This window comes from Acinonyx jubatus, chromosome F2 (assembly GCF_027475565.1).
Source record: "Acinonyx jubatus isolate Ajub_Pintada_27869175 chromosome F2, VMU_Ajub_asm_v1.0, whole genome shotgun sequence".
NCBI lineage: Eukaryota > Metazoa > Chordata > Mammalia > Carnivora > Felidae > Acinonyx > Acinonyx jubatus.
In genome coordinates, this window is record NC_069394.1 from 82,108,591 (window position 1) to 82,180,679 (window position 72,089).

Here is a 72,089-nt window from a genome sequence, read left to right on the forward strand (position 1 = left end):
GTTACAATCTCATTGGCCACAGGCCCCTAAACAACTGCAACGCCTCTTAATCTAGGGTCCAAGTCCCTGCTCCACTGTGTCGGGTATACTTGGGCCCAAGCTCGAGCTTGTAAATAAACCCTCGTGCGTTTGCATCGTATCGGCTCTTTGGTGGTCTCTCGGATTCAAAATCAGGGGCATTACAAGTGCAGCCCACTTTGACACACCCAAGGATTCTGGAGAGGCTTGTCTGTCTCCCTCACTTGACCTGGCCCCATGCAACACCCCCACTCTAAGTGTACCCTGTCTCTACCCTGTCCCCTGTCCCTGTGGCCACCCTACCCTGGCCAATCTCTGGAATCCAGGCCTGGGCACAACCCTCCATAAAGCACTGACATGGGGCTGATGCCCAGCCCAGAGTTGGAACCAGGAAAACACCCTTTTCCATGACAACTTCGAGAGGACAGGTCATGCCAGGGTCTGGACCCCCTTCTTGTAATGTCCTGTCCTGGAGCGCCAGAGCTGTCCCAGAGAGAGAGAGAGAGCGTGTGTGTAATCTGCATTATGCACCTGTGAGTCTGAGTTCTGTGTGGGTATATTGACTGTGGACATGAATTTCCTGTTATCTGGTTGTTTCCATGTTTTCTGACGAGGTTTTGGATGACAATGGGGTTCGTAGTGTCTGGAGCTGACGGCCAAGAAAGAATTCTTGGTCCTCTTTGTTGCAAAAAGGTGATTTCATTAAACCTCTGGGACAGGACTCTTGGCCAAAGGGCTGGCCAGACACCATGAGGAAAGACTAGTAATACATGGATCTGGGGGGAAGTCAAGTCCAGGGAAGTTTCCAATGAGACTTTCATATGCTAAAGGAGACTCCCAGGATACTGGAGGCCTATCTATTGTCAAACTAAGGTTGTTTGCCCTCTAGCAAATCATTAGCATCAAGACAAAGGGAGATCCTAGAGAAATGTTTTAGTCTGTAGGCCTCAAGTATCTGTCAGTTGGCTGCAGGGTATAAGGAAATTTCATTCTCTCTGCCATTTCCTTTTGCCTTTGTTTCCTACATCACTATGGAAGGATGATGTTGGGGTTCTAGGAAACCAAGTCCATAGATTTCTGGAGATTAGTCTATTAAGATTGTGTTTTTCTCGTGATTTATTAAGTTATTTGTAAATAGATGGAGAAAGGCCCTGCAGGACTATGATCTCTATCAGTTAACCATTTGTTTTTTCCTTTTCCTTTGTTCTTGGGCAGCCAGCAGTGCCCAGGGATATCACACATATACCACCTGGGGGTGGGAGCTGTGGTTTGAGGCCGTGCAGCTTGCCTCATGCTCCCCCATAATTTTTCTGTTGTTTGTATGCCTGTGTATCTGTGCCTGTGTCTCTGAATGAGCATATATCCACTATGCAAATCTCTGCATCTGTGACAGTACTGTCTCTTTTGGGTACATGTATCCCTGTGGGAGTATCTGTGTGTATCTGTGTTACGTGTCTCTGTGTGTATTGGTTGCATGTGCGAATTTGCTCTCACTTTGGGTGTTTCTGATCAACAAACCTGTGTGTGTGTGTTTTCTGTGTGTCCAGTGTGTGTAGGGTGTGTTTCATGGGAGAGTTGCCCATGTCCTTGAATGTGTGTAACTCTGTGTGTGTGTGTGTGAGAGAGAGAGAGAGAGAGAGAAAGAGAGAGAGATCCTCTCAGGGTGTCTATGTCTGCAGTGGGGGTCTGTGTGTGAGCCTGTCCACGAGCCCCATACCTGAGTCCTCAGAGAAGGCTGTGTGTGGTTCCATGGCTGTGTGACTCTGTGCTTGTGGTGTCTGTTTCTTTCTCTGTGCATGTGTACTTTTGTGCACCTCAAAAATGAGCAGCTGCAGAGGGGACACCTCAAGAGTGACTCCTGGGGTGGGTGAGCAAGAGACAATATGTGCTTCCCCAACCTCAGGCTCAGCTCCCTCTTCCCATTTTTCTCTCATCCTCCCATAATCTCAGTCTTCAAGGATAGACGGAGTGAAGGGTCAGCTCAGGATCACAGGCCAGCAGCTGGGAGAGCTGCAGATGGCAGGAGGAGGTTGTAACGTGTGTGTGTGTGTGTGTGTGTGTGTGTGTGTGAGAGAGAGAGAGAGAGAGAGAGAGAGAAAGTGTATGTGTGTGTGGTTATTCCCCCTTTCCCATCCACCCCAATAGCTCTGGCCCTGGCTTTACCCTCTGTTACTGTCAGGCGTTGTGCGGGGTGAAGATAGGAGTTGGAGTACAAAAGAATTTTTGCAGTTTAAGGCTTTACTGGGAACTAAGGTTCCGGGCGAGGTTCCGTGACTCAAGGAGGGAGTCAGGGAAGTCGCGCTCGGGTATTTAGGGGTAGGGTTTTTAAGCTGTAGCAGTTCCTGGTTTAGGCTCGGGTGGGTCTTTCGTGCCATGTGCTGTTGCTCGGTAATTGGTTGACCTTCAGTTCGTTCTGGAGAGACGCTCGGGGCTTTCCGTTGGATTGTGCTGGTACTCGGTGATTGGTTGACCTTCAGTTTGTTCCAGCGCGCTGTTCAGGGATCTCCGTTGGGTTGTGCCGGCGCTTGGTGATTGGTAGCCCTTCAGTTTCTTCCGGCGCGCTGGCGAGAGGGTCGTCCCCTTCCAGGGACATCCTAACACCCTCCATCAGGGCATGGGAAAGCCAGGCAGAGCCGGACACAGGAGTGTACCCCCTGACCTCTTTGTCCTAGTTTTTGTACAGGCATAAGGAGTCAGCCAGGGACCTTGGAACCAGGAGGGAGATTCTGGCCCCAGAGTCTTCTCCAATGGGGTTAGGAAGAATTGAGGGACAGCATTTAGTGCCAGTTCATTCACAGAATCAAAGCACAAGGTCACCTTGGCTGCTGATGTCAGTGTTTTCTTGCCCAGGCCACATTTGACCACTTACCCAGGGACTTGGAGGACTTAGATGAAAAAGAACTTAAAATTCAAAACTCTCAATAAATTTGATATAAAAGGAATTTACTTCAACATAATAAAGGGTATTTATGACAAGCCCACAGCAAATATCACTTTCAGTAGTCAAAGCTGTAAGCTTTTGCTATAAGATCAGGAGCAAGACAAGGGTGTCCACTCTCACCACTTCTACTCAACGTAGTATTGGAAGTCCTACCACAACAATCAGGCAAGAAAAATAAAATCTTCCAAATCAGGAAGGAAGAAGTAAAATCACCCATTTGCAAATAATATGATCTTATTATATAGAGAAATCACAAAGGCTCCAGCAGAAAAGAAAGAAAGAAAGAAAGAAAGAAAGAAAGAAAGAAAGAAAGAAAGAAACATAGTACATGCTGTTCATACATTTACCAAGTCACTGTATTTTAAGGGCAAATCCTGGCAATATGCCATTCCATCCATTCCAAGGCTCTACAGTAGTTGCACTTAATCTGCTGTATGTACTGCAGAGTCAGTTGCTAGTGCTTATACCCAGGCTAGGGATCAGCCTCCTGATTGCCAGAGGGTGTCAGTGCGTTATGGCCTTGAAGGAGAGGGACACCAGCAGCTTTAGGAACTTAACCTGGTTTTGCATTCCATACATGTCGGCAGAGGGAAGCAGCACTGTTAGGCATGAGAAGATAGACTGGGGCAGAATATGCCAGACGAGGACCCCCATATTCTTCCCTCTTTCAATGTGGTATGCTCCATTACAGGTATAGTGAATTTCCATAGGTCTGCCTTTCAGCAGAACAACAGAATCCCATTAGAGATTGAGTAGATTCCCCTCACCCAGGGGTACAAAGTAACTCACCTATTATATGGGACATCCCATGGCAATTTCCAGTAGACAACACATTTTGGTTTTCTCAGCAGCATAGCATATTAATCCACAGTGAGATTGGAGGCCATAACTATCTCCCTAGACTTCTATACCTTTAAAATATTGGGTGCCTCAGCAGGGGTTCCTAGTCTGGCATATGGGGGCACGGACCTTACTGTTTGATCATTCAAATGCATTTAAGTCTATGACAGAACATTAGTACACTGGGCCAACGTCGTTTTACCCGTTAATAATTTAATCTTCTCCTTTAATATTCTGTTTTTCCTTTCTACCAACCAGGGTTTTATGAGCCAGGACTTGGAAAACAGTGAGGATCATGTCAGACTCTTGCAGGTGAGCCCAAATGTCCTGATACCATATCCTGATACCACTGGGCTTAGTTAGAACCCAGTGTTCTAGATGTTTAGAACATCTACCTATTAGTGTAAAGGGTTAATTACTATAGCTCATGAGTGATCACCAGTGAAACCCCTCTGAGTTCAGCCCAGTGACTGCTTAGCTTGTTCCTGTTTCCATCTAGATGCTGTCAGTATTGGCTTGAATAACAACTTGAGTTCCTCTGTGTAGGTTTCCCCAACTATACCTGTCTGTATATTAGGCATCAGAGGAAATGTCCCCCATTTCTTCTTTGGCCACAGGGGCCACTACACGAATAAGAGTGGGACATTTGAAGGATCTACATATTCTATAGGACCCAGTAGCACCCACATTTCTGGAGACAGTGGGCTGTACACAGAAACTTATAAAACTTTGATGAAAAATTATTGAAGACAGAAACAAATGAAAAGATATCTCATGTTCATAGATCAGAAGAATTAATATCATTGAAATGTCCATAGTACCTAAAGCCATCTTTAGGTCAATGCAATCTCTATCAAGGTTCCAAAGGCATTTTCACATAAGTAGAAAAAAAAACTTATAAAATTTGTATTGTTGCACAAGTGAATAAAGTATGCCAAAGAAAGCTAATGGGGCTAAAATGGATTCTGTCTGGTCTCCGGCTTGGACACCTTTCCTCTGTGTTCTTCTTCCTGTGTTTGCTGCTCACAGGAAAGCTCCCACAGATGTGGAAGGTGAGGACTATAAATTATTCTCCCCACTTGCATTTGGTGCTCAGATTTTTGGAGAAAATCTCCTCTGAGCCCGCCTGTTTAAATAAATCTCCGATCCACCAAGATCTCCAAGTGTTGCTTGGTTTTTCCTCCAGCGTTCCAGCCTGGTTCTTTAAGAGTATGGAACCACAAAATGTTCCAAAGAGCCAAATCAATTTGAGGAAGTATATAAAGCTAGAGGCATCATGCTTCCTTATTGAAATTGTATCGCAAAGTTACAGCATCAAAACATTATGGTACTGGCATAAAAAAAGACACATAGACCGACAGAATAAAGAGCCCCAAAATAAACCCATGTATATGTGGTCAATTAACTTATAATAAAGAAGGAAAGAATATACATTGGGTAAAGGAAAGCCTCTCCCATAAATGGCGCTGGAAAAACTAGCTACACGCAGAAGGATGAAATTAAACTCATATTTTATACTAGTCACAAAAATTAATTCAAAGTACTTAAATTTTGTACATGAAACTGTAAAACTCCTAGAAGAAAACCAACAGGAAAAGGCCCTTAATATTGGTCTTGACAATATTTTTTGGATGTAACACCAAAAGCACAAGCAATAAAAATTAAGTGGAACTACATGAAACTAAGAAGCATCTCACAGCAAAGGAAACTGTCAATGAAATCAAATGTAAACATACAGAATGAGAGAAAACATTTACAAATCATATGTCCAATTAGGGGTTACTATCCAAAATATATAAAGAACCCCTTTCACTCAATAGCAGAACCCACAAATAATCCAATTTAAAAAAGGGCAACGAACTTTAATAGACATTTTCCCAAAGATATTTCCAAAGATACACAATGGTACATGAAAAGTGCTCAACATCATGAACATCAAGAAAGTGCAAATCAAAATCATAATGAAATATTGTCTCACACCTGTTAGGATTCTTATTACAAAAAAAGACAAGCAATAACAAGTGTCGATGAGAATGTACAGAAAAGGGAACCATTGTGCACTGCTGGTAAGAATATAAATGAGTATGTCCACTATGGCAAACAGTATAGAGGATCCTCCAAATATTAAAAATAGAACTACCAGGGCACTTAGCTTACTCAGTCATTGGAGCATCCAACTCTTGATCTTAGGGTCATGAGTTTGAGTCCCATGCTGGATGTAGAGATGGCATAAAAAACAAAAAACAAACAAACAAAAAAACAAACGAAAAAACTTAAAACAAATAGAACTACCACATGATCCAGCAAACCCACTCTGGATGTACAACTAAATCTGTTTATTTTCTTAGGAAACAAAATCATTACTTCAAAGAGATATCCACCCCTATATGTTCATTGCAGTATTACTCAAAATAGCCAAGACATGAATGGATAAAGAAGATGTGATGTGTGTATATGTATGTATGTTTATATGTACAAATGTATATGTACACATATATATGTGTGTTTAAATATATGTGTGTGTATGTGTGATTTATATATATATATACATACATATAATATGTCATATTATATACATGATATATCATATGGATATATGATATGTAATATGAGTATCATATATAAAATGAAATATTCTTCAGCCATAACAAAGGAAATCATCCTATATGTGACAACATGGATGGACCTTGAGAACATTATGCTGAGTGAAAAGTCAGAAAGACAAGTCTTGTATAATACCACTTATTTATGATTCTCAAAAAGTCATATTCACTCATAGAAAATGAGAGAAAACTGGTGATTGCTAAGGGCTAGGGATGGAAAGATGTTGGTCAAAGTGCACAAACCTTTAAGTATAAGATTAGTAAGTTCTGGGGATTGTCCCACATGGAGACAATGGTTAACAATATTGTACTGTGTACATGAGAGTTGCTAATAAAGTATTTTTACCACTCCTACATACACAAACAGGTAATGATGTGAGGTGTTGGATGTGTTGACCAACCTTACTATGGTAATATATGTTTCACAATATATATGTGTACCAAATCATCACATTGTACATCTTGAACCTACCTGTTATTTGTCAATTTTATCTCAATAAGGCAAGAAAAAAAATCAGGTCAATCATCTGAGGTCAAAGACTAGCAAGGATGGGGGCAGATACTATAAGATCTCATAGGCCACAGGGTAATGACTTTGGGTTTTACTCTGAGAGAGCTGGAAGACAATGCAGAATTATGAGTGGAAGAGTCACATAGTCATACTTCAGTTTTTAAAGGACTATTTTGGTTTCTGGGTTAAAATTATGATCAAATTATGAGTCAAAAAGGATAAAGCAGGATCACAGTGAGAAAGCAGCTACAATGCTCTAGATGAAGAATCTAGCTTGGACCAGGGTGGTCATTTCAGAGAGGATGAAAAGAAGTCTGATTTAGATATATTTTAAAGGTATGGCAAACAGTACCTGCTGACAGACTGGATATGAGGGTAGGGTATAAAACAAAGTGGGGAGTCAAAAAAACTACAAGATATTAAAACCCTACACATGGAAAAATAGAATTTGTATATTTTTAAAATTTTTGTAATGCTTCTTTATTTTTGAGAAAGAGAATGACAGAGTGCAAGTGGGGGAGATGCAGAAAGATGGAGACACAGACTCCAAAGCTGGTTCCAGGCTCTGAGCTCTCAGCACAGAGCCCAACATGGGGCTTGAACTGACGACCAAGAGATCATGACCTTAGCTGAAGTCGGATGCCTAACTGAGTGAGCCACCCAGCTGTCCCAGAATTTGTATTTACTATGGGAAGAGGAATTTGGAACAAGAAGGTTGTAAGAGGATCACAATTTTGGTTTTGAATATAATGTGTTTGAGAGGTTTGTTAGTCATACAAGCAAGGGCATCAAGTGGAGAAATAGGAGATGGCAGTTTACGGGGAGGTCTGAGCTGGTGATTTAAATTTGAGGATCATCAGGGGAAAAAGTATTTAAGAGAGTGATAACAGTGAAAAGAAGAGCTGTAAGGTTTGAGATGGGGTTCTTCCAATATTTAGGGTTTGGGGAGACAACAGGAACCAGTAAACCCTGAGGTAGAAGGGACTTGATCGATGTGGTATATTGCAAGCTAAGTGATGAAGCTGATTCAAGGAGAGTGTCTTAGTCAGTTCTGATTAATATAACAGAATACCACTCATGGGTGGCTTATAAACAATACAAACTTATTTCTCAAAGTTCTCAATTCTAGAGGACCAAGATCAAGGAGCATTGTGGTCATGTTCTGGTGAGAACTCTCTTCCAGGGTACATATTTCTCTTTGTATCCTCATGTGGCAGAAGCAGAGGAAGGAGGCAGGCTCTCTCATTACTCATTACAAGGGCACTAATCCCATCCCTAAAAACATCATCCTCATGACCGCATCTAATCCTAATTACTTCCTAAACATCCCATCTCCTAATACCATCTTATTGGAGAGTAGAGTTTTAACATATAAATTTAGGGTAGGACATAAACATTCAGTCCCTAACAGTGAACATTTGCATTGATCTAAATATTATTGATAGGTCAAGTAAGATGAAGACTGGGAATAAAGAAAGAAGTCTAGTATTGCCCAAGGGACTTAGCAATATGGAGGTCTTTGGTGATGTTGAAAAAAAGAAGCCTAATTTGACTAGCTTTTAGAGGTCATGGATGAGAGAAACTGGAAAAAATGAATGTATCTCTCTGGTTTTGGGCAGAGAAAGGGGAATAGAAACATGGAATGGGATCTAAGAATGACCAATGGGATCAGGAGAGGAATATTTTTCTTAGGGGAAAAGCAATAACATGTTTATATGCTTTGGGGGATGATGCAGTCAAGAGGGGAAAATTGACCATGCCAAGGAGGTGAGAGTTGCCAACATCCTAAGGAAAGGGGAAGGAATTGAAGGTCGTTGTGAATCTAATGGGATCTAATGTAAGGCTGGAGGAGTTGGCATCGGGCAGGAGCATGGACAATTCCTCTCTAGGAGCAGCAAGATATACATACTAACTAATCTGCTTTTTCAGTGGAATAGAGAACAAAGGAATCAGCTGAGACGAATGATCAAGACTGATGTATTAGAGGGACACCTGGGTGGTTCAGTGGGTTAAGCAACCGACTTTGGCTCAGGTCATGGATCTCACGGTCCATGATTTCAAGCCCTGTGTTGGGCTCTGTGCTGAAAGCCCACAGCATGGAGCCTACTTCAAATTCTGTGTCTTCCTCTCTCTTTGCCTCTTTTCTGCTTGATCTCTCTCTCACTATCTCTCAAAAATAATAAACATTAAAAAATAAAGACTGATGTATTAGAGATTGGAGGAGTGAAGGAAGGCTATGGATCAGTCATGTAGGTGAGTGGAACAGAGAAATGCAGGATAGCAGGGCGGCACCACCCCCTATTTAATATTAGCACGTAGGAATTTCAATGAGACCAAGCAGCTTGAAAAGACGGGGAAGGAACAGGCGAGAGTAAAGAGTTGGAAGATTTGTTGAACAGTATAAAACCCTATTAAGTATTTTATCCTCCAACCTACGAGATAAAGGGAAGCTAATCCTGCTTGTCAAGCAGAGCAATGGTATAATTTAATTGGGCTTACAAGAGAGAAAACTCTGCTGGGTAAGAACATGATGGGCTAAAAGTTTTTAGTAAAGATATGGGCTTTGTGGTATCTAAACCTTATGCTTATGACCAAAAAATTACAAACTTTGCTCTTTAAACCTAGCCAACTAGGGGAGGAGCCTAGATGGCGGAACAGCATGGAAGTTTTTTTGTGTGTCTTGCATCCATGAAATACAGCTAGATCAACACTGAAACATCCTGCACTCCTAGAAAACTTATTTGAAGATTAACACAGTGATCTGTATAACCTAAACAACAGAACACAGCAGGTACACAGTGCAAATAGGTGAATGGGGGAGGGGGAAGTTGCAGAGTGCTGGGAAATGTTTTGGCTTCTGGAGAGAGGACAGAGATGGGGTGAGCTTATGGGAAAAGCAGCCCCTTCAAAGCAGCCAGAGAGATAGAGGAAAAGTGGAAAGCATCACAGGGACTGAACTACAAAGGCAGAAATGAGGGGGCTAAAATCCATTAACACTCTATAAACAGGGGGAGTACACAGTCTAAACTCCACAGCAAAATACCTGGCAGTGTTATGGTGGGAAAGGCAAATCCCCAGGAGCAGAGTGGGGTCTGGGAAGTCCTCGGACCACCCATGGAGAAGCGGTTCCACTGCTGGAAGGACATTTGGTAGAGGCTGTGTGGCCACTTGGTCCCAGCAGACCCCAGTGAACAACCACATTCGCTCTTGCTGGAACAAGGTCATTGAGGGTGAAGTCTGGTGCCAGATGTGTGGTGATTTGCCATAATCCCTGAAATGTCACTGCTACAGGATTGGGTGAACATTTTCTGGGGCGGGTTGGCACCCAGCCACAGATCTGGGCATTGGCAGCAACATGGTCCTGGGTGTGGCTGGAAACAAGCCATTACTCGGTGAGACCATCCCCCAGAGGATCTGAGCAGATCAAAACTGCAGTGCCTCAGAGTGAGGGGTTGGGAAACAAAACTGCATCTGAGATGAAACTCAGGAGGGAGGTGGCGCCTGGAAACTTAAAGGCTTCGTCATGAATAATGTTAAATGGGGAGTAGAGAGAAAATAGAGATAAAGGATGGGTGTGCAATTGCCGGTCGGGAAGAGCACAGAGTTCTGATACTAGAGACTGGGTAGCTGGGTGAGAGCATTTTCAAATTTCACATGCATGTGCATACACACCAATAAGCACCACAATATTCCACCTCAGTAAGCTAAGCAGCACCATCTAGTGGAGAACAGATCCGTTACACTAAGCCCTGCCTAACTGGGCCAAACTCACTTTTCAGGAACAACACAAATCTCTCCACCTGCTTAGTTTATGGACTACAAAGTACTTCTTCGTTTGACTTTTAAGGGAAAACAATGTAATATCAATTGTATTTCAGTCTATTCGCTGGTCCATCTATTCAATTTTCTCTTTTTTAGAATCTTTCTTTTTCTTCATACAGAAGGAGAAAAATTTATTTTTGTTGTCATTTTTATTAAAAATATTTTTTGCTAATTTTCTGCTATATTTTTTAATTTTTGTAACTTTTTTTCAAATTCTATTTTACATCCCTCATTTCATTTTATTTCAATATATTCATTTTCTCAAATTTTCCAAAGATTTCCTTTTTCTCCTCATGTTTAATCTAATCTATCAAGTTCAATAGCCAAAAAAAAACACACCTAGGATCTAGCATTTTTTTTGATTTGTGTGTGTGTGTGTAGTTTTTAATTTTTTTAATTTTAATTTTTTACCTTATTAATTCCTTTTCTTCCTTCAAAACAACAAAATGGTAATTCACCCCCAAAGAAACAGCAGAAACAAAAGACAGCCATGGACCAAATCAACACAGGAACAAGCAAGATGTTTGACCCAGAATTTAGCATCACAATAATAAGAATACCAGTTGAGGCCGAAAATAGGTTATAATCCCTCTCTGTGGAGACAAAAGAAGTAAAAGCTAGTCAGGATGAAATAAAAAAATGCTTTAACTGAGGTGCAATCTCCAATGGATGCCACGGCGGCAAGGATAGATAAGGCAGAACAGGAAATCAGCGATAGAGAGGACAAACTTATGGAGAATCCTGAAACAGAATAAAAAAGGGACACTAAGGCAAAAAAACATTAACAATTAGGGAAATCAGTGACTCATTAAAAAGAAACAACATCAGAATCATAGGAGTCCCAGAAGATGAAGGGAGAGAAAAAGTGGTAGAAGGGTTATGTCAGCAAATCATAGTGGATAACTTTCCTTACATGTGGAAAGGCACAGACATCAAAATCCAGGAAGAACAGAGGACTCCCATAAGATTCAACAAAAACCAACCATCAAAAGGCATATCATATTCAAATTTACAAAATACTCAGGCAAGGAAAGAATCATGAATGAAGCAAGGGAAAAAAGTCTTTAAACTACAAGGAAAGACAGACCAAGTTTGCAGCAGTCCTATCCATAGAAACTTGGCAGGCCAGAAAGGAGTGGCAAGAAATATTCAATGTGCTGAATCAGAAAAATATGCAGCCAAAATTCCTAATCCAGCAAGGCTGTCTTTCAAAATAAAAGGAGAGATTAAAATTTTCCCAGACAAAAAAAATTTAAAGGAGATCGTGACCACTTAACAAGCCCTCAAGAAATTTCAGAGGGACTCTCTGGGGGGTGAAAAAAATGAAAAAAGAAAAAAAAATGACCAAGAACACCAAAGACTGGAAAGCACAAGAAAACACCACCACAAACTCCAAGTCTACAAGAAATATAATGGCAATAAGCTCATATCTTTGAGTACTCACTCTAAAAGTCAATGGGCTAAATATTCCAATAAAAATACACAGGTAACAGAGTGGGGGGGAAAAAAAACAAGATCCATCTATATGCTGTTTACAAGAGACCCACATTAAACCTATAGACACCTTCGGGTTGAAAATAAGGAGATGGGGAACCATCTATCATGCTAATGGTCGCCAAAGAAAGCCAGAGTAGCCTTATTCATATTAGACAATCTAGACTTTAAAATAAAGACTGTAACAAGAGATGAAGAAAGATGTTGTATCATACTTAAGGGTGTTTGTCCACCAAGAAGACTTAAAATCTGTAAACATTTATGCTCCAAATGTGAAAGCACCCAAATATATAAATGAACTAATCACAAATATAAAGAAGCTCACGGATAACACCATAATACTATGGGACTGCAATACCCCACTTATAGCAATGGAAAGATCATCTAAACAGAAATTCAACAAATGAACAATGGCTTTGAGTGAGACACTGGACCAGATGGACTTAACAGATATATTCAGAACATTTCCTCCTAAAGCAGCAGAATATATATTCTTCTCCAGGATACATGGAACATTCTGCAGAATAGATCACATACTGGGACACGGATCAGCCTTCTCCAAGTACAAAAAGATAACGATCATACTGTGCATATTTTCAGACTACAAGGCTATGAACCTTGAAATCAACCACAAGAAAATATTTGGAAAGAGAAATACTTGGAGACTGAAGAACATCCTACTAAAGAATGAATGGTTGAAAGCAAGCTGATGCAGCCACTCTGGAAAACAATGTGGAGGTTCCTCAAAAACTACAAAGAGAACTACGCTATGACCCAGCAATTGCACTGCTAAGCATTTATCCAGGGATACTGGTGTGCTGCTTCAAAGGGACACAAGCACCGCCATGTTTATAGCAGCACTATCAACAATAGCCAAAGGATGGAAAGGACCCAAATGTCCATCGATGGATGAATGGATAAAGAAGATACGATTATATGTATATAATCTTCTTTATATATCTATATATCTATATCTATATCTATATGAGAGAGAGATAATTACTCGGCAATCAAAAAGAATGAAATCTTGCATTTTGCAAGTACATGGATAGACCTGGAGGGTATTATGCTAGGTGAAATTAGTCAGTCAGTGCAAGACAAAAATCTTGCAGGCGAGCTAAGCCTGCCCTTCCGCCCTGTGCACCTTGCGGATCTGCCTCAGCAAATACGCCAGATCCTGCAGTAGCATCACCACAAGCCTGGCAGGGTGCAATCAGCACAGACTGAGGCCACACCACTCCACAGTGAGTCCTGCCCCTGGGAGAGGGAAAGATAAGGTACACAACAGTCTGACTGTGGCCCCAGCGGTGGGCTGGGGGCAGATATCAGGTCTGACTGTGGCTCCGCTCACCAACACAAGTTACTCCAGACAGCACAGGGGAAGTGCCCTGCAGTTCTGCACCACTCCAGAGACTATCCAAAATTATGAAACGGAAGAATCCTCCTCAAAAGAAACTCCAGGAAGTAGTGACAGCTAAGGAATTGATCAAAAACGATTTAAGCAATAAAATAAAACATAAATTTAAAATAATAGTCATAAAATTAATCGCTGGGCTTAAAAAAGCATAGAGGACAGCAGAGAAACTATTGTTACAAAGATCAAGGGACTAAGAAACAGGAGGAGCCAAAAATTGCTATAAATGAGGTGTAAAATAAAATGGAGGTGACCACAGCTCAGATTGAAGAGGCATAGGAGAGAATAGGTGAATCAGAAGATAAAATTATGAAAAAAGGAAGCTTAGAAAAAGATAAAAATCCAGGAGTATGAGAGGAGAATTAGCGAACTAAGGGACACAATTAAATGTAATAGCATACGCATAATTGGGATTCCAGAGGTGGAAGAGAGAAGGAAAGGTGCTGAAGTTATACTTGAAGAAACCATAGCTGAGAACTTCCCTGATCTGGGGAAGGAAAAAGGCATTGAAATCCAAGAGGCACAGAAAACTCCCTTCAGATGTAACTTGAATCGATCTGCATCACATATAGTCAAACTGGAAAATACAAGGATAAAGAGAAAATTCTGAAAGCAGCTAGGGATAAACATGCTCTAATATATGAAGGGAGACCGATAAGACTAGTGACAGATTTATCTACTGAAACTTGGCAGGCCAGAAAGGAATGGCAGAATATCTTCAATGTGATGAAGAGAAAAACTATGCAGCCGAGAATTTTAATCCAGCAAGTGTCATTTAGAATAGAATGAGAGATAAAGGTATTCCCCCCCCAAAAAAAAACCAAAAAAAAGAAGGAATTCATCACAACTAAACCAGCCCTACAAGTGATCCTAAGGGGTATTCTGTGAGTGAAATGTTACAAGGAAAACAAAGTACTAGAGACATCACTACAAGCATGAAACCTACAGAGATCATGACTCTAAACCCATATCTTTCTATAATAACACTGAATGTAAATAGACTAAATGCTCCAACCAAAAGACATAGGGTATCAGAATGGATTAAAAAAACAAGACCCATCTATTTGCTGTCTACAAGAGACTCATTTTAGACCTGAGGACACCTTCAAATTGAAAGAGAAGAGAAGGAAAACTATCATGCTACTGGAACTCAAAAGAAAACTGGAGTAGCCATACTGATATCAGACAAACTAGACTATAAATTTAAAGGCTGAAGATTAATTTAATAAATTTAATTTAATTTAAGTTAATAAATTAAAGACTATTAATTTAATAAATTAATAAATTAAAGACTATAAATTAAAGGATGAAGAATGGCATTATATAATAATTACAGGGTCTATCGATCAGGAAAGCTAACAATTAAAAATGTCTATGTGCAAAATATGGGAGCCCCCCAAAAGATAAAACAATTCATCACAATCATAAGCAACCTTCTTGATAAGAATGTGTTAATTTCAGGGGACTTTAATACCCCAGTAACAACAATGGATAGATCATCTAGACACAGGATCAATAAAGAAACAAGGGCACTGAATGATACATCAGAACAGATGGACTTGACAGATATATTTAAAACTCTGCAAACCAAAGCAACAGAATATACTTTCTTCTCGAATGCACATGGAATATTCTCCAAGATAGATCAGACACTGGACACAAAACAACCCTTTATAACTATACAAGAATTGAGATCATACCATGCATAATTTCAGACCACAATGCTATAAAGCTTGAAATCAACCACAGGACGAAGTCTAGAAAACCTCCAAAAGCATGGAGGTTAAAGAACACCCTACTAAAGAATGAATGAGTCAACCAGCCAGTTAGAGAGGAAATTAAGAAATACATGGAAAAATATACATTTATATATATATATATATAAATTTTACCTCAGTTCTTTCTTAGCACACATAATTATGACTTTTACTTATTATGTATTAGTTACTTAAACAACTCAGAATTTCACCAAATTAAAAGCAACAATTATATCAGATATATGAAACCCAAAGTGAAACAGATAATATAAATAACCTTCCACAAGGAAGTCTCCCTGTAGTCATATGACGGCCATGGGTTTACGGTAGGAATCACTAAGTTTCCTCTTGGAATAAGGTTTCCACTGAGCACTAAATTATTTTCAAAATGTCCATAATAAGGTGGTTCCAGGCCTGGACTCATAATAAGCCTCCTGAGTAAAGTTCGCTGCTGCTGTCTCTCCACAAGAAGTTTTGTATTGCTCTCTGACAGTCTCTCATTAGTCTGAAGATTAAAAACCACAAATACATTTTCTTTTTCCCAAAATATTTCCTAAATGCCTTATATTTTTTAAGTTTCTGTAATAGTAAATAGCATTTGCCATTGAACAGTGTTTTAACACTTAACATGTGACAGAGCACACCTACTATCTAAAATTATACTTTGAAAATTGTTCTAAAGAAATACTTATGTTTCCAGGGGGATTTCTAACTAACAATTCAAATCAGGGAAGGGAGAGAAGTGGCTATCAGTGATGTACATGGCTTAACAAATAATACTTGCTGTCTTCTGGAATGGCTGTACTGACAGGATCCTTCAGGATGCCATTATATATACATATATTTATAAACCTGTTTACAGATGTAAAACCAAACCATCCCTCAAAGACATTTTCAAGCGTTTGCTTTCACCACTCTTGTACTGAGCATTTGACACTGAGGAATCGTTGAGACCAACAATCTCTAGGGGAGATAGTAGATGGCAGAGGTGTGATCAGAAAGAACTAAAACAGCCACAGAGGCAATTAGCTTATAACAGTTACCGAGGCACTGGAGGCACTGGAGGCACTGGAGGCCCTTTCTGTCTTCAGTCTTCCAAATACCTCCCTCCCACCATGGTGCTCTTTTTAGCCACTTTGGGAATTATACTACCCTTCAGCCCTGTGTGAGTCTTTCTGTATTTCACCTGTATGCCTTTATGTAAAGTAGAAAAAGCATAAAGCATAGTTTGTCTCAATCCCACTCTAGTAATCATACCAAAGATCACAATCAAGAGAATAAATGTACCAAGCTGCCAGGATGAGTAGTAGTAGTACTTGACCTTTTAGGTTAAAGATGTAATCTTCCAAAAAGAAACTCATCGACATTTCTATTTAGGGTAATTCTGACAAGCAATTTTATAATAATATGCTTCTAAATGAGAAAGCTTCAAACAATGCACTTAAAGACTAGCAGATCTGATCAATGGAAAATATACAGGGCGGGGGGTGCGGGGGGGGGTGGGGGAAGAGTCCCTGTAAAACCGAAAAAAAGAGGAGTGATGCAAACTGTCCTGGACTAACATTTCAAAGGTGAGTTCACTTAGAAACATCATTTTCCAAAATGACACGATCTAGTTGGCTTTCACTTCCTACTCATCTCATGATCTTGGCTCCACAGAAATTATGCTTTAGAGGCAAATTAATAAGCTAAATTTCTTGTCTATGATTCTGTTTTGACTTACCTGTTCAGCTTATTTCTCAAGGACTTTCTAACTTTTAATTCTTCTAAGTAGAGTTGCCTGTAGGTTTCCAACTCTGTTTTAGTAGAAATCTTCTTGAGAAGTCTTCATTGTAGAGACCTGAGATTCCAGATCTTTAATTCTAAGTTCCATTTGACGTCTCGTTGAAGCATGAACATTTTCTCTTAATTGGTCCAAGTTTTCTCAATCTGCTGCTTGTGCCTAATGAAAATTAACAGGATAGTTTCAAAATAGGTATAATCTGAATAATTAATTATACCTGTTTCCTTTAGTTCTGAGTCAATGTTTCAGAGAGCAATTTTAAATGAAAAAAAGCTCAAGTATAAAATATTTATCATCAATGTCAACTGAATTAAATATGATTTATAAAATTAAAGTTCAATCATTCTTGTATTAGTATTCACGCAATCTGATAATTCAAATAATAGAATCAATGACAAAATTTTAAAAGTCAACAATAAACTTAAGAATAATCAAAGTACAGTGCAATTTTTAAATCACAATTTTTCTTTTCCTCTTAATAGTGAGACTAGTTGCTTAAATCATCATTTTTTCTTATCCTCTCGATTTAGTAGGAATAAAGATGAAAACAAATCTTTAAAGGCAGGAACAAATGCCTCCAGAACTCTACAAATTACCATAAAGCAAGTAGAGGAAACACATACAATACATATATCCAAAATGTAATTTTCAGTGAAATGAATTAAAGCACATTACAGATCAATAAATTAACCTGTAAAAACAGGTTGACTTCGTGTAATTTTTCTATGTAATTTTTCTGGACTATGTCCAGTCATGCTCTTTCTTCAATATCCCATTTATACTGTTCCACTTGACTGTGTTCTACCATATTCATTTCCATAAATTGTTTCCATTTGACTACTTCTTGTTGTAACTTCTTGTTATTGCTCACTTCTTGTTATTGTTCTCTAGTTTTTCACGTTCTTCGAAAGATTTCATTCGTAATAACTCTTGTTGAAGAACTTGATTTTTTGCATCGAGGTGCAAAACTCATTTTTATGATGTAGTTTCCAGTTCTGTTGTAAAGACATCAGCCTGCATGAATAAAACACCATAGTTTGGAATTGGAGTGAAACCAGTCTCTAACTCAAAACTACTATCAAAAATTTTTTTCAGATTTTAAGTAATCTCTACGCCCACTGTGAGGCATGAACTCACAATCTCAAGATCAAGAGTAACTGAGCCAGCCAGGGACTCAAAATTTAAATAAACTCATTTGCAACAAAATTTTACCTGTGTTAGAATGTGGAACCTTAAACAACTCAGAAAATCAAGAGACACGTTAAAGCCATCAGGCGTTACTGAAATAGATCTTTGCTATCATTGTCTTTACTACACAATATTTGCACTTCATTCTATGCTTTTATTTTTCTATGATTTTTTCATATCTTTCTTTCATAAAATAAGTCCCCTCTTAGGAGAAAATCTCTTAGCCCTTCCCCCATCTTAACACTCCATAATTTTTAAAGAAGTTTTAGCAATATCATATTGACTTATGTATGCCCAAGTCAAAAAATACGTCCCAAGATAAGACTCTGGAAATAAGACTAATTCATGAATCTATAAGTAATGATTCTAATGCCACGACCTGTTTCTGAACTGCAAATGTTTATGCTAATTTGAACTGCATTCCCAGGAGAAATGATTCTCCGGGATGTGTTAAGAAATCACATCTCCCAGTATAAAACTTTAATTGGATGATCCACATATGTTTTTGAGGCAAAAAAAAATTTTAAGTCAATACTGTTATCTTGTAATCCTTTGTTACTTTCTAGAAAATAAGAGATCATACTAAACAAAAACAACAACAACAAAACTGGCTAGAGTTTCAGTGATGCTGAGTTGGGAAGGACTTCCATCCATTCTACATGATTGGTAAGACAAGGTGAGTGGATGTGGTGGTTTTATAAATTCGTTGATACTTCTGTGAAAATCCCTCCCCTTAAATATATGCTGGCTTCAGTAACTCGTTTCTAGTGAACAGAATATGCAGAACTGCTGTGATTTTTAAGGCCAGCTGAGAAAATGTGATACAGCTTCCATCTGACTTTCTTTCTCTAGGGAACCTCACACTTAGAACGCAGCCACCACGTTGTGAGGAATCCCAGGCTACCCAGTGAGTCTTCATGTAGATACTCCAGCTGAGACTAGCCAACGTCCTAGCCAAAGGCCAGCCTCAACAGCCAAACACGTGCATGAACAAGCCTTTAGATGATTCTAGTCTTCAGCTTCCAGTTATGCCAGCTGATGCCAAATGAAGAAGAAATGAATTGCCCTACTCTGCTTTGCCTAAAGATTGGTGAATAAGATAAATGTTGTTTTGAACTACTAGGTTTTGAAGTGGCTTATAATGCAGCAGTAAATTGCTACCACAGATACTGATACTAAAAATGGTGTGCTGCTATTCAAAAAAACCTAAAACTAAACTTCCTTTGAACCAGGAGGTAGGTGGAACCTGGAAAGATGTAGAAAAGCGTAAGAATGAGACCCAAAAAGGGCCTCCACAAGACTCTTAGTGGAAACCTGATGGCCTGTGAAGAGACTGACAGCAAGGGTTTCTAAGCAAGTGAAGAAAATGACACTGGAGGAAAGGGAAGTCATGCTACAAAATACCTGAAAGTAAAACGGATAGGAAAGAGAAACTAAAGAAAGACTATGCAACTGAAAGGAACCAGGACTTACTGGGTTCAAGTATCTGTTTCTCATTTACAGCCTCTCTACATGTTGAACTGTCAAATCATGGTAAAATAAAGAAATGGCTTTTGGGTTCAGAGAAAATCCAGGGTGCTACCAGGAAAACAGAAAGATTTAAGGTATGCCTCCAATTTCTTTAAGGATCTTAAGAGTATAAGATTTTTTTAAAAGTGGGTTCCACACCCGACATGGGGCTTAAACTCAGCACCCAGAGATCAAGTGTCACATGCTCTACCAACTGAGCCAGCCAGGAGCCCCAAGAGTAGACGAAGTTTAAAGGCATTGTCCTTAAAGAGCTTCACAGGAAACCTGAAGCGAAAAGCTATCTCAAAAGGTCTTGGGAGGGTCGCTTTGCTAAAACACGGCATGAAATCTAGTAATATTTACAGAAAACTAAAAAAAAGGTAAGAGATTTATAGTAGCAAACATACTATTTGCTACCTTGGACTAAAAGAGACCAAATAGTGCAAAATGAAAAGAGGCCTTTGGGTCTTAGAAGTCCCACAGAGAGGAAACAGGATGAAAAAACAGCTGCAAATACAGGTCATTCCTTATGAAAAGGAAGGAACCAAGAGCTCAAAGAGTAAAGAAAGGGAAGAGACATGGAGAAAGTATTCCCGTGGTTAGGACTAAGTCCTAACTTAAGAACTGACAGCATGCAACAGGCTATATTTCAAAACTCTTATGGACTAAGGTGCTTCCCATCTTCTTTTTCTGAATGGGAGAGTCTTCAGCAGTTGACTAGAATGTTGCATTTGTGAGTGGTAAATAACTGTCTCTTTCATTCTCAAGTCCTCGTATTGAGAACACTTGCACTCAAGGAGCTATACTTTAGATACCATAACCCAGGCAGCTTATCCCCACTGCACCTGATTAAGATGGTAAGATCTTGGACTCAAGCCCTGAACCTGATGCCATGATAACTGAGACTTGCAGGAGGTATTGCAGGGGGAGGGGAGTGAATGTATTTTCCAGGTGGGAGGAATACAAACAATTGTGGCCAGTGGGTAAATTATACTGCTTTTTAAAGGTGTCCATAGGTTTTAAATATTAATTCCATCAAAAAAAAAAGGCCATGGAACCACCTTAGTGACTTGCTCCTAATGAACAGAATATGTGACTATGATCCTGTGTGTATTCCAAGCCTAGGTGACAAAAGGCAATACAGCTTCTGCCTTGCTCTGTATCTCAGGCTGCTTACTTGGAATCTAGCTCCCCATCTAGTGAGGAAGTCTAGGTCACAAAGAGGGTCTAGGTGTGTCAGTTTAAGTGTTTCTGCTGCCTTCTGAACTGAAGTCCCAGGCAACAGCCAGCATCAACCACCAGACATTAGTGAACAAATCTTCAAATGGATCCAGCCCCAAACCTTTCAGTTGCCCCACCTGAAGCTGAGCGGGGCAGAGACTAGCTGTCCTGGCCACACTTTTCCTAACAGATTTGTGAACAAAAGAAATCTAACCTTTGGGGAGTTTGTTAAGAAAAAAACAAAAATGATAAATTGAAAAGTGGATGGAAAAAAAAAAGAGAGAAGACACATAAACCTGTATAGGAGAAATTGGTCTCCATTAAAGTAGGATGTAATGAATGTTAAGATTAATTTATTAACAATCAATGGTGCTAATGAGAAGAAGCAGATAACTAGAAGCAAGATCTAAGAAGTTTTTCTTTCAGTTTTTCCCCAGTTAAGATCATATTAGCTGCTCAATTTCCATATATGGCCTTTATTATGTTGAGGTATGGTTCCTCTAAGCCTATTTTGTTGAGGTTTGTATCATGAATGGATGTTATAGTTTGTCAAATTCTTTTTCTGCATCTATTGCAATGATATTATTTTATTCTTTTTTGAAAATTAATATGAGGTATCACATTCATTGATTTCCAAATATTGAACCACCCCTTCAAACCAGGCATAAATCCCATTTGGTTATAGTGAATATTTTTTTTTAATATTTATTTATTTTTGAGAAAGAGCACAAGCAGGGGAGGGACAGAGAGAGAGGGAAACACAGAATCTGAAATAAGCTCCAGGGTCCAAGCTGTCAACAGAGCCTGACACTGGGCTCAAACCGACAGACCATGAGATCGTAACCTGAGCTGAAGTTGGATGCTTACCTGACTAAGCCACCAAGCTGCCCCTGCCCTCCGTGAATGATTGTTTAATGTATTGTTGGATTCAGTTTGCTTATTTTGTTGAAGATTTTTGCATGTTCATCAGAGATGCTGGCCTGTAATTCTCTTTGTGGTGTCTTTATCTGGTTTTGGTATCAGGGTAAAGCTGGCATAGAATGAATTTGGAAGTTTCGCTTCCTTTTATGTTTTTCTGGAACAAGTTGAAAAGGACAGGTTAAACTTTCTTTTTTCTTTTCTTTTTGTTTTCCTGTATTACCTCTTCTTTACATGTTAATATTTATGTCTGAAGTCATCTGGTCCTAGACTTGTGTTTGTTGAGAGTTTTCTGATTCCTGATTCAGTTTCTTTGCTGGTTATTGATTTTTTTTTTCAAATTTTCTATTTCTTCTTGTTTTAGTTTGGTAAGTTTTATATTTCTAGGAATTTATTCATTTCTTCTAAGTTGTCCAAATTTATGGCATACATTTTTTCACAATACTCTCTCATAAATATTTGCATTTGTGTGGTGTTGGTTCTTATTTCTACTCTCACATTTGTGGTTTTATTTATTTCAGTATTTTCTATTTTCTTGATTACTCTGGCTAACACCTTATCAGTTTTATTAATTTTTACAAAGAACCAGCTCTAGGTTTCATTGATCTGTTCTAGTTTTACCTGTTTTTTGTTTATCATTCTTTTCTGCTTTAATCTCTTTTTTTAAATTTATTTTGAGAGAGACCACAAAAGAGTGGGGGATGGGCAGAGAGAGAGAGAGAGGGAATCCCAGACAGGTTCCATGCTGCCAGCAGAGAGCCTAACACGGGGCTCGATCTCACAACTGTGAGATCATGACCTGAGCCAAAATCAAGAGTCAGACAACCAGGTAAGCCACCCAAGGTCCCCCTGCTCTGATCATTATTACTTGCTTTCTTCTGCCGGCTATGGGCTTCATTTGTTGTTCTTTTTCTAGCTCCTTTGGTGTAAGGTTAGGTTGTTTGAAATTTTTCTTGCTTCTTGAAGTAGGCTTATATTGCTATGTACTTCCTTCTTAGGACCACTTTTGCAGCATCTCAAAGGTTTCAGAGCATTGTTTTTTCATTTCCATTTGTATACACGTAATTTTTAAAATTTCTTCTTGTATTTCCTGCTGAACCCATTCCAGTGTAGTAGCACGCTATTTAACCTGCATGTATTGTTTTTAATAATTAAGGCCTTTTTTTTGTTTGTGATCCATTCTTGAGAGTATTCCATGTACACTTGAAAACAACGTGTATTCTGTTTTAGGATGAAACGTTCTGAAAAAATCTCTTAAGTCCAATCTTGTCCTCTCTGTCATTCAAGCCATTGTATCTTTTCTTTTTTTAAAAATATATGAAATTTATTGTCAAATTGGTTTCCATACAACACCCAGTGCTCATCCCAACAGGTGCCCTCCTCAATACCCATCACCCACCCTCCAATCCCTCCCACCCCCCATCAGCCCTCAGTTTGTTCTCAGTTTTTAAGATTGTCTTCTGCTTTGGCTCTCTCCCACTCTAACCTCTTTTTTTTTCCTTCCCCCCCCCCATGGGTTCCTGTTAAGTTTCTCAGGATCCACATAAGAGTGAACACATTTGATATCTGTCTTTCTCTGTATGGCTCAAAGCCACTGTTTCTTTGGTGATTTTCTGTTAAGATGTATTTTTTCTGATTTTTTAAAGATCTATTGATGAAAATAGGGTGTTAAAGTACCCTATTACTGACTTATCAATTAGTTCCTTTATGTTGGTTATTGTTTTATGTACTTGAGTGCTCTCGTGGTGGGTGCATAATTTACAATTGTTAGATCTTCCTATTGGATTTTACCCTTTATTATGATATAGTAGCATTCTTTGGCTCTTGCTACAGTCTTTGTTTTTGGTTTTTTATTTATTTTGAGAGAGACAGAGTTGGGGAGGGACATAGAAAGGGGGAGAGAAAATTTCAAGCAGCTTCCATGCTGTCAGCCTGGAGCCCAACATGGGGCTCAAAGCCACCAGCCATAAGATCATGACCTGAGCCAAGACCGAGTCGGTCGCTCAAATGACTGAGGCACCCAGGTGCCCCACAGTCTTTATTTTAAGGACTCTTTTGTCTAACAAAAGTATTGCTATTTTTTCTTTTAACGTGATAAATGTTTCTCCATCCCCTCGCTTTCATTTTTTTAAATAGAATTTATTGTCAACTTGGCTAACATACAGTGTGTACAGTGTGCTCTTGGTTTTGGGGGTAGATACCCGTGGTTCATCACTTATAGACAACACACAGGGCTCATCCCAACTAGTGCCCTCCTCAATGCCCACCACCCACTTTCCCTTCTCACCCACCGCCCCCCCATCAACCCTCTATTTGTTCTCTGCATTCGAGAGTCTCTTATGGTTTGCCCCTCTCCTCTGTTTGTAACTATTTTTCCTCTTCCCTTCCCCCACGGTCTTCTGTTAAGATTCTCATGTTCCACAAATGAGCGAAAACATATGATATCTGTCTTTCTGTGACTTGTTTCATGCAGCATAACACCTTCCAGTTCCATCCATATTGCAAGAGATAGCAGGATTTCACTCTTTCTCCATGCCAGGTAGTATTCCAGTGTATATATAAACCACATCTCTTTATCAGTTGATGGGCATTTAGGCTCTTTCCACAATTTGGCTATTGTTGAAAGCACTGCTAGAGACATTGGAGTACATGTGCCCCTATGAATCAGCACTCCTGTATCCTTTGCATAAATTCCCAATAGTGCTATTGAGGGGTTGTAGGGTAGTTCGATTTTCAATTGTTTTGAGGAACCTACACACTCTTCCACAGCGGCTGCACCAGTTTGCATTACCACCAACAGTGCAAGCATCCCCTTGCTTTCAGTCTGCAGGTGTCTTTGTGTCTAAAATGAGGTTTTTATAGGCAGCATACAGATGGGTCTTGTTTTTTAATCCATCCTGTCACCCTAGGTCTTTTGTTTGGAGTGTTTATTCCATTTATATCCAAATTATTGACAGGTATGTATTTACTGTCATTTTACTACTTGTTTTGTGGTTGTTTCTGGAGATTTTCTCAAATCCTTTATTGTTTTTCTCTCGTTAATGTCTTTCTAATTTGCTTTAAGGATATATTTGGATTTCTTTCTCTTTATTCTTTGCATGCTTATTAGTGGGTTTTGGTGTATGATAGGCAATTTGTATATCACCTCTTCTGCGTGTAGCAGTCTATATTAAGTTGATGGTCACTTAAGTTAGAGCTCATTTTTTTTCTCCTCCCCATGTTTTGATAAGCTATTATATTGTATATCCTTTTTTGGGGCATTCCTTGACGATTTTTTTTACAGAAATACACATTTTTACTGCTTTTACATTTCCTGCCTTTATACTGTCACTTTTGATCTCTCCTTTCCACTCAGAGTCTCCGATAATATTTCTTACAGGCGGATTTAGTGGTCACAAACTCCTTCCATTTTTGTTTGAGAAATTCTTTATCTCTTCTTCTCTTATGAATGATAGCCTTACTGGATAGAGTATATTTGGCTGGAGATTTTTCTCATTCAGCACTTTGAATATATCATGCCAATTCCTTCTGCCTTGCAAGGTTCTGTTGAAAAATCTCCTGCTAGCCTTGTGGGTTTTCCCTTGGAAGTTAATGACTTGATTTGCTACTTTTAAGATTTGTAGCAGTGGGGCGCCTTCGTGGCTCAGTCGGTAAAGCATGACTTGATCTTAGCTCAAGTTGTGACCTCGCATTTTGTGGGTTTAAGCCCTCCAGTAGGCTCTGCACTGACAGCACAGAGAGTGCTTGGGATTCTCTCTCTTTCTCTCTGCCCCTCCCCTGCTTGTGTCTGCATTCTGTCACGGAAATAAAAAAAAAAAAGAAAAAACAAAACACTAAAAACAAAGATGTTAGCAGTATATTTTGCAAATTTAATTACAACATGTCTTGGGTGTTGATTTTGATGGAAGTTCTCTGTGCCTGCTGGATCTGGATGTCTGTTTTCTTCTCCACATTAGGGAATTTTTCAGTTATTGTGTCTTCAAATCAATTATCTGTCCCCTTCTCTCTGTCTTCTTCTTCAGGGACTCCTATCATATGAATGTTTTTACATTTGGCAGAGTCACCGAGTTCCTTAAGTCTATTCTTGCATTGGATAATTCTTCTTTGTCTTCTTCAGCCTCACTGCTTTCCATTACTTTGTCTTCTAGGTCATTAATTTGTTCCTCTGCTTCTTCCAGCTTGCTGTTCATTTTTACTACACTCTTCATCTCTGATTCTTGAACTCTTTTATGTCTGTAGTAAGGGTCCCTCTGATGTCTTCTATTCTTTTCTCAAGTCCAGTGAATATCCTTATGATCATTGTTTTAAATTCCCATTAGGCGTGTTATTTACATATGTCCCATTTAGGTCTCTGGCCATGGCCTTATCCTGTTCTTTCATTTGGGATAAATGCCTCTGTCTTTTCATTTTGTCTAAGTATCTGCCAGAATCTGTGTGTTAGAGAAGCCAGTTATGTCACCTGCTTCAGAAAGTAATGGACTTAGGAAAAAGACGTCATGTAATGCCCAGGGTCTAGCACTTCAGGGAGTGTCACCAGTGTGTGCTGCATGTGTTCTGCTGTTGTGTTCTGGCTATGCTATCCTTCAGGCCAGTCGTCTGCAGAGGCTTTCCTTGCCTGTTCTGGTGAGTGTTTGGTCCCTGACCTGAACGTAGCGAGTTTTAACTAGGTGTGCTCTGGTCTGCTTATGAAATGAGACCTGTCACCACCTCTACTGGAACTGAGGCTAAGGGAAACTCTCTGGCTGGGAGAGGTGGTGTGGGCAGGCATTTTTCTTGGTTTGGGGAACGGGTCTGCTGTGCTGGACCTCAAGCAAGAGTGATTGAAAAATGTAGTTTCACCAGAGTGCAAGGGAGTAGTGCTTGATGTAAGCAAGCTAGGTAGCCATTGTTAGCAATGCACTGCTTCCTGCAGGTGGCTTTATATTTGTGGTGACGGGCAGGAGAAGGAGATGGTGCCAGCTAGCAGCTTTGTTCCTACAGACAGGTCTCTCTGAACTTTGCCTCTGAGGGACGTGCTCTGAGAAGAGCAACTAATCTCCTCACTGTGTGCCCCAGGCACTCTTCAGACCACTGTATCCATGCTGTGTGCTCCCACGTTGTTTGCCTGCCCTCTGTCGAAGAGCAGTGCAGTACCTCAGGGCTCTAAGCCATCTAAACCCGATGCCCTTTTAAACTCCAGACTTTAAGCACTACTGGTTGCAAGAACTCACGAAATGCAGCCCTTCTTGTTTTCCAAGCCAGTGGGTATGGGGATATGTTCTCTTTGTGCATTCCCCTGTGCGTTCCTCTCTCTCATCCTTACCCACAACCTCGACTCCCTCCCGCCTGCAGCAGCCAGGATTTGTTTCTCTTCTAGGCGACATTTCTGCATCAAGGACCTTCTTTGATGTGGCCTCTTTTCTCCCTTTTGTTGTGGAGTTTGTTCTGTCAGTCTTCAGGTCGATTTCTGGGGTATCTAGGGTGAGCTGACTGTTACCTAGTTGTATTCGTGGGATGAGGCAAGCCTAGAGTCCTCCTACTCCTCTGCCATCTTCCTGTCTCTAAGATCTTTTCCTAAGATTCCCTTCAATTCCAACAATTCTTACAGGTAGGCAGCAATGCCTCTTTAGAATTTCCCAAGGTAGAATCACAGAGACATACGATTTGAAGCACAATAGTTGAAAAACTAGAAAGAGTCAATTTGATAACCAAAATTGGGCCTTTGATCTGATTTCAATTAAAGGAAATAGGCAGCTTTGAGTATTTTTTAATCCATTGAATACTCAATCTTCATTCTCCTTTCCTCAGTGAGGAAATAAAGAGAATGTTATGGAATCATTTTTCATCTTTTCAGTAGCAAAACAAATGTACTGTCCTTTAGTACTACTTAAATTAACTGCATGTTCTCTTTTACCTTATTCCAACCTTGTTTGTGTGGGGAGGTAAGACCATTTCCTCTTTGTGTTGTCCCACAATGCTTCTCCATATCATACAAGTTGGCTTCAAAAGTTTGTTGTCATTCAAATTACCAATCTACTATCTGTCTCTGATAAATCAACTTAATACTACCTCACTTTGTACAGCTGTATTATTTGAATGATGTAATGATTATTCCATTAATTATATGCTGAGCTATAACGTATAGCTATGCATATCTTTCTATTTAAATGAAAGAAGGGGATACAGACTACTGTGTTTTCCAAGAATGTAGGATCTGTGCCAAGAACAGGATTAACACCAGTGTTACACACAAGAACCAGGTCAGAAGAGGATCTCATTGTGAATTGCAAGATGATGGATTAGCAAGATTGCTTAACAGGAAAGAGGAATAGCTCAGAGTTAATTTTTCCTTCCTAGATGGTGAAAACTATGGATGAGTCTATGCATTATAATGAGATAATAAAACATGATGAAGTAAACGGTAGACTGAGTCAAGAGATCCTATGGCCAAGATTTGATGGAAATGAAAGTGGGCAGCACTGACTGAGACACTAAAAGTTTGCACAGGCGGGGAACCTGGGTGGCTCAGTCAGTTGAGCCTCAACCACTCAGGTCATGATCCCAGGATCATGGGACCAAGACCCCTGTCAGCCTCCACACTAAGTGTGAAGCCTGCTAAAAATTCTCCTCTCTCTCTCTCTCTCTCTCCCCACACACCCCCTCGTCCTGCTTGTGCATGTTCTACAAATATATATAAATATAAATAAATAAATAAATAAATAAATAAATAAAAGTCTGAACACACTAAAGAAACAGCATTTTATCTTTTTGAGCCTGACTTCACATTGAGTCATGGGGTCAGCAAGGCATAGGCTGGCAAAAGGGTCCTTCAAGAAGCAAAAATCTCTATAGGAGAAAAGTTAAGTTCTACTACATTGACTTTTTATTATTACACAAGTGACTGGTAATTTGCAAGATAACTAGGAAAAAGTTTTCATAAAATTTGATGTGGTACTGGCATAAGGACAGACATATAGATCAATGTATTAACATTGAGAATCTAAACATAAACTCTCACCTTATAGTGAACTGATTTTCCACAAGGGTGCCAGACAATTAAATGGAATAAGAATAGTCTTTGTAACAAACGGTACTGGGACAAATGGATATCCACATGCAAAGTAATAAAATCAGACTTCTACCCCATAGCATATATACAAAATTAACTTAAAATCTAAGAGCTAAAATGATAAAACTCTTACAAAAAAGCTTACGTGTATATGTTTGTGACTGGATTTGGCAATGATTTCTTAGACATGACACCAAAAGACAAAAGAAGATTAAGTTTACTTCATCAAAATTAAAAAATACTATGCTTCAAGTATCACCATCAAGAAAGTGAAAAGGCAAGTGACTAAATAGGAGAAAATACCTGAAAATCCCATATCTGCTAAGGGATTTGTATGTAGGATATTTAAATAACTCTTCCAATAATGAAAAGACAATCCAATAGAAAAACGGGCAAAAGAATGGATTAGTTCTTTAAAGACGATACAGAAATGGATAATAATCACATTCAAAGGGAGATGTTCGGGGTGCCTGGGTGGCTCAGTTAAGCTTCTGACTTGGGCTCAGGTCACGATCTCACGGTTTTTGGGTTCGAGCCCCGCATCAGGCTCTGTGCTGACAGTTGGGAGCCTGGAGCCTGTTTCAGATTCTGTGTCTCCCTCTCTCTCTGCCCCTCCCCTGCTCACACTGTCTCTCTCAAAAATAAAAGAGACATGTTCAACAGCATTAGTTCTAAGAAAATGCAAACCAAAAACCACAAGATGCCATTTCATACCCACTAGAATTGCTATCATAAAAGTAACAGATAATGACAAATATTGGCAAGAATCAGGAAAATGGGTACTCTCAAAAACTGCTGATGAAAATGTAATGTTGCTGCCACTTTGGAAACAGTCTGGCAGTTCCTCAAAAGGTTAAACTAGAAAAACAATTGTTCTAAACTTATTTGAGAGAGAGTGCACAAGTGGGGTAGAGGAACAGAGGAGAGGGAGGGAGAGAATCCCAAGCAGGCTCCATGCTCAGAGCAGAGCCCAATGTAGGGCTTGATTCCACAACCCTGAGATCATGACCTGAGCTGAAATCAAGAGCCGGCCACGCAACTGGCTGAGCCACCCAGGTGCGTGCCCCTTCTCAAAAGGTTGAAAAAACAAAACAAAAACAAACAGAAAAGTTTATTTAACAGAGTTACCATATGAACCAGCAACTGTATTTATAGGTATATACCCAAGAGAAATCAAAACATGTTCACATAAAAAGTTGTTCATTACACAAAAAATAACCTCAAAATGGATGAAAAACCTCAATGGAAGACAGGAAGCTATCAAAATCCTCGAGGAGAAAGCAGGCAAAACCCTCTTTGATCTTGCCTGCAGCAGCATCTTATTCAAAACGTCTCCGGAGGCAAGGGAAACAAAGGAAAAAATGTACTAGGGGGACCTCATTAAAATAAAAAGCTTGTGCACAGCGAAGGAAACAATCAAAACTAAAAGGCAACCTACAGAATGGGAGAAGGTATTTGCAAATAACATATCAGATAAAGGGTTAGTATCCAAAATCTACAAAGAACTTCTCAAACTCAACACCCAGAACACAAGTCATCCAGTGAAGTAATGGGCAAAAGACATGAATAGACACTGCTCCAAAGACATCCAGATGGCCATACAAATCAAAACCACACTGAGATACCACCTAACGCCTGTCAGAATGGCTCACATTAACAACTCAGGCAACAACAGATGTTGGCGAGGATGCAGAGAAGAGGATTTCTTTTCCATTGCTGGTGGCAATGCAAGCTGGTGCAGCCATTCTGGAAAACAGTATGGAGTTTCCTCAAAAAACTAAAAATAGACCTACCCTACGACCCAGCAATTGCACTACTAGGCATTTATGCAAGGGATACAGGTGTGCTGTTTCGAAGGGACACATGCACCGCCATGTTTATAGCAGCACTCTCAACAATAGCCACAGTATGCAAAGAGCCCAACTGTCCACCGATGGATGAATGGATAAAGAAGATGTGGTATGGGGCGCCTGGGTGGCTCAGTCGGTTAAGCGGCCGACTTTGGCTCCCGTCATTTGATCTCATGGTCCGTGAGTTCAAGCCCCGCGTCAGATTGTGTGCTGACAGCTCAGAGCCTGGAGCCTGTTTCAGATTCTGGGTCTCCCTCTCTCTGACCCTCCGCTGTTCACGCTCTGTCTCTTCTTGTCTCAGAAATGAGTAAAACGTTAAAAAAATTTAAAAAAAGATGGGGTATATATATATTCCATGGATTATTACTCAGCAATCAAAAAGAATGAAATCTCTCCATTTGCAACTACGTGGATGGAACTGGAGGGTGTTATGCTAAGTGAAATTAGTCGGAGAAAGACAAAAATTATATGAATTCCCTCGTATGAGGACTTTAAGAGACAAAACAGATGAACAAAAGGGAAGGGGAACAAAAATAATATAAAAACAGGGAGGAAGACAAACACAGGAGACTCATAGAGAACAAACTGAGGGTTGCTGGAGGGGTTGTGGGAGGGGGGATTGCTAAATGGGTAAGGGGCATTAAGGAATCTATTCCTGAAATCATTGCTTCACTAAATGCTAACTAATTTGGATACAAATTTGAAAAAATAAAAACTAAAGATACAACAAGAAGAATAATGCCCCGCGCATCACCAAAAAATTTCTCAACCAAGGAAGCCTCTGGTTTGGGATTCAGGAGATAGGACCTTCTAGAGAAGTCAGAGCTATAGACTGAGTTGGCTGAAAGCTAAGTTTTTGTTTCACAAGAAAGACCTTAAAGTGGCAGAAAATTTCATGCCATAACCCTAATTCCTTTCTATAGGGATCTACAGAAAATCCCTCGTTATTCTTTAATAAGCTTCATCAGTTTTGGATAATCTTACAAATTTTAGTTTTTGAGACCTTAATGATTTCTTTAGGACATAGTAGCAGGACAACGCCTAGCACTCTCCTTCATAGAAGACTGATCAACAGATTGTCATGTTACTCGCATGATAAGTTCCCTAATACAATGTGACTTATTAGACCTCTAGAAAAAATAATTTTCAATGTCTCTTCGGCCACAAAAAGAACAAGTCAACAGAATGTTCTAGTTCCCCTGACGGGTATAGCTCTAATGAAACTTGCATGTATATTATATAGCTTGTGTGACTGACAGAAACGAGTTGGTCAGTGTATTTACCTCATTGCTCCCACTTAGGATTTACAGAGTGATTCCTACAAAGGGGGGTGAGAGTGGGATGACATTAACTGTTCCACTTGGAAAACAGTTGGGGTTTCACTACATATCAATAAATTAGAATCCTGAATGGCACATTAGTCTTTTCTGAGATTGAATTGTGAAATCTCTGAAAGGCTGATTAACTCAAGTGAATAGAAAAAAATGAGTTTCTGAACTTGCAATGGTAGAAGCACTATGTTACTAGGTAAGGCCCTGAGGGAGCAGATATTTCTTTTTCACTGGCATTTCTTTTCCTTTACCAAATACAACAAAGAGAAAAGTCCATTCCTTTGAGAAGGACGTTTGCATAATGACCTGCTGCTTGTTGTTGATGAAGAGAATAAATTGCAAACTTGTAATTACAAATTACAACAAATCATTATTAAAATAACCCATTCTCAAACCCTCACTGAAGGGATGAGATTACAAGAGAATATCAGAATTCAAGATCAAATGATCACTCAAAGATTGGGGACGTTTGAAACACGCTGAAAAATATTAGCAGGGACTCACACATCTGTATGCCAAAGTTCACAGCAGCATTATTAACAGTAGCCAAAGGTGGACTAAAACTAAGTCTCACAGTGGTATATATAAAATGTTGCTTTTTTAAGACTGTCACAATGTTTTTATGAAAGTCTCACTATAAACATCATACTTTATGAGTTCAATCAACTTCGTCTATATAGAAAAATTACATCACTAGTAGCAAGTAGGAAGAATATCAACCAAATTTTGGAGCAGTCAGATTTTCCATAGGATCCAAAACATTCTTATGTACTACTAATAGTGAAATAAGGATTCCTTTTCAGTAAGACAGACATTAAGAAACCAACTTACCAAACTTGTCTTTATCACGTTACTCTCGAGATCTTGAATTTGGGCCGCTTGATTTTTGATGGTTTCTCCTTGCCTGGCATTTTTAACCTGTAGCCTAAAATGCAGATCTTAAGATAATTATTCTCATACATAAATTTAAAAAAAAACAGCAAATACTTTCTAAAGAAATGAGCGTATTACAGAAATTCTTAAAATTTTGTCAAGAGGAAGATTTGGGAATTTTGCCATTTTTCTCATTGTGTTTTGTGGATAAGGTGCAAAATTCAGAGATAATATGCCACAATTCTGCATTTAAAAATAGCTCTATGGTGGAATTTATATCCAGATTAACAATGATATACTGGCATAATTCATACATTTCTCATACTACACTGTTTATTTGATTTATAAATAAACGAGTTATTTTCTGTGAGGTTTAAATTCTACTTTTGCATATGATCTTTCATCTCCTCGGCATATCTTATAGCCTCTCCGTGTCGTTTCTGTTCTTGCAACTAAAATAAAGAAAAAATTACTTTAACTACTGAAAATCTAGTAGAACACCATCACCTGTTTCTGTAACTAAATGTTTTTTTTGACTTGAGAGAGAGAGAGCATGCAGAAGTGGGGAAGAGAGACAAAGGGAGAGACAGAGAAAATGGTAAGCAGCCTGCAAGCTCAGGGCGAAGCCTGATGTGGGGCTCGGTCTCATGACTGGTCTCATGATGTGGGGTTTGGGATCATGACCTGAGTGGAAATTAAGTCAGGACGCTCAACCAACTAAGCCGCCCAAGCGCCCTTGTAAGTAAAATCTTTTTGGAGCCAGCCACACTCTCCTCTACATGCTGATTGATAGCTACTTTTGGTAATAACAAAAGAATTCAGCTTCTACAACAGAGACTACGGCCTATAAAGACGAAATATTTCAATACTCTTACAGAATAGTTTACCAACCCTATTCTCCTACAAAAGCATAACACTGTTAATGTTTTTAAATTATATATGATCAGATAAATGTAAAAATGTATCTATAGGTCAAATGGAGGAAATATAGGAATTTACCTTATGGTAAACATTTCTATGTTCATATTCCAACTACGATTTTACATATTCACATAGGTGAATGACGTTGCTATTCTCATGATTAGAAAACTGAACATGCTGTTTTCAGTGACAAGATATTTCATGGAAGAATTTGAGAAGCAATATCCTAGTAGGGGCCAGAATGCCTGGGTCTGAATTCCCAGTTCTGCTCTTTATGAGCTGTATGACCTTGAGCAAACTAAAACTTCCATGTCTCAATCTCTGCATCTGTAAACTGAAGGTAATAATAGCACCTACTGGGGCAACTGAGTGGCTCAGTTGGTTCATTGTCTGGCTTTTGATTTCAGCTCAGGACATGATCTCAGGGTCATGTACTTGAGCCCCACATCGAGCGCTCCATGGACAGCGAGTAGCCTGCTTGGGATTCTCTCTTCCCTCTCTCTCTCTCTCCCTTTTTCTCTCTCTCCCTACATGCCCTTCCCCACAATCTCTCTCTCTCTCTCGCAAAACAAAGGACCTTAAAACAGTGATCTCAAAATAAATACTAGTATCTACCCCACTGGGATGTTGGGAAGATTAAATTAGGAAATAACAGATGAACAACTTAAAAGGGTAGGTGGCACGTTGTCAGCTCTAAGTGTCTGCATGTAGCATGATTACTCTTGCTGTAGTTTGCGTTCCAATACAATGTGATAGTTTAGGCAGGTGGCCTGCTAATACAAGTTTTCCCCTGTACAAATTTTACTGAAGTTATTCTTCATTCCACCGCAAGTGGCAGTAAATGGGGAGCATGAGGCCCAGAATCTCTCCTTAGTAGTTCAAACAACTTTGCCAGTGCCACTAGCCAACAGTATTTTTTCCACTTATAATCCTTTTAACTTCCTCTCCATACCACTCAGTGGACAATGCTCACAGACTACGATACAAATAGCACCCACTTGACTGAGTAGTAGATCCTTTACATGACCATCAGAGATAAGGGAAAGCCACTGACATGGAAATAATCGAGTCTTGCTAAATTTCCTCAATCATTTCACGTCCATACTGTTTACGTTAGGCTGCTTTAGCATGTAATCTGATGAAGAGATTAAGGCTTTGTGGTTACAGCATATCAGAAAAGCTGTCCCCAGATATTTGCAGTCGGTAAAGTGCTATAAATCTGTAAATCCCTGTCCTGGCTGTGTTTGGAAGAAAGAAAATTTAGCGTGCTTTATCATAGTGAGAGGGAAACAAAAACTAAACATTTGATTGAACATTTCTCCTCTATTTGATAAAGTACTTTCATTAATAGTTTTACTTATATAAGTTTTTGTGTGTTTATAGAGATATACCCACATTTTTTTAACCTTTATTTTTTGATACAGAGTACGAGTCTGAGTGGAGCAGAACGTGAGGGACACAACAGATCCAACGCAGGTTCTGCTGACAGCAGAAAGCCCAATGCAGGGCTCCATCTCAAGAACGTGGAGATCATGACCTGAGCCAAAGGCAGACTCTGATTCGACTGGAACCAGTCACCCCTCAATTTAGTATTTCGTTTCTTAGCATATATTTAGAAAAAAATCTTTGTTATACCAAAGTTTCCAAGAAGAATTTATTGATATGGTATAAAGCACTTAATTTTATTGGAAAAACTGTTAAGTTAAAATATTTTCAATTTATACAAGGATAAGTACCACACATATCAAATATTATTATCCCTTAAATTTATACTTAGGAAGACGAAATTACCTGTCATGAAAAAAATAAAAACAATGTCAAATAAAGGACTAAATTGTTCTGCACAGGCTAGATGACAAGTGTCAAGAGAGTTAAAGCTAATGGGAGTTAGAACAGTCAGAGAAAGTTCATTGGAAAGGAGACTGTGAGCCAAGTCTGAATAACATAGGTTTACTCAAGAGGAACAGAAACTAAAAAGACAGTAAGGACAGCATGAGTAATGGCTGAGAGATGGTGAAATCAGCACAATTAACTCAGAGGATAAATCTGACGGCAGAGACATTGAAAACGGTTGTCCACACAAGAACTACGTGAATGTTCATAAGCAGCAGTATTAATAGGCAAGAAGTGGACACAACCCAAAGGTCCATCAACTGATGAATGAACAAGGGCCTTAGCCCACAATGGAGTACTGTTTGACAATAAAAAGAAATGAAGCACTGATATAAGCTGTAAACAACACAGATGAACCCAGAAAACATTAAGTGAAGCTAGCTAGTCCCAAGGGACCACACGTTGTGTGACTCCATTTATATGAAATATTCACAAGAGGCAACTCCACTGAGAGACCAAGTAGTAGACTGGTGGATGCCTGAGGCTGGGGGCAATGGGTAAGGGTTTCCTTTCAGGGTGAGGAAAACATTCTACTTGATGGAAGTGATGGTTGCACGAGTGTACACAGAGACAGTGAACTGTGCGTGGCAAATGGGTGATTTTTATGGTATGTGTATTTTACCTCAAAAATGCTTTAAAAAACCCAATGGCAGGACACAGTGTTCTTAATTCTCGCTTTTGGGCCTCCATACTATACATGATCTGAATATTTCCGTGCTTTGACAATATGTCTAAAAGAAAATGAAGGAAATGCCTAAGTTCAAGTGGTTTGGTAAGTGATCTTTCTGTACAAGTCATCCTGAAATCAATACATATTCTTCCCAAAAGTGAAGATGAGAACTAAGACAGTTATCTGAAACATTCCATTAAACATTATCTTCTGATTTGATCTAGCTCGCCTCATCATGGTAATAGAGATATTGTTAAAAAACATTGTTTAATAGGGGACAAAAGTCTCTTGTGGCACCTTGGCCGCTACATCAGTTAAGCATCCAGTTGTTCTTTCAGCTCAGGTCATGATCTCACGGTTCATGAGACTGAGCCTCACATTGGCTCTACACTGACAGCATGGAGCCTGCTTGGCAATCTCTCTCTCTCCTCTCTCTGCCCCTCCCCTGTTAACATGCATGCACACACTCTCACTCTCTCTCAAAATAAATTAAAAAACTGAAAAAAATTTAAATTAAAGAACGAAAGAAGTCTCTCAATTTCTGTGAGGAAGGATAAAAAAGCCTCAACTTTCTTAAGAGTATAATAAGAAAACAATGTATAACACAAATAGTAGAAGGGAAGGGAGAGTTTATGAAATAAATGCATTGTAAAGACACTAAAATCATAATAAATTAATTATAATGAAAATACCAAAGAAAGCGGTCCATGGACATTAGTATCCTAAAACACTTTATATTATTTAACCACCTATAAGTTAGCTGTTTACAGGTTACATTTATTACATACCTGATTTCTGATTTGACCTAATTTCTTGTTGAGATCCTGTGTTTCATCTTCCAGAAGAAGATGTGACATAACCTCTGGGGAAGCCTCCGACATAGACTGTTTTTTCAGAGTATCAGCCAGTTCTTGTTGAAGTTGTCTCACAACTACCTAATAAGACATTTCTTTACTGATTTTCTAAATCCTCTTATTAAATTATGTTAATAATAGACAACTCTCAGATACGTACTTTGAGAAATATCAACACATACATCAATTCACCGTCTTTTTGTAAAACACACATTCCTGTTCACTGAATTCAGTTAAAGACACAAAAGGTGTTATCTGATTCTGATAACACTTTTATCTGATGTTTTATGGTGTCTGTCTCTGGTCTTAACATGACAATTTCATCCTGCAACATGTGGTTTTTATGCAAACGATCTTGTGTTTTCTCATGATTATCAGAACTCTAAGTAAAACAAAGCACATTTTCAGATACCACTCAAAATGGCATTATCATGATTTTCTTTGAAATGAAGGTATAATCTATGTTTAAACAATGAAAAGGTTGCAGGGCGTGCCAGGGTGTTTGAGTTGGTTGTGACTGACTCTTGATTTTGGCTCAGGGAATGATCTCACATTCTGTGGGTTCAAGCTCTGCATCAGGCTCTGTGCTGACAGTCAGGAGCCTGCTCAGAATTCTCGCTCTCCCTCTCCCTGCCCCTCCCCTGCTTGTATTGTCTGTCTCTCTCTAATGAATAAAGAAACATAAAAAGGAAGGAAGGAAGGAAGGAAGGAAGGAAGGAAGGAAGGAAGGAAGATTACAGTAAGTGAATATCCAACTGGAAAAAAATAACGTTGGCTCCAAATCTCAAATTTTATACAAGCATAAGTTCCCAAAAGTTCAGAACTTTAACTGAAGATAATGAAGGCATGAAAGTAAAAAAGAATTTGTGAGAAAAGTGTTCAGAATCTCAGAATTGGAAAGCCTTTCTCTGATTTACAACAAACCAGAAGGTTTTATTTTATAAAAGATTAATAAATCTGACTACACTTAAATATTGAGTTTATGGTATATATCGAACACAGGTACCCCACAGTAAAATCCTTAGCTCTGCGTATACTCGGACAGATTAAATTTCCTAAAATTCTTCTTTCCTGAGAATATTTCAGAGATATCTACTTTGCTACCATTTCTATAGTCAGTTATAAGAATTATATCTATTGATAACTGAAAAATCTAGGCACTGTAGTATAATACAAACACTTCTACATACATCAATGAACTCATTTGGTTATCACAATTCTAGAATGGAGAGATTAAAACAGTGAGCTGCAGGACTCTCCCCAGGTCTTCTCACTCCACAACTAGTGCTCTTGCGCCAACCACTGCCACTTCTCTAGTGTAAATACACAAGTACGAAAGAAGTCTTGTATTTCAAACTACTCATAGGAAATAAGGTGAAATTTATACATCTCTTAGAAAATCATGAGAGGATTTACTGCTTCAATAACTTGTATTTCCTCTTCATGTTGAAAACAGTAATAAATACAAAAGTGGGGAAATACACTCAACCATTTTATTAGGAATAAAATACCTATCAATATATTATCATTAAGTATATGCCACAGCATACCATTGTTATCAAAAGTTCCTTGTAATGAAATAGGATGCTACTTGAAGCAAAACTGTTACTTTTCTCAAAAGTAGGAGACTTGATGCCAAAAATATGACCAGTGAACTGGCTACACTCGTCCTCCTGTCCATTAGCGGAAGTGTTCAACTAACCTAGTAATATATCAAGGCAGTGAAGTAACTGTTCAAACCAAAACACATATTGCCAGTAGAAATAGTTTTGAGATTAGGGAAAGCTCATCAATGCCTAAAGAAAGTAATAAAAGCCTTTCCTTTGGATGAGGACATTATGAATGTCACTAGTTGTTGCAGACAAATGCATTTAATCAAGACATTATTTTATCCAGTGAAGCAAAAATGCCACCCTCCCCCATGCCCCTCCGCAAAATATATGTGCTTTTAAAATCCTCTATACTTTCCATGATGAACAGAGTTCAGTTTCATATATACATATATATATATATTTATACACACACGGAGAAAAAAGTAATAATAACTAAAAAATAGAATGTATACAAATACATACACACATGTACTTCAAAATAACTAAAGAAGATACCTTAGAATTAGTTTTCTTATGAGCCATTTCTAGCTCCTTTTGCTTTTAAAGGTGATTGTTTAGACTTCCATCTTGCAAGATTCTGGCCTTCTGATCTGGAGAAAGTTGTCACTGAGTGTCACTGTGCTCTTCTACAACCTGGAGACACATTTCATTATGATTCTGGTCTCATACCGTTAAAAAAAAAAGGTCAAAAACTGAAGAGGAGAACTTTAAAAAAATGCTCAAAAGAACATGATCCCATGTTTTAATTTATTTTAAACCTAAATAATATATATTGAGTCAAAGGGATACTATAAAATATATATGTATTGCACTATGTAATATTGATGGAAATACAGTTTTTATCAAAAACTGATTTACCTGATTTTTTTGTGGCCTTCAATTCCATGTTTAGCGTTCTAAGAACGAGTTCAACTTGTTGTTTTGTTTCAACTTCTTTCTTATATTCGTCTTTGTTTCTTCTTAACTTTTCCCTGATATTTTCGTATAACATATCAACATTTCTTCTTTCTTCTTTTTCTTGTTTTAAGGTACATCTGCAATTACATGTGCTTCTTTTATTTTTTTTTAATTCCTTTTTTAACATTTATTTATTTTTGAGACACACACAGAGAGAGAGCATGAACGGGGGAGGCACAGAGTGAGAGGGAGACACAGAATCGGAAGCAGGCTCCAGGCTCTGAGCCATCAGCCCAGAGCCCGACGTGGGACTCGAACTCATGGACCCCGAGATCGTGACCTGAGCTGAAGTCGGACGCTCGACCTACTGAGCCACCCAGGCGCCCCTACATGTGCTTCTTTTAAAATTTGTTTTGTTAGACATAAAAAGTTCATTTTATGATCTGGTTCCACATCAGTTGGTTTATTATCCAAATGAAAAATTTCTATGTTCTCCAATTGTTTTCCTTGTAGGGCTCACGTTTTTAATTTGTCACTTCAATCTCTTCCAAACCATATATACAGTTGAAAAAAAGCCAGGAGAAAGCATTATGCAACTTAGTTTTAGTCAGTAATAACTCTGGTAGATGTTGTAGGAAAGGAAGTTTGAAATTATTCAGGAAAGTTAGAGTTGAAAATTACCCCCTTTCCCACAGGTATAATTATTCCTCCATAGGACAGATAATTCAGTTTCTCATTAAAAAGAGAATTTGCTGTTTATAAGCAAGTTTATCAATTCACTGGAAATAAAATTTCCACTTGACGAAACCTTACAGGTACCTCCAAAAATGATGTGCAGTGTAAGAGAGCATCTGTGGATGTTGTTTGCACAACATACACATGCAGATTACTGTCATCCAAGACTACGCTGACGAGTCTAATATCTGTTGCCTATACTTTTTGTTTCTTCTTCCACAACACTTGCAACTTACCTTGTTGAGGGTGATTACCTACTTTACGAATCACTTAAACATCCCTTTTAGAACAACACAGGATACGTATTAATTAAGTAAACAATAAAGAGTAATATGACCTTTCAGCATACACTTTTGAATTAATTTTATCTACCTATGACAGAGATGTTGAAAAACTTATCAGTAATCACTTTCCGTATTACATTTCTTTAATGTTTATTCATTTTTGAGAGAGAAAGGGAGAGCCCATGCAAACAAAGGAGGGGCAGAGAGAGAGAGAGGGAAGCAGAAAATCTGAAGTGGGCTCTGCACTGACAACACACAGCTTGATGTGGGGCTCGAACTCATGCACCCTGAGATCATGACCTGAGCCAAAGTCGGACGCTTGACTGACTGAGCCACCCAGGTGCCCCCATTTTACTTTGTTTAAATTTTTTATTGAGACAGAGATGATGCAAGTGAGTGAGGTCAGAAAGAAAGAGAGACAGAATCCCACGACGGGCAGACAGAGAGGGAGAGACAGTGAGAGAAGAGGAGCTCACCCGAAGCGGGGCTCGTGCTCACCCAAAGCAGGGCTCGAGCCCACCCAAAGCAAGGCTCAAACTCACGAGATCATCACCTGAGCCGAAGCCAGATGCTTAACCAACTGAGCCACCCAGTCACCCCCACTTTACCTTTTAACCCCTGCATGTTAAGAAGCAAACGGAATCAATTTGGGGGAATTTTACTGTCTTGAGAAAAATGACCATTTTATAATCTGTTGGTAGATACACAAAGTAATATAAACTTTCCTGAGAACAATTTAAAAAATATGGATCAAAGACCTTTTTAAAAATTTTTATACTTTAACCAGATTATATTATATTGAAGAATTGATTCCAAGTAAGTAACCAGACATGTAGAAACAGATTTATATAAAAGACATTCCTGACAGCATTAATTAAAATACTGAAAGATGAAAAACAAGCAGAATTCAATCTCTTAAATAATGATGTTTCTTGGACTATGGTGGACTTTTATATGGCCATTAAAATTGTGATTTGGAATACACATTAAATTATTATAAGTATTCACTGTTAAGAACTTGCTGTGTTATTTCCAAGAATCACACACCTCACAACACTAAACAAGAATTCTTTCCAGGAAAATCCCATAAGGTAAGTCAGCAATTACAAAACTGCCCCTACACATCTGTAGTATAAAAGGAAACAGTTGAAACATTTCCTTAAAGCCAAGATGCTATACCTCAAACTGCAGAATTCACGTTCCCATTCCACTTTTTGATGCTCTAACCGTGATATCATGTCTTTGGCTTCTCGTAGCTCGTTTTGTAGTGCACTAACCATTTTGTCCATTTTTGTCATTTTTCCCAAAAGAAGTTTACAGTGATTTTTGTTAAGTTTCCTTAATTTCTCATAGGAAACACGTATATCTTGGATTTTCAAGAAGCCAGCATAATCTGCATCAGAGAAGAAACAGAAATAAAATACATGAGTACTTTTTGCATATACAGGACTGTGCATCCTCATTTCACTCATTCACACATTGAATAAATATATACCTTCAATGGAAGATGTTATACTCAGCTCTACAGATACAATAGAGAAGACCCCTGGCTCTCGATTAGCTTAAAGTCTAGTGAAAGAGAAAGACAACTCAAATGGTAATTCTAAATTCAGATAGTTCCTATTAGAAGACAGAGTTCTGTGATCATAACTTGATCTAGATTGGGCCCAAGGAAGATAGATGTCCCTGAGGAAGAGATAACTATACTGAGGAATGAAGGATGAGCAGTAGGCAATTAAGCAAAGGAGGAAGACAAGCACTCTCGACAGTCTAGAGCATGTGCCAAAGTTCCACTGTAATCTGCTTCTGGCCAAGATGGGGTAACACGTACTGATTGATCTTCCTACCTGAAGCAAGCAAAAACAGAACAGACAAAATACAATTTTAACATGATTTTCAAGACACAGAACTTCAGACAATGAAAGACAATAATCCCTGAAAACAAAACACGTTAGCCTAACACAGGCCCAAGCTCACTGCCTTGAGAGAGTTTTCAGGCTACGACACAAGATAAATAAATTATTTAAGTAGATTTCACCAGACTCCTTGAGTCGAGGTGGCAAAACTGAGAGTCTGGTGAAGTCAAGGCAGATAGAGATGACAGGTCAGCATCCAGGAGAGGAGAAAGCAGGACACAGAAAGAACCTTGGGCATCTGCACAGAGTCCCCTTTGGCTATTCAGCAGAGTAACAACCAGTGCATACATGGAAGGAAGTCATCAAGGGAAAAAAATTCTGAAAAGAGTAGAGGAAACACTGCCTGGTGCTCCCACAGCATGAGGGACAGTATCTATTCACATTAGCTAAGATAGAAAAACTCATAATTTGCCTTAGGCTGATCACCACTCTGGATTCATCCAATAATTTGTAAGAGCAAGACTAAAGGATCCAACTGTTTGTAAGTAACTTAACTATATCTCCAAACAAAGCATGAAAAGATAACTAGAGGCATAAAAGCTATTGTTTTAAAAACCAAATAGCACTTACAGAGATGTAAATTATGTTAGCCATGAACAATACAATGGGTAGGAATAAACACATATTAGACATCACAAAACAAAAGACTGAAGTTTAACATTGGAAACCTGGGAGAAAACTTCAACTGGGAAATATACAATTTCCCAAAGAGGCAGCGGAAAGGGACAGGAAAAAAAAATGGCCCAAATGTTCCTAAACTTCATGAAAACTATATTCCCACTGACCCAGGAAGGATATGTCTAGGAAAGAAGAAATGGAAGTCAACTCTTGTAATTTGCCTAAACTATATACGATGTGGTATAACATTACTGGAAGGGAGACTGCGATTCTGAAGCCATAGACTATAAACCCTAAACCAATCACTAAAGCAGCAAAACTGAAAAGTTCTAGCTAGGAAGCCTAAATAAATAAGTGAATAAATGAATACATGAATAAATAAATAAATGGATAAAACTGAATCATAAAAATTACTCGATTAAAAGAAAGCGGAAAAAGAAGAGAACGGGAACAAGGAGCAGATAGGGCAAATGCAAATCAAACAGCATGATGACAGATTAAAATCAACTATCTCAAAAATCACAGTAAATGAAAACGGTCTAAAAGCCTCAACTAAAACGCAGACTGTCAGAATGGATAAAAAAGTAAGACTCAACTATATGCCACTTATACAAAATGCACTTTAAATGTCAAGACAGAAATTTGTTCAAAAGACAGAAATATGATATACCACACTAACACTTGACCAAAGAAGGCTGAGCTAGAGTGGCTATATGAATACCAGACAAAACAGTTTCAAGCAAAAAATTATTACCAGCAATAAACAACAGGTCATTGTATAATCATAAAAGGGTCAATTAAGAGTAATCTTAAATGTTCCTGTATCTGTTAATAGCTTCAGAGTAAATGAAGAAAAAAATTGATAGAACTGAAAAGAGAAATAGGCAAATTCACAATTATAGTCTGATATTTCAACACGCTCAACATCAGCAGGGCATAGTAGAATTGGCTGCCACTATTCTTCTCAAGGATCTATGGAACACTTACCAAAAAAGAGTATGTCTTGGGTCAAAAATAAATCTTAATAAAAAGAAGAAGTCAAGAGGCCTGAAGTCATAATAGTATGTTCCCTGACCACAAAGCAATCAAATCAGAAATCAAGCACAAAAATATCTCTGGAAAATACTCAACTATTTGTGAACTACAGAACACATCGAAATATCTATCCCCTGGGTCAAAGAAGTAATGAAAAAAAAATTAGAAAGGATTCTGAACAGAATGAAAATGAAAACATAGTAGAATTTGTAGAGTCCTGCTTTAGTAGCACTCGCATGAAGACTGATAGCACTGAATGTATACATTAAAAAAGAAGAGCGAAGTGCGGTGCTTCTTGCTGCCTTTGTGGCTCCTCCCCCAGCTTCTCGAGCGCCCCGCCATGCCCTGGCAGTGACTGGAGAGCAGGTGCTTTGTTCACACGCGCACAGCAGGCACTTGGACGGGTGGGGGCGTGGTCCGCCCCCTGCCGGGAATTGAAGGTGGGGGAGTAGCTGTAGGAGGTGACCCCCCTAGACTGAGGTGGGCCTGGGCTGGGTCCCGGGCTCTGCTGGAGCCGGAAGCGGTGGCGGTGACAGAGTCATGGACCCTTCTGGAAGGGAGAGCCCAATGCCTGTGCACCTGTCTCCCCCTCCCTTCCTCTCCGCCCCTGCCAAGAGTTGTGTGTTCTAGCTCCCCATCTTTTTCTCACTACCTACATCATCACCCTTCTTCCGACTTCACTTCCCAGCTTCTTGCGACCGTTTCTCTCACTTAAGCCTCAGTTACTCAAGCTCTTTTCACCCTAGTCCTGCCGGAGACTTCATATGCCAGCAGTCTCTTTCATGGGATGTCCCCATCCTTCCCCTCTCCCCACATCCTATTCTGGGCTGATGGCAGCCAGAAATCCTTCATATTGCGTTTACCGGCAGTTTCCACCTGGCCCTGAAGCTTGGCGCAGATCAAGTCCACCACACCCACACTGAGAAGGACTCCTAGGAGAACCACTTGTCCCATGGTGGTATTGGACAGTATGTTCTCGATTTTCCTCTGGTTGTTTATTTTAGTCTGAATATTTGTTACTCTCCACCACTATAATTTACAAAGGTATGTTTTGGTTGCATGACAAGGAGTTAGAAATGAGCCAGAGACCATTCGCAGGTAAGGAGAAGATTTAGACATTTAGTATTAAAGGAAGAAAGGAGAAACAGAATGTTAAGAAGGTTAGATTCTTCAAAGTATTTTGATATCTTTTGTGATCTGAGGAAGTGGAGATTACTGAACCTACACAGATTGACATTTTGGGAGAAAATTTCTTTATGCTTGATTCGCTCTTGGAGTAACGTGAACACAACTTCTCAAACCTGCATATTCTCTCAGTTGGAACCAGCTGTATATCTGAATGTTCACTTCCATCAGAACTTGTATAAGAGAAAGGATGGGAGTCTGTTTCAACAAAAATGACTACGTCCGGGACCTGAAAAGGGTAATTCTGTTTCCTAATAGTGTATATGGTTGTTTTAGTGGGCACAGATCAGAATTTTTACAGTTTACTTGGAGTATCCAGCACTGCAAGCAGTAGAGAAATAAGACAAGCTTTCATGAAATTGGCATTGAAGCTACATCCTGATAAAAAACAAAAATGAATAACCCGGGGCGCCTGGGTGGCTCAGTCAGTTGAGTGTCCAAGTTCCGCTCGCTTGGGTCATGATCTCACAGGTTGTGGGTTGGAGCCCGGCGTCGGGCTCTGTGCTGATGGCTTGGAGCCAGGGGGTTGTTTTGGATTCTGTGTCTCCCTCTCTCTCTCTGCCCCTAACCCACTTGCATTCCATCTCTGTCTTTCTCAATAGTAAATAAACACTAAGTAAATAAATAAATAACCAACCAACCTACCAACCAAAGGATAATCCTAAGGTACAGAGTGATTTTCAAAAATAGAGCATATGAAGTACTCAAAGATGAAGATCTGTGGGAAAAGTATGACAATTACGGAACAAGGGGACTTGCAGATGACCCAGAAGGTGGCCCGTATGAAACCTGGGATTATGATCATTATGATTTTGATACTGATGATGATCCTGAAAGCATGACATTGGATAGAAGAGAATTGGATGCTTCTAATTCTGGAGAACTGTGGTTTGTGAACATTTACTAACCAGGATGTCACACTGCCATGAATTAGCTCCCACATGGAGAGACTGTGCTAAAGAAGTAAATGGATTACTTCAAATTAGTGCTGTTAACTGTGGTGATGATAGAATGCTTTGCCGAATGAAAAGAGTCAACGGATATCCCAGCCTCTTCCTTTTTAGGTCTGGAACGGCCACAGTGAAATATCCCAGGGACAGATCAAAGGAAAGTTTGGTGATTTTTGCCATGCAGCACTTTAGAAACACAGTGATGGACAGGAAATTTTTTTCACTCCATAGAAACTGCTTTTGCTGCTGGCATTGGCCAGCTGATCACTTTTTGTTGCAAAGGAGGAGATTGTTTAACTTCATAGACACGACTCAGGCTTAAGAGCATGTTGGATGGTCTTGTTAAGGTAGGAAGGATGGCCTGTGCCACCCAGGACAAACTTTGTAAAAGTCTGGATATTATGACAAGTACTACTGCTTATTATCCTCTGGCGCCACATTAAATAACAGAGAAAAGCAGCGTTTTGTTCCTTAATTCATTGGATCCTCAAGAAATATATTTGGAAATCGTTCATAGTCTTCCAGATTTTGAGCTACTTTTGGCAAAATCACAAACGGATCGATTCGTTCATCATTGGTGGCTCTTATCATTTAGTTTTGGAAAACATGAAAATTCAAATGATCCTGAGTTGAAGGAACTAAAATCTCTACTCAAAAGTGAACATATTCAAGTTGGCATGGCTGACTGTCCCCCTGCACCAGACATCTGTAGTAATCTCTCTGTATTTCAGCCATGTCTAGCAGTATTTAAAGGAGAAGGAACCAAAGAATATACTGTTGTAGTACTTGGGATACTTATAAAGAAAGATAGCAACAGAAAAATATCTTCACGAAAAATGGAAAACATATTTGGATCTACATTCAGATTTTTTTCATACTAACATTTCATCATAGGAAAACAAGTCACAGATATTCACTAGCTTAACTCTTCTGTAATTTTTATGCACTCCACCAGCAGAAGTCAAACTCATTAACTGTTTGCTCAGGTGGCACATTTTCAATAATACCAACACCATATTCCTTTGTTTTCATTGCTGACTTTGCTGTTCCTTCCTAGAAAAAGAGCACAAAACAAAAACTCAACTTCAGAAAAATATCACATTAATTCATTTGGTCACACACTCACCCACTAAGAAAGACAAGAACGTACTGTATGTGCCAAGTAATACCCACGATCTGGGGAAGAGCTGGAAATTTAAATAAAAGACTGAATCTGTTCTATATGCTAGTAGCGGTAGAGATGCATGAAAACATGTAAGGACAAAAAAATACCATCCACTAGTTCTGCAAGGGAAGTGAATAACGTACAGTGAATGCAAAAATGAGGAAACACATTTGGGAAACTCAGCAAAGCTGGGAAGATAGCTCTGTATCTTAAAAGACGGATAAAGTGCACAGGGAGGGTGTGAAGGGCATTCTAGAATGAGCAAAATGATCAAGTATGAAATAATATAGTAAGTCACAACACCTATGCAATATGGCAAAACTGGAACAGTGTTATTGGGAATGGGATAGAGAGATATTACTGGGACATCAGGACGAAACCAAAAAAAAAGGGGGGGAGATGAGTTTTGCTAGAACATGAATTTTCTCCTTCAGGTAATGGGGAACCATTGAATAAGCAGAGGAGTGATATCGTCACAAGTATATTTTAGAAAGGCCACTTTGGCAGCAATGTAGGATGAAGGTAAAAGAAACAAAACCAGAAAAGTACTGCAAAATTTTAGGTGAGAGAATGAATTACAGGAATAACATATGAAAAATGGTAAGGAGATACAAAATATCGAATGTGGTGATTGGATGCGGTGATTTCAGGGAAGTTCAGAGTCCAGGACTTTTCTTGTTTCAGGGCTGCTATTTATTAGGCTAGGGAACACAAGTGACAAAGCAGATTACAAAGTGTCAAGCAAGAGGAAATGAAAGCTTCAGAAACAGTCTTTAAACTAGGGCCTATTAAATTTAAAGTACCCAGGGGACCTACAAAGAAAATGTTAAGGCCGCCTGAATGCCTCAGTCAGTTAGCACCTGACTCTTGATTTTGGCTCGGGTCATGATCGTTCATGGGTTCAAGCCCCCCTTCTTGTTCTGCAAAGTGCAGAGTCTGTTTGGGATTTTCTCTCTCACTCTTTGTCTCTCTGCCCCTCCCCACGTGTGCTTTCTCTGTCTCTATCTCCAATTAATAAATGAATAAAATTTGAAAAAAAGTCAGAAAATTCAGATCAATACAGTTCAAGTAAGAAAAGCCCATTGTAACACTCTATGAAACATATTAAACTGATATAATAATGCAAACCTACACAGAACTGTGAAACTGTGAAAAGGAAAGTAAAAGGAGGTGGGAAGAGAAAAGATGGCAGTGGAGGGGGATCAGAATTTCCCTTGTCCCTCAAACACAGCTGCATTGAGGTCACAACACTTGGAATACCAGAAATACAGGCCGCAGAGGGACAGAAATATCTTCACAGGTGCAAAGAGACAGCTTGGTGGGACGGAAGGGTGTGTATGCGAATTGGGAGAAATAAAATGGTCTGCACAGACATAGAGTGGGGGAAGCACTTTGGTGGAGAAATGAAAGAGAGAAAGAGAGAGGCTGTGGGAAGTTTATTTGGATAAGAGAAAACCTGTCTGGACCACAGACCAAAGAGAGGTCCAGAGAGCCAGTTTCTACTTTGCAAAACAGCCTTGGAAGCTAAAAAACAGAATTTTCAAGGTTGCCAGACTTTCTCTAGAAAAGAGCTGCCACCTCCCATGACTGGTGGGGAAGGAGCCACCCCTAGGCTTGATACCAATCTCAGAGCTACCCTGGGAGAGAACATCTTGAGTATGGTGGAGAGGGGAAGTATTGCCCTGCCCAAGGGAAAAGACCCTGCAGGCACGAGCCAGAAGCCCTCTGTTCACTGGGCAGAGTGGTGCAACTCCACTACCAGGTCCGAGCAAAGCGGGATACTACAGGGTTTTGAAACCCAGCTCAAGGCTCAGGGAACACAGGGGACTGTGCACCAAGGCAAGCCTGCCCTCCAGGCTATTCCGTGAGGACGACCTAAACAGTGAGTTTTGAGACACCTCGTGTGGGCAGGAGAGATTGGGGTGTCTCCATTTCTCTCCCCATGACCAACATCGTGCGGCTTCAGGGAATGGACAGTGAGCCTCTGTGGAGGCAGGCCCATTATACCAAACCCTGCCTCTCTGTGCCTGGTAACTGCTTCTCTATGGGAGTGAGACTGACATTGATGAGACCAGACAGCCCCTCCTCTAGACCGGGACAGACACCAGTACCAGACACCACTAGACAACTCTCCCCTGGTTTTCTATTTTAGTTTGTTTTCATTTGTATTATTTTTTTATCTTTTCTTTTTTAATGTTTATTTCTTTATTTTGAGAGTGAGTGATCAAGCAGAAGAGGTGCAGTGAGAGGGAGAGAGAGATTCTGAGCAGGTTCCATGCTCTCACTGCAGAACCTGATGAGGGTGTCGAACCCATCAACAGCAACATGACCTGAGCCAAATTCAAGAGTCGGACGCTTCACCAACTGAGCCACCCAGGCCCCCATCTTTTCTTACCTTTGATTTCCCTTTCTTCTCTTTTCCCTTTTTTCTCTTTCTACTCTATTTCCTCTTCTCCCTTTGAAATCACCCTAGTAGTATCAAGTTGACTTTGAGTCAAAGTTAATTTTATATATATATATATATTTTTTCTTTGTTCCTCTGTTCTGATTGTTTGATTGAACATTTTCTCTATACTTTTCCAGATCTCCTTCTTCATTTTCTTTCCTCTCTTTCTGGATTAAGCCCTATAGCTCCTTTGAGTCACTGCCTGGTCTTTTTTTCCACTCTTGTCATTTTTCTTTTTGGGCTAAGGATTCTTCACCACTCTCTTCTATTTTCCAGGATTACTTCAACAAACAAATCAAAGCACACCTAGTGGAAGGCCAAAACCACCACTCCAAGTAGCGAGAAAAGCAGCCTAAGACGCACCAAAAGAGTGCACACAACACACTCCAAAAACTTTTGTTTAACTGCCAGGCCCTGGACCGTGTAGGACCTTTTTTTTTATAGTAGTACTCGCAGGTGTGGGACACAGAACAAGCTATTAAAACACAAAAAGGACAGGAATCTAGCCAAAACTACGAAATTGAAGAATTCTCCTCAAAAAAATTCCAGGAACAAAGGACAGCCAGAGAAGTGCTCAAAAGAGACAGAAACAATATATCTGAGCACGTTTTTGGAATAACACGCATAAGAAGCATAGTTGCACTTGAAACCAAGCATAGAAGACAGCAATCTACTGCTTCAGAGATCAAGGACATAAGGATTCATCACGATGAATCCTGAAAATAAAATGTAAACGAGATACAAAATAAATTAGATGCAGTGACAGCAAGGAAGGGAGAAGCAGCAGTCAGAATCGGTGAAACAAAAGAGACAATGTGGACAAAGATTAAGCACAGAAAGGAAAGAAAGGAAAATACTAGACCACGAGGCAGGTACTAGAGACCTAAGTGATTCGGTGAGATGAAATAATGGCCACATCATAGGAGACTCAGAAGAAGAAGAGTGAGAGAAAGGGGCAGAAATTTTATTTCAACAGCTTATAGATGAGAGATTCCCTCATCTGGGGAAGGAAACAGGCATCCAAGTCCTGGCGGCAGAGAATTCCCTTCCAAATCAACAAAACCAGGTCCACACCATGACAGGTCATAGCGAAACCAGAAAGATACAAAGATAAACAGAGAATTCTGAAAGCATGTAGGGACAAACAGGTCTTAATCTGCAAGGGAAGACAAGGGTAGCAGCAGACCAGTCCAAAGAAACTTGGCAGGGCAGAAGAGAGGGGTAGAAAACAGTCAATGTGCTGAATGGGAATATATGCAGCAAATTTCCCCAGCAAGCCTGTCATTTAGAATAGAGAGAGAAAGGCTTTCCCAGACAAACAAAACCTAATGGAGTTCATGAACACTAAACCAGTCCTGCAGGAGATCCTAAGGTGCGACTCTATATGTGGAAAGCAGCAGAGACTACAAAGGACCAGAGACCTCACCAAAAGCATGAAACCTTCAGATAACACAATGACACTAAATCCGTATCTTTAATCACTCTAAATGTGAATGGACTCAATGCCCCAACCAAAAGACACAGGGAATAAGAATGGATAAAAAACAAAACAAAACCAAAGAACAATATCCATCTATATTTTGTCAACAAGACACTGATTTTAGACCCCAGGACACCTCCAGATTCAAAGTGAAGGTATGGGGAACCACCTATCATGCTACTAGAAGTCAAAAGAAAGCTGGAGTCGCCACACTTCCACCAGAAAGACTAGATTTTAAACCAGAAACTGTAGTAACAGATTCAGAAGGGCATTGGATCATAATTAAGGGGTCTATCCATCAACAGGAGCTAACAATTGCAAATGTTTATGGCCCCAAAGTGAAACGCCCACACATATGAATCGATTAATCACAAACATGATTAAATGTATACATACAAATACCATGATTGTAGACAACTTTAAGACTCCACCCATGGCCATAGGCGGATCATCAAGGCAGAATATCAGTAAGGACACACAGATCCAATGTGTCATTGGACCAGATGTATTCAGATATACATAGATATATATTGGCCTAATATATACATTTATATACATGGATATCAACACCGATATATTAAGATCTTTTCATCCAACAGCAGTAAAACGCACATTCTTCTTAAGTGTACATAGAACATTCTCCAATGTCTCCAAGTGACATCCTGGGTCACAAAACAGCCCTCCACAAATAAAAAACGACTGAGATCATACCTTGCATATTTTCAGATCACAACGAGCACTTGCTCATTCTTTCTCTCTCCCTCCCTTTCCAAGAGAAATACAAACATTACAAAAAAATTTCTCTCAGCTTCTTCCAGGAAAGACAAAAAAGAATAAACCTTGTGGGGCAATGAGTCCTGGATGAAAACCACACACAGACAGTAGAATTCCAAAACCAATATGTTGACAATGGAGCTGACAGAAAGTGATGAACTAAAAGAACAGATACTAAAGAAATGGTTTCTGCAAGGAAAAATTAAAGTAGGGGTAAACCATTAAAAAAGAGCATGGTGTGGGGAACACGTAGGTGGCACAGTCAGTTCAGCATCCACCTTTAGCTCATGAGTCATGATCTCAGGGTTTGTGGGTTTGAGCCCCACATGAGCTCTGTGTTGACAGCTCGGAGCTTGAGGCCTGCTTTGGATTCTGTGTCTCCCTCTGTCTCTGCCCATACCCCACTTGCACTGTGTCTTTCTCTCATGCTCCAAAAAAAAAAAAAAAAACTTTAAAAACATCAAAAATACCTTAAAAAGCATGGGGGGAGAAGAGGAAATAGGAAAAAAAAATAAGACATGACCAATCAAGCATGAGCTTAAGACAAGGAAGAAAATGGGAAATGTGAGCCAAGTAAGGTAACTGGAAACAAAACACATTTTTCAGCAGGTTCATAAGTATTACTGGGAATATACAATGAACAATAGTCTCTTTTAAACCTTTTAAAGATATATATAATTTATACATAAAACAGAGGCTTTGATCCGGAGTTTACCCCTAATAATACTGACTTTTATCACTCTACAGTTATCTTGTTATAAATACTGAAATAAAGAATTTAATTTTTTTCACTATACAATAAACTGTTCAATTAATGGCATCTATCACTTCTGAAAAGCTATAAATTATTACTAGACTAACAAAAAAAAAAGAAAAAGAGAGGTTCCTAACACATCATCTTTCACTATGGAGAAAGAATTGGGAATGAGAATTCTAGGAAGAAATAGGAACATTCAAGGTTGTATGTAATGGGACACAGAAGGGGTGAAAAAAACAAAGGCTGAGGACTTTTTCTCTGCAATTCTAAGCTCACAATGGGAGGATACTAAAAATATACTGTAACCTTCTTTCTTATGTAACTCCTGATTTCCTCAATAGAATTCATTTGCGTTTATACATGTGAAACACTAAAACGGAATATAAACTGAAGCCTTACTTTTCAAATTCACATATTTGTGATATATCATGCGTACTTTGTTACTTTTCAAATTCCATTCTAATTCCATTTCCCTACTCGTTTATTCACATTCAACAACTATGACATTATTTCCTCCAAGCAAGACTTTATTCTAGGAGCTCCAGGAGTCAAACAAGTGTGTTTCCTCACCTCCAGGAGCTAATAATGATTTAGGGGCTTTGAAGTGAATATTGAAATAAATATCAGGTGTCTGAAACTTTAAATTTCAGAATCTGACACAAGGCTCAGGAGGTCCCAGTCGCCGAATGCACAACAGGGCAGTAGTCTCCCCGAAGGTGTGAGTTGAGGGCAAAAGGGAGGGTGCCGGTCAGGATCAGTCTTTGGCTGCCAAGGCCACACACATCGAAGGGCCCCTGGTTGAGGAGGCCTCCAGAATCCTCTCGGGCAGCTGCAGCCGGGCCTGGGAAACCACATGCTGAGCTTCCAGCTTCCATGCCGATTGAACCTGCACCGCTTCTGGACCCCAGGTGTGTGGTGTTGTCACACGTTGGAATTGGGTCCCCTTGGGGAGACAGCCGTAGCTAGGATTAGGGTTTGGCACAGGGACGTCAACAGAACAGTAGTGAGTCTGGTCTCGTGATCACCCTTGAGGGCTGAAGTGAGGACCCATGCGACAAGGCGGCTCAAGTGCAGGGCTAGGGTTCGAGGCAGGCTTAGGTTTTGGTGGAGGGTCCAGTTAGGGGTAGGGTTAGGGTTAGGGTTAGGTCCAGGTGGCTCCAGGCTCCGAACGCACAGCAGGGCAGTACTCTCCCCGAAGGGCTGAGTTGAGGGCACAAGGGAGGGTGCCGGTCAGGATCAGTCTTTGGCTGCCAAGGCCACACACGTCGATGGGCCCGTGGTCGAGGAGGCCTCCGGAATTCTCTCGGGCAGCTGCAGCCGGGCCTGGGAAACCACATGCTGAGCTTCCAGGTCCATGCCGAGTGAGCCTGCACCGCTTCTCGAACCCAGGTGCATGGTGTTGTCACACGTTGGAATTTGGTCCCCACGGGGAGACACCCTTGTTAGGGTTAGGGTTCGGCCCAGGGGCCTCGCCAGGGTCGAAGCGTCTCTGATCTCGTGATCTCCCTTGAAGGCTGAGGTGAGGGCCCATTCGAAAGGGGGCTCAAGTGCAGGGTTAGGGTTCGAAGCAGGCTTAGGTTTCGTTGTAGGGTCCCTTTTTGGGGTGGGGTAAGGGTTACGGTTAGGTCCCAGGAGGCTACAGGCACCGAACGCACAGCAGGGCAGTCATCTTCCCGAAGACCTGAGTTGAGGGCACAAGGGTGGGTGCCGGTCAGGATCAGTATTTGGCTGCCAAGGCCACACACGTTGATGGGCCCTGGTCAGGCAGGCCTCCGGAATCCTCTCGGGCAGCTGCACCCGGACTGGTAAACCACATGTTGAGCTACCAGTTTCCATGCCGAGTGAGTTTGCACCTTTTCTGGACCCAAGCCGCGTCGTGTTGTCACACGTTGAAATTGGGTCCCCAAGGGGAGACAGCCTTGGTCAAGTTTAGGGTTCGGCCAAAGGACGTCCCCAGGGCCGAAGCAAATCTGTGCTCGTGATCCCTCGAAGGCTGAAATGAGTGCCCATGTAACCAGTCGCTCACGTGCAGGGTTAGGGTTCGAAGCAGGCTTAGGTTTCCCTGAAGTGTCCTGGTTAGGGGTAGGGTTAGGGTTAGGATTAGTTCCCAGGAGGCTCCAGGCGCCGAACGCACAGCAGGGCCGTCGTCTCCCCGAAGGGCTCAGTTGAGGGCACAAGGGACGGTGCCGATCAGGATCAGTGTTTGGTTGCCAAGGCCACACACGTCGATGGGCCCCTGGTCGAGGAGGCCTCCGGAATCCTCTCGGGCAGCTCCATCAGGGCCTGGGAAACCACATGCTGAGCTTCCACTTTCCATGCCGAGTGAGCCTGCACCGCTTCTGGACCCCAGGCGCGAGGTATTGTCACACTTTGGAATTTGGTCCCGACAGGGAGACAGCTTAGCTTGGGTTAAGGTTCGGCCCAGGGACATCGCCAGGTCCGAAGCGTCTCTGGTCTCGTGATCTCCCACCAGGGCTGAAGTGCGGGCCCATGTGACCAGGCGGCTCAAGGGCAGGTTTATGTTTCGAGGCAGGCTTAGGTTTCCCTGGAGGGTCCCGGTTTGGGGTGGGGTTAGGGTTAGGGTTAGGCCCCAGGAGGTTCCAGGCACTGAACGCACAGCAGGGCATTCGTCTCCCCGAAGGGCTGCGTTGAGGGCACAAGGGCGGTTCCATTCAGGGGAAGTCTTTGGCTGCCAAGGCCACACACGTCCATGGGACCCTGGTCGAGTAGGTGTTTGCCTTAGGTCGATGCCAGAATCCTCTCGGCAGCTGCAGCCGGGCCCTGGGAAACCACATGCTGAGCTTCCAGGTTCAATGCCGAGTGAGCCTGCATGGGTTCTGGACCCCTGTCACGTGGTGTTGTCACACATTCGAATTGGGTCCACACGGGGAGACAGCCTTGGCTAGGGTTAGGTTTCGGCCGAGGGACGTCTCCAGGGCAGAAGCGACTGTGGTCTAGTGATCTCCGTCAGGGCTGAAGTGAGGGCCCATGCGAATAGCCAGCTCAAGTGCAGTGTTAGGGTTCGAGGCATGCTTAGGTTTCCCTTGAGGGTCCCGGTTCGGGGTCGGTTTCGGGTTAGGGTTAGATCCGAGGATGCTCCAGGCGCCGAACTCACAGCAGGGCAGTCGTCTCCCCGAAGGGCTGAGTTGAGGGCACCAAGGAGGGTCCCGGTCAGGATCACTCTTTGGCTGCCAAGGCCACACACGTCGATGGGCCACTGGTCGAGGATGCCTCCCGAAACCTCTCGTGTAGCTGGACCCGGGCCTGGGAAACCACATGCTGAGCTTCCAGATTCCATGCCGAGTGAGCCTGCACCGCTTCTGGACCCCAGGAGCGTGGTGTTGCCACCCTTTGGAAATGGCACCCTATGAGGAGACAGCCTTAGCTAGGGTTAGGGTTCGGCCCAGGGACCTCGCCAGGGCCGAAGCAACTCTGGTCTCGTGATCTCCCTCGAGGGCTGAAGTGAGGGCCCATGCGACCAGGCGGCTCAAGTGCAGGGTTAGGGTTCGAGGCAGGCTTAGGTTCCCATGGAGTGTCCTGGTTCAGGGTAGGGTCAGGTTTAGGTTTAGGTCCCAGGAGGCTCCAGGCTCCGAACGAACAGTAGGGAAGTAATCTCCCCGAAGGGCTGAGTTGAGGTCACAAGGGAGGGTGCCGTTCAGGATCAGTCTTTGGCTTCCAAGGCCACACACGTCAATGGGACCTGGTCGAGGAGGCCTCCGCAGTCCTCTTGGGCACTTGCACCCGTGCCTGGGAAAATACATGCTGAGCTTCCACGTTCCTTGGCGAGTGAGCCTGCACCGCTTCTAGTACCCAGGTGTGTGGTGTTGTCACACGTTCTAATAGGGTCCCCACGGGGAGAGGCCTTAGCTAGGGTTAGGGTCGGCCCAGGGATGTCGCCAGCGCCAAAGCGACTCTGGTCGTGATTTCTCTCGAGGGCTCAAGTGAGGACCAATGGGACCAGGCAGCTCAAGTGCAGGGTTAGTGTCCGAGGCAGGCGTAGGTTTCCCTGGAATTTCCCGGTTTGTGGTAGGGTTAGGCTTAGGGTGACGTCCCAGGAGGCTCCAGGCGCCGAACGCACAGCAGGGCAGTCGTCTCCCCGAAGGGCTGAGTTGAGGACACAAGGGAGGGTTCCGGTCAGGATAAGTCTTTGGCTGCCAAGGCCACACACGTCGATGGGCTCCTGGTCGAGGAGGCTTCCGGAATCCTCGCGGGCAGCTGCAGCCGCGCCTTGGAAACCACGTGCGAGTTTCCAGGTTAAATTCCGATTGAGCCTGCAGAGCTTCAAGACTTCAGGCGTGTGGTGTCACACGTTGGAATTGGGTCCCAACGGGCAGACAGCCTTAGCTTGGGTTAGCGTTCGACCAGGGAAGTCACCAGGGCCGAAGGGATTCTGTTCTCGTAATCTTCCTCGAGGGCTGAAGTGAGGGCCCATGAGACCAGACGACTCAAGTGCATGGTTAGGGTTCGAGGAAGGCTTAGGTTTCCCTGGAGGGTCAAGGTTCCGGGTAGGGTTAGGGTTAGGGTTAGGTCCCAGGAGGCTCCAGGCTGAACGCACAGCAGGGCAGTCATCTCCCCGAAGGGCTGAGTTGAGGTCACAAGGGAGAGTGCCAGTCAGGATTAGTCTTTGGCTGCCAAGGCCACACACGTCGATGGGCCCCTGGTGGAGGAGGCCTCCGGAATCCTCTCGGGCAGCTGCAGCCGGGCCTTGGACACCAAATGCTGAGCTTCCAGGTTCCATTGCGAGTGAGCCTGCACCACTTCTGGACCCCAGGCGTGTGGTGTTTTCACACATTGGAATTGGGGCAGTCGGGGAGACAGCCTTAGCTAGGATTAGGGTTCGGCCCAGGGACGTCGCCAGGGCCGAAGCAACTCTGGTGCCGTGATCTCCCTAGAGGTCTGAAGTGAGGGCCCATGCCAGAAGGTGGCTCAATTGCATTGTTAGGGATCGAGGCAGGCTTAGGTTTCGGTGGAGGGTCCCGGTTCTGCGTAGTGTTACGGTTAGTGTTAGCTCCCAGGAGGCTCCAGGCGCCAAACACACAGCAGGGCAGTGGTCTCCGCCAAGGGCTGAGTTAAGGGCACAATGGAGGGTGCCATTCAGGATCCGTCTTTGGCCCCCAAGGACACACACGTGTATCCACCCCTGGTCGAGGAGGCCTCCGGAATCCTCTCGGGCAGCTGCAGCCGGGCCTGGGATACGACATGATGAGCTTCCAGGTTCCATGCCGAGTCAGCCTGGACCGCTTCTGGACCCCAGGCGTGTGGTGTTGTCGGATGTTGGTATTGGGTCCCCATATGACTGAGCCTTAGCTATGGTTAGGGTTCGGTCCAGGCACGTCGCAGGGCAGAAGCGACTCTGGTCTCGTGATCTCCCTCGAGGGCTGATGTGAGGGCCCATGCCAGAAGGCGAGTCAATTGCAGGGTTAGGAATCAAGGCAGGCTTAGGTTTCGGTGGAGGCTCCAGTTTCGGGATAGAGTTAGGGATAGGGTTAGCTCCCAGGAGGCTCCAGGAGCCGAACCCACACCATGGCTGTGGTCTCCCCCAAGGGCTGAGTTGAGGGCACAAGGGACGGTGCCGGTCAGGATCCGTCTTTGGCTGCCAAGGCAACACACGCCGATCCAACCCTGGTCGAGGAGGCCTCCGGAATCCTCTCGGGCAGCTGCAGCCAGGCCTGCGAATCGACATGGTGAGCTTCTAGGTTCCATGCGAAATCTGCCTACACCGCTTCCGGACCCCAGGCGCGTGGTGTTGTAACACGTTTGAATTGGATCCCCATGGGAGGACAGACTTAGCTAGGGTTAGGGTTCGGTCCAGGGTCGTCGCCAGGGCCTTACCGACTCCGGTCTCGTGACCTCCCTCGAGGGCTCAAGTGAGGGCTTATGCCAGAAGGTGGATCAATGGCAGGGTTAGGGATCAAGGCAGGCTTAGGTTTTGGTGGAGGGTCCCAGTTCAGTTTAGGGTTAGGGTTAGGGTTAGCTCTCAGGAGGCTCCAGGCGCCGAACCCACAGCAGGGCAGTGGTCTCCCCGAAGGGCTGAGTTGAGGGCACGAGGGACGTTGCCTGTTAGGATCCGTCTTTGGCTGCCAAGGCCACACGTCGATCTGCCCTGTTCGAGGAGGCTTCCGCAATCCTGTCGGACAGCTGCAGCCGGGCCTGGGAAATGACATGGTGAGCTTCCAGGTTCCCTGCTGAGTCAGCCTACACCGTTTCTGGACCCCAGGCGCGTGGTGTTGACAGACGTTGGAATTGGGTCCCCATGGGGAGAGAGTCTTTGCTAGGTTTAGGATTCGGTTCAGGGACGTCGCCAGGGCCGAAGCGACTCCGGTGTCGTGATCTCCCTCGAGGGCTAAAGTGAGGGCCCATGCCAGAAGGCAGCTCAATTGCAGGGTTAGGGATTGAGGCAGGCTTTGGTTTTAATGGATGGTCCCTGTTTGGGGTAAGGTTAGGGTTAGTGTTAGGTCCCTGTAGGCTACAGGCACTGAACCCACAGCAGGGCAGTTGTCTCCCCTAAGGGCTGAGTTGAGGGCACAAGGGTCGGTGCCGGTCAGCATCCGTCTTTGGCTGCCAAGGCCACACACGTCGATCCGCCCCTGTTCGAGAAGGCCTCCGGAATCCTCTTGGTCATTTGCAGCCAGGCCTGCGAATTGACATGATGAGCTTCTGGGTTCCATGCAAAATCCGCCTGCACCGATTATGGATTCCAGGCACGTGGTGTTGTCAGAAGTTTGAATTGGGTCCCCATGGGGAGAGAGCCTTAGCTAGGGTCAGGGTTCGGTCCAGGGACGTCGCCAGGGCTGAAGCGACTCCGGTCTCGTGATCTCCCTCGACGGCTGAAGTGAGGGCCCATGCCAGAAGGCAGCTCAATTGCATGGTTAGGGATCAAGGCAGGCTTAGGTTTCGGTGGAGAATCCCGGTTCGGGGTTGGGATAGGGTTAGTTCCCATGAGGCTCCAGGCGTCGAAACCACAGCAGGGCAGTGGTCTCCGCAAAGGGCTGAGTTGAGGGCACAAGGGAAGGTGCTGGTGAGGATCCGTCTTTCGCTGCCAAGGCCACACATGTCGATGCGCCACTGGTCGAGGAGTGCCTCGGAATCCTCTCAGGCAGCTGAAGCCGGGCCTCGGAAACGACATGCAGAGCTTCCAGGTTCCATGCCGAGTCAGCCTGCACCGCTTCTGGACCCCAGGCGCGTGGTGTTGTCAGACGTTGGAATTGGGTCCCCATCGGGACAGAGCCTTAGCTAGGATTAGGGTTCGGTGCAGGGATTTCGCCAGGGCAGAAGCGACTCTGGTCTCGTGAACTCCCTAGAGGGCTGAATTGAGGGCCCATGCCAGAAGGCGAGTCAATTTCAGGGTTAGGAATCGAGGCAGGCTTAGGTTTCGGTGGAGGCTCCAATTTCAGGGTAGGGTTAGGGTTAGGGTTAGCTCTCAGGAGGTTCCAGGCGCGAAACCCACAGCAGGGCAGTGGTCTCCCCGAAGGGCTGAGTGAGGGCACATGGGACGGTGCAGATCAGGATCCGTCTTTGACTGACAAGGCCACACACATCGATGGACCCCTGGTCGACGAGGCCTCTGGAATCCTCTCGGGCAGCTGCAGTCGGGCCTGGGAAACAACATGTTGAGTTTCCAGGTTCCATGCCGAGTCAGCCTGCACCACATCTGAGTTTTCAGGTTCCACGCCGAGTCAGATTGCACCACTTCTGGACCCCCCGCGAGTGGTGGTGTCAGACGTTGGAATTGGGTCCCCATGGGGAGAGAGCCTTAGGTAGGGTTAGGTTTAGGTCCAGGGACGTCGCCAGGGCCGAAGCGACTCCGGTCTCGTTATCTCCCTCGAGGACTCAAGTGAGGGCACATGCCAGAATGCGGCTCAGTTGCATGGTTAGGGATCGAGGCAGGCTTATGTTTCCGTGGAGGATTCCGGTTCGTGGTTGGGTTAGGGTTAGCTCCCAGGAGACTCCAGGCGTCGAAACCACAGCAGGGCAGTGGTCTGCGCGAAGGGCTGAGTTGAGGGCACAAGGGACGGTGTTGGTCAGGATCCGTCTTTGGCTGCCAAGGCCACACACGTCGACCGCCCCTGGTCGAAGAGGCCTCCGGAATCTTCTTGGGAACTGCAGTCGTGCCTCGGAAATGACATGGTGAGCTTCCCGGTTCCATGCCGAGTCAGCCTGCACCGCTTCTGGACCCCAGGAGCGTGGTGATGTCACACGTTGGAATTGGGTGCCCACGGAGAGATAGCCTTGGCTAGGTTTCAGGTTCGGCCCAGGGACGACGCCAGAGACGAAGCGACTCTGGTCTCGTGATCTCCCTCGACGTTGAAGTGAGGGCCCTTGCGACAAGGCGGCTCAAGTGCACGGTTAGGGTTCGAGTCAGGCTTAGGTTTCCCTGGACGGTCCCGCGTCGGGGTAGGGTTAGGGTTAGGGTTAGGTCCCAGGAGGATCCAGGCGCCGAACGCAGAGCAGGGCAGTCGTTTCCCTGAAGGGCTGCGTTGAGGGCACAAGGGAGGGTGCCGGGCAGGATCAGACTTTGGCCGCCAAGGCCACACACGTCGATGGGTCTTTGGTCGAGGAGGCCTCCGGAATCCTCTCGGGCGGCGGCCCGCGGGCCTGGGAAACCACCTGCTGAGCTTCCAAATTCCATGCCCAGGGATCCTGCACCGTTTCTGGACACCAGGCACGTGGTGTTGTCCCACGTTGGAATTGGCTCAACACGGGTGACGTCTTCTCTAGGGTTAGGGTTCGGCCCTGGGACGTCGCCAGGGCCGAAACGACTCTGGTCTCCTGATCTCCCTCGAAGGATGAAGTGAGGGCCCATGCCAGCAGACGTCCCAAGTGCAGGGTTAGAGTTCGAGGCAGGCTTAGGGTTCCCTGGAGGGTCCCGGTTCGGGGTAGGGTTAGGGTTAGGGTTAGGTCTCAGGAGGCTCCAGGCGCCGAACGCACAGCAGGGCAGTCATCTCGCGAAGGGCTGCGTTGAGGGCGCAAGGGAGGGTGCCGGTCAGGATCACTCTTTGGCTGCCAAGACCACACACGTCGATGGGCCCCTGGTCGAGGAGGCCTCCGGAATCCTCTCGGGCAGCTGCAGCCGGACCTGGGAAACCACATGCTTCGCTTCCAGGTTCCATGCCGCGTGAGACTGCACCGCTTCTGGGCCGCAGGCGCGTGGTGGTGTCACACGTTGGTATTGGGTCCCCACGGGGAGACAGCCTTAGCTTGTGTTAGGGTTCGGCCCAGGGACATCGCCAGGGCCGAAGCGACTCTGGTCTCGTGACCTCCCTCAGGGCTGAAGTGAGGGCCCATGTGACAAGGCGGCTCACGTACAGGGTTCGGGTTCGAGGCAGGCTTAGGTTTCCCTGGAGGGTCCAGGTTCGGGGTAGGGTTAGGGTTAGGGTTAGGTCCCAGGAGGCTCCAGGCGCCGAACGCACAGCAGGGCAGTCGTCTCCCCGAAGGGTTCAGTGGAGGGCAGAAGGGACAGTGCCCATCTGATTCAGCCTTTGGCTGCCAAGCCCATACAAGTCGATGGGCCCCTGGTCAAGGAGGCCTCCGGAATCCTCTCGGGCAGCTGCCACCGGGCCTGGCAAACCACGTGCTGAGCTTCCCCGTTCCATGCCGAGTGAGACTGCACCTCTTCTGGACCCCAGGCGCATGGTGTTGTCACACGTTGGAATTGGTACCTCACGGGGAGACAGCCTTAGCTAGGGTTAGGGTTCGGCCCAGGGACGTCGCCAGGGCCGAAGCGACTCTGGTCTCGTGATAGCCGTCGAGGGCTGAAGTGAGGGCCCGTGCGCCCAGGCGCTCAAGTGCGGGGTTCGGGTTCGAGGCAGGCTTAGGTTGCCCCAGGAGGGTCCCGGTTTGGGGCAGGGTTAGGGTTAGGGTTACGTCCCAGGAGGCTCCAGGCGCTGCACGCACAGCAGGCCACTTGTTCCCCGAAAGGCTGAGCTGAGCTCACAAGGGACGCTGCCGGTCAGGATCAGTCTTTGGCTGCCAAGGCCACAACGTCGAGGGGCCCCTGGTCTAGGAGGCCTCCGGAATCCTCTCGGGCAGCGGCACACGGGCCTGGCAAACCACATGCTGAGCTTCCAGTTTCCATGCCGATGAGCCTGCACCGCTTCTGGACCCCGGGAGCGTGGTGATGTCACACGTTGGAATTGGGTGCCCACGGGGAGATAGCCTTAGCTAGGTTTCCGGTTCGGCCCAGGGACGTCGCCAGAGCCGAAGCGACTCTGGTCTCGTGATCTCCCTCGACGTTGAAGTGAGGGCCCTTGCGACAAGGCGGCTCAAGTGCACGGTTAGGGTTCGAGTCAGGCTTAGGTTTCCCTGGACGGTCCCGCGTCGGGGTAGGGTTAGGGTTAGGGTTAGGTCCCAGGAGGATCCAGGCGCCGAACGCAGAGCGGGGCAGTCGTTTCCCTGAAGGGCTGCGTTGAGGGCACAAGGGAGGGTGCCGGGCAGGATCAGACTTTGGCCGCCAAGGCCACACACGTCGATGGGTCTTTGGTCGAGGAGGCCTCCGGAATCCTCTCGGGCGGCGGCCCGCGGGCCTGGGAAACCACCTGCTGAGCTTCCACCTTCCATGCCCAGGGATCCTGCACCGTTTCTGGACCCCAGGCGCGTGGTGTTGTCCCACGTTGGAATTGGCTCAACACGGGTGACGTCTTCATCTAGGGTTAGGGTTCGGCCCTGGGAAGTCGCCAGGGCCGAAACGACTCTGGTCTCCTGATCTCCCTCGAAGGATGAAGTGAGGGCCCATGCCAGCAGACGTCCCAAGTGCAGGGTTAGAGTTCGAGGCAGGCTTAGGGTTCCCTGGAGGGTCCCGGTTCGGGGTAGGGTTAGGGTTAGGGTTAGGTCTCAGGAGGCTCCAGGCGCCGAACGCACAGCAGGGCAGTCATCTCGCGAAGGGCTGCGTTGAGGGCGCAAGGGAGGGTGCCGGTCAGGATCACTCTTTGGCTGCCAAGACCACACACGTCGATGGGCCCCTGGTCGAGGAGGCCTCCGGAATCCTCTCGGGCAGCTGCAGCCGGACCTGGGAAACCACATGCTTCGCTTCCAGGTTCCATGCCGCGTGAGACTGCACCGCTTCTGGGCCACAGGCGCGTGGTGGTGTCACACGTTGGTATTGGGTCCCCACGGGGAGACAGCCTTAGCTCGTGTTAGGGTTCGGCCCAGGGACATCGCCAGGGCCGAAGCGACTCTGGTCTCGTGACCTCCCTCAGGGCTGAAGGGAGGGCCCATGTGACAAGGCGGTTCACGTGCAGGGTTCGGGTTCGAGGCAGGCTTAGGTTTCCCTGGAGGGTCCAGGTTCGGGGTAGGGTTAGGGTTAGGGTTAGGTCCCAGGAGGCTCCAGGCGCCGAACGCACAGCAGGGCAGTCGTCTCCCCGAAGGGCTCAGTGGAGGGCAGAAGGGACAGTGCCCATCAGATTCAGTCTTTGGCTGCCAAGCCGATACAAGTCGATGGGCCCCTGGTCAAGGAGGCCTCCGGAATCCTCTCGGGCAGCTGCCACCGGGCCTGGCAAACCACGTGCTGAGCTTCCCCGTTCCATGCCGAGTGAGACTGCACCTCTTCTGGACCCCAGGCGCATGGTGTTGTCACACGTTGGAATTGGTACCTCACGGGGAGACAGCCTTAGCTAGGGTTAGGGTTCGGCCCAGGGACGTCGCCAGGGCCGAAGCGACTCTGGTCTCGTGATAGCCGTCGAGGGCTGAAGTGAGGGCCCGTGCGCCCAGGCGCTCAAGTGCAGGGTTCGGGTTCGAGGCAGGCTTAGGTTGCCCCAGGAGGGTCCCGGTTTGGGGCAGGGTTAGGGTTAGGGTTACGTCCCAGGAGGCTCCAGGCGCTGCACGCACAGCAGGCCACTTGTTCCCCGAAAGGCTGAGCTGAGCTCACAAGGGACGGTGCCGGTCAGGATCAGTCTTTGGCTGCCAAGGCCACAACGTCGAGGGGCCCCTGGTCTAGGAGGCCTCCGGAATCCTCTCGGGCAGCGGCACACGGGCCTGGCAAACCACATGCTGAGCTTCCAGTTTCCATGCCGATGAGCCTGCACCGCTTCTGGACCCCGGGAGCGTGGTGATGTCACACGTTGGAATTGGGTGCCCACGGGGAGATAGCCTTAGCTAGGTTTCCGGTTCGGCCCAGGGACGTCGCCAGAGCCGAAGCGACTCTGGTCTCGTGATCTCCCTCGACGTTGAAGTGAGGGCCCTTGCGACAAGGCGGCTCAAGTGCACGGTTAGGGTTCGAGTCAGGCTTAGGTTTCCCTGGACGGTCCCGCGTCGGGGTAGGGTTAGGGTTAGGGTTAGGTCCCAGGAGGATCCAGGCGCCGAACGCAGAGCAGGGCAGTCGTTTCCCTGAAGGGCTGCGTTGAGGGCACAAGGGAGGGTGCCGGGCAGGATCAGACTTTGGCCGCCAAGGCCACACACGTCGATGGGTCTTTGGTCGAGGAGGCCTCCGGAATCCTCTCGGGCAGCGGCCCGCGGGCCTGGGAAACCACCTGCTGAGCTTCCACCTTCCATGCCCAGGGATCCTGCACCGTTTCTGGACCCCAGGCGCGTGGTGTTGTCACACGTTGGAATTGGCTCAACACGGGTGACGTCTTCATCTAGGGTTAGGGTTCGGCCCTGGGACGTCGCCAGGGCCGAAACGACTCTGGTCTCCTGATCTCCCTCGAAGGATGAAGTGAGGGCCCATGCCAGCAGACGTCCCAAGTGCAGGGTTAGAGTTCGAGGCAGGCTTAGGGTTCCCTGGAGGGTCCCGGTTCGGGGTAGGGTTAGGGTTAGGGTTAGGTCTCAGGAGGCTCCAGGCGCCGAACGCACAGCAGGGCAGTCATCTCGCGAAGGGCTGCGTTGAGGGCGCAAGGGAGGGTGCCGGTCAGGATCACTCTTTGGCTGCCAAGACCACACACGTCGATGGGCCCCTGGTCGAGGAGGCCTCCGGAATCCTCTCGGGCAGCTGCAGCCGGACCTGGGAAACCACATGCTTCGCTTCCAGGTTCCATGCCGCGTGAGACTGCACCGCTTCTGGACCACAGGCGCGTGGTGGTGTCACACGTTGGTATTGGGTCCCCACGGGGAGACAGCCTTAGCTCGTGTTAGGGTTCGGCCCAGGGACATCGCCAGGGCCGAAGCGACTCTGGTCTCGTGACCTCCCTCAGGGCTGAAGTGAGGGCCCATGTGACAAGGCGGCTCACGTGCAGGGTTCGGGTTCGAGGCAGGCTTAGGTTTCCCTGGAGGGTCCAGGTTCGGGGTAGGGTTAGGGTTAGGGTTAGGTCCCAGGAGGCTCCAGGCGCCGAACGCACAGCAGGGCAGTCGTCTCCCCGAAGGGCTCAGTGGAGGGCAGAAGGGACAGTGCCCATCAGATTCAGCCTTTGGCTGCCAAGCCCATACAAGTCGATGGGCCCCTGGTCAAGGAGGCCTCCGGAATCCTCTCGGGCAGCTGCCAGCGGGCCTGGCAAACCACGTGCTGAGCTTCCCCGTTCCATGCCGAGTGAGACTGCACCTCTTCTGGACCCCAGGCGCATGGTGTTGTCACACGTTGGAATTGGTACCTCACGGGGAGACAGCCTTAGCTAGGGTTAGGGTTCGGCCCAGGGACGTCGCCAGGGCCGAAGCGACTCTGGTCTCGTGATAGCCGTCGAGGGCTGAAGTGAGGGCCCGTGCGCCCAGGCGCTCAAGTGCAGGGTTCGGGTTCGAGGCAGGCTTAGGTTGCCCCAGGAGGGTCCCGGTTTGGGGCAGGGTTAGGGTTAGGGTTACGTCCCAGGAGGCTCCAGGCGCTGCACGCACAGCAGGCCACTTGTTCCCCGAAAGGCTGAGCTGAGCTCACAAGGGACGGTGCCGGTCAGGATCAGTCTTTGGCTGCCAAGGCCACAACGTCGAGGGGCCCCTGGTCTAGGAGGCCTCCGGAATCCTCTCGGGCAGCGGCACACGGGCCTGGCAAACCACATGCTGAGCTTCCAGTTTCCATGCCGATGAGCCTGCACCGCTTCTGGACCCCGGGAGCGTGGTGATGTCACACGTTGGAATTGGGTGCCCACGGGGAGATAGCCTTAGCTAGGTTTCCGGTTCGGCCCAGGGACGTCGCCAGAGCCGAAGCGACTCTGGTCTCGTGATCTCCCTCGACGTTGAAGTGAGGGCCCTTGCGACAAGGCGGCTCAAGTGCACGGTTAGGGTTCGAGTCAGGCTTAGGTTTCCCTGGACGGTCCCGCGTCGGGGTAGGGTTAGGGTTAGGGTTAGGTCCCAGGAGGATCCAGGCGCCGAACGCAGAGCAGGGCAGTCGTTTCCCTGAAGGGCTGCGTTGAGGGCACAAGGGAGGGTGCCGGGCAGGATCAGACTTTGGCCGCCAAGGCCACACACGTCGATGGGTCTTTGGTCGAGGAGGCCTCCGGAATCCTCTCGGGCAGCGGCCCGCGGGCCTGGGAAACCACCTGCTGAGCTTCCACCTTCCATGCCCAGGGATCCTGCACCGTTTCTGGACCCCAGGCGCGTGGTGTTGTCACACGTTGGAATTGGCTCAACACGGGTGACGTCTTCATCTAGGGTTAGGGTTCGGCCCTGGGACGTCGCCAGGGCCGAAACGACTCTGGTCTCCTGATCTCCCTCGAAGGATGAAGTGAGGGCCCATGCCAGCAGACGTCCCAAGGGCAGGGTTAGAGTTCGAGGCAGGCTTAGGGTTCCCTGGAGGGTCCCGGTTCGGGGTAGGGTTAGGGTTAGGGTTAGGTCTCAGGAGGCTCCAGGCGCCGAACGCACAGCAGGGCAGTCATCTCGCGAAGGGCTGCGTTGAGGGCGCAAGGGAGGGTGCCGGTCAGGATCACTCTTTGGCTGCCAAGACCACACACGTCGATGGGCCCCTGGTCGAGGAGGCCTCCGGAATCCTCTCGGGCAGCTGCAGCCGGACCTGGGAAACCACATGCTTCGCTTCCAGGTTCCATGCCGCGTGAGACTGCACCGCTTCTGGGCCGCAGGCGCGTGGTGGTGTCACACGTTGGTATTGGGTCCCCACGGGGAGACAGCCTTAGCTCGTGTTAGGGTTCGGCCCAGGGACATCGCCAGGGCCGAAGCGACTCTGGTCTCGTGACCTCCCTCAGGGCTGAAGGGAGGGCCCATGTGACAAGGCGGCTCACGTGCAGGGTTCGGGTTCGAGGCAGGCTTAGGTTTCCCTGGAGGGTCCAGGTTCGGGGTAGGGTTAGGGTTAGGGTTAGGTCCCAGGAGGCTCCAGGCGCCGAACGCACAGCAGGGCAGTCGTCTCCCCGAAGGGCTCAGTGGAGGGCAGAAGGGACAGTGCCCATCAGATTCAGCCTTTGGCTGCCAAGCCCATACAAGTCGATGGGCCCCTGGTCAAGGAGGCCTCCGGAATCCTCTCGGGCAGCTGCCACCGGGCCTGGCAAACCACGTGCTGAGCTTCCCCGTTCCATGCCGAGTGAGACTGCACCTCTTCTGGACCCCAGGCGCATGGTGTTGTCACACGTTGGAATTGGTACCTCACGGGGAGACAGCCTTAGCTAGGGTTAGGGTTCGGCCCAGGGACGTCGCCAGGGCCGAAGCGACTCTGGTCTCGTGATAGCCGTCGAGGGCTGAAGTGAGGGCCCGTGCGCCCAGGCGCTCAAGTGCAGGGTTCGGGTTCGAGGCAGGCTTAGGTTGCCCCAGGAGGGTCCCGGTTTGGGGCAGGGTTAGGGTTAGGGTTACGTCCCAGGAGGCTCCAGGCGCTGCACGCACAGCAGGCCACTTGTTCCCCGAAAGGCTGAGCTGAGCTCACAAGGGACGGTGCCGGTCAGGATCAGTCTTTGGCTGCCAAGGCCACAACGTCGAGGGGCCCCTGGTCTAGGAGGCCTCCGGAATCCTCTCGGGCAGCGGCACACGGGCCTGGCAAACCACATGCTGAGCTTCCAGTTTCCATGCCGATGAGCCTGCACCGCTTCTGGACCCCGGGAGCGTGGTGATGTCACACGTTGGAATTGGGTGCCCACGGGGAGATAGCCTTAGCTAGGTTTCCGGTTCGGCCCAGGGACGTCGCCAGAGCCGAAGCGACTCTGGTCTCGTGATCTCCCTCGACGTTGAAGTGAGGGCCCTTGCGACAAGGCGGCTCAAGTGCACGGTTAGGGTTCGAGTCAGGCTTAGGTTTCCCTGGACGGTCCCGCGTCGGGGTAGGGTTAGGGTTAGGGTTAGGTCCCAGGAGGATCCAGGCGCCGAACGCAGAGCAGGGCAGTCGTTTCCCTGAAGGGCTGCGTTGAGGGCACAAGGGAGGGTGCCGGGCAGGATCAGACTTTGGCCGCCAAGGCCACACACGTCGATGGGTCTTTGGTCGAGGAGGCCTCCGGAATCCTCTCGGGCGGCGGCCCGCGGGCCTGGGAAACCACCTGCTGAGCTTCCACCTTCCATGCCCAGGGATCCTGCACCGTTTCTGGACCCCAGGCGCGTGGTGTTGTCACACGTTGGAATTGGCTCAACACGGGTGACGTCTTCATCTAGGGTTAGGGTTCGGCCCTGGGACGTCGCCAGGGCCGAAACGACTCTGGTCTCCTGATCTCCCTCGAAGGATGAAGTGAGGGCCCATGCCAGCAGACGTCCCAAGGGCAGGGTTAGAGTTCGAGGCAGGCTTAGGGTTCCCTGGAGGGTCCCGGTTCGGGGTAGGGTTAGGGTTAGGGTTAGGTCTCAGGAGGCTCCAGGCGCCGAACGCACAGCAGGGCAGTCATCTCGCGAAGGGCTGCGTTGAGGGCGCAAGGGAGGGTGCCGGTCAGGATCACTCTTTGGCTGCCAAGACCACACACGTCGATGGGCCCCTGGTCGAGGAGGCCTCCGGAATCCTCTCGGGCAGCTGCAGCCGGACCTGGGAAACCACATGCTTCGCTTCCAGGTTCCATGCCGCGTGAGACTGCACCCCTTCTGGACCGCAGGCGCGTGGTGGTGTCACACGTTGGTATTGGGTCCCCACGGGGAGACAGCCTTAGCTCGTGTTAGGGTTCGGCCCAGGGACATCGCCAGGGCCGAAGCGACTCTGGTCTCGTGACCTCCCTCAGGGCTGAAGTGAGGGCCCATGTGACAAGGCGGCTCACGTGCAGGGTTCGGGTTCGAGGCAGGCTTAGGTTTCCCTGGAGGGTCCAGGTTCGGGGTAGGGTTAGGGTTAGGGTTAGGTCCCAGGAGGCTCCAGGCGCCGAACGCACAGCAGGGCAGTCGTCTCCCCGAAGGGCTCAGTGGAGGGCAGAAGGGACAGTGCCCATCAGATTCAGCCTTTGGCTGCCAAGCCCATACAAGTCGATGGGCCCCTGGTCAAGGAGGCCTCCGGAATCCTCTCGGGCAGCTGCCACCGGGCCTGGCAAACCACGTGCTGAGCTTCCCCGTTCCATGCCGAGTGAGACTGCACCTCTTCTGGACCCCAGGCGCATGGTGTTGTCACACGTTGGAATTGGTACCTCACGGGGAGACAGCCTTAGCTAGGGTTAGGGTTCGGCCCAGGGACGTCGCCAGGGCCGAAGCGACTCTGGTCTCGTGATAGCCGTCGAGGGCTGAAGTGAGGGCCCGTGCGCCCAGGCGCTCAAGTGCAGGGTTCGGGTTCGAGGCAGGCTTAGGTTGCCCCAGGAGGGTCCCGGTTTGGGGCAGGGTTAGGGTTAGGGTTACGTCCCAGGAGGCTCCAGGCGCTGCACGCACAGCAGGCCACTTGTTCCCCGAAAGGCTGAGCTGAGCTCACAAGGGACGGTGCCGGTCAGGATCAGTCTTTGGCTGCCAAGGCCACAACGTCGAGGGGCCCTTGGTCTAGGAGGCCTCCGGAATCCTCTCGGGCAGCGGCACACGGGCCTGGCAAACCACATGCTGAGCTTCCAGTTTCCATGCCGATGAGCCTGCACCGCTTCTGGACCCCGGGAGCGTGGTGATGTCACACGTTGGAATTGGGTGCCCACGGGGAGATAGCCTTAGCTAGGTTTCCGGTTCGGCCCAGGGACGTCGCCAGAGCCGAAGCGACTCTGGTCTCGTGATCTCCCTCGACGTTGAAGTGAGGGCCCTTGCGACAAGGCGGCTCAAGTGCACGGTTAGGGTTCGAGTCAGGCTTAGGTTTCCCTGGACGGTCCCGCGTCGGGGTAGGGTTAGGGTTAGGGTTAGGTCCCAGGAGGATCCAGGCGCCGAACGCAGAGCAGGGCAGTCGTTTCCCTGAAGGGCTGCGTTGAGGGCACAAGGGAGGGTGCCGGGCAGGATCAGACTTTGGCCGCCAAGGCCACACACGTCGATGGGTCTTTGGTCGAGGAGGCCTCCGGAATCCTCTCGGGCAGCGGCCCGCGGGCCTGGGAAACCACCTGCTGAGCTTCCACCTTCCATGCCCAGGGATCCTGCACCGTTTCTGGACCCCAGGCGCGTGGTGTTGTCACACGTTGGAATTGGCTCAACACGGGTGACGTCTTCATCTAGGGTTAGGGTTCGGCCCTGGGACGTCGCCAGGGCCGAAACGACTCTGGTCTCCTGATCTCCCTCGAAGGATGAAGTGAGGGCCCATGCCAGCAGACGTCCCAAGGGCAGGGTTAGAGTTCGAGGCAGGCTTAGGGTTCCCTGGAGGGTCCCGGTTCGGGGTAGGGTTAGGGTTAGGGTTAGGTCTCAGGAGGCTCCAGGCGCCGAACGCACAGCAGGGCAGTCATCTCGCGAAGGGCTGCGTTGAGGGCGCAAGGGAGGGTGCCGGTCAGGATCACTCTTTGGCTGCCAAGACCACACACGTCGATGGGCCCCTGGTCGAGGAGGCCTCCGGAATCCTCTCGGGCAGCTGCAGCCGGACCTGGGAAACCACATGCTTCGCTTCCAGGTTCCATGCCGCGTGAGACTGCACCGC

The 72,089-nt window shown here is 44.9% G+C and overlaps 1 long non-coding RNA gene and 1 pseudogene across 1 annotated transcript; one reads left to right on the top strand and one right to left on the bottom strand.

The window, feature by feature from the left end:
- Positions 1–16,799: 16,799 nt before the first annotated feature.
- LOC106974242 (uncharacterized) lies at positions 16,800–42,375 on the bottom strand. The gene is made up of 6 exons (XR_001430125.3): positions 42,168–42,375; positions 39,931–40,106; positions 39,568–39,705; positions 37,394–37,540; positions 33,080–33,173; positions 16,800–18,197 (listed from the first exon to the last, which is right to left on the bottom strand). It is a non-coding gene; the product is annotated as an uncharacterized LOC106974242 (long non-coding RNA).
- A 3,557-nt stretch (positions 42,376–45,932) lies between these two features.
- On the top strand, positions 45,933–50,642 carry LOC106974241 (dnaJ homolog subfamily C member 10-like; annotated as a pseudogene).
- The last annotated feature ends 21,447 nt before the right edge of the window (positions 50,643–72,089 follow it).